Raw genomic sequence first — 72089 nt, 5'->3', positions numbered from 1 at the left:
TCGATAGAAATGAAATTTTGACAAAATTTTTACTGAAATAAAATTTTGACAAAATTTTCTATAGAAATAAAATTTTGACAAATTTTTTTTTAGAAATAAAATTTTGACAACATTTTTTATAGAAATAACATTTTGACAAAATTTTCTATGGAAATAAAATTTTGACAAAATTTTCTATAGGAATCAAAAATGTTCGCAACATTTTTTATAGAAATAAAATTTTGACAAAATTTTATATAGAAATAAAATGTTGACCAAATTGTTGATAGAAATGAAATTTTGACAAAATTTTCTATAGAAATAAAATTTTGATAAAATTTTCTATAGAAATAAAGTTTTGACAAAATTTTTTATAGAAATAAAATTTTAACAAAATTTTCTATAGAAATAAAATTTTGACAGAATTTTCTATAGAAATAAAATTTTGACCAAATTTTCTATAGAAATGAAATTTTACAAAATTTTTTATAGAAATAAAATTTTCACAAAATTTTTTATAGAAATGAAATTTTGAAAAAAATTTCTATGGGAATAAATTTTTGACAAAATTGTTTATAGAAAAAAAAATTTTTTATAGAAATAAAACTTTGGTCAAATTTTTTAGAAATGAAATTTTGACAAAATTTTCTATAGAAATCCAATTTTGACAAAATTTTCTGTAGGAATCAAAAATTTTCACAAAACTTTTTATAGAAATAAAAAAATTGTTGATGGAAATAAAATTTAGACAAAATTGTCGATAGAAATAAAATTTTGACAAAATTTTCTATAGAAATAAAATTTTGACAAAATGTTTTATAGAAATAAAATTTTGGCAAAATTTTTTATAGAAAAAAATTGGCAAAATTTTCTATAGAAATCCAATTTTGACAGAATTTTCTATAGAAATAAAATTTTGAAAACAATTTCTATATAAATAAAATTTTGACAACATTTTTTATAGAAATAAAATTTTGGCAAAATTTTTTATAAAAAAAAAATTGGCAAAATTTTCTATAGAAATCCAATTTTCTATAGAAATAAAATTTAAAAAAAAATTTCTATAGAAATAAAATTTCAACAAAATTTTCTATACAAATAAAATTTTGCAAAATAACATTTTTTGTTTGGTGGTTTTTTGGTAAAATTTTCTCCAAATTTGGTAGATTATTTTTGGCTCCGCAACCGCAGATAGGGGACGTTCCCATTTTAAAACAATAGACCAAAACCTTAAACATCTCCGATTACTTGAAATTTACAGTGGACAATCTTAAGATTTGACTTAATGAGAAATCATACAGTAAAGCGTTTCAGTTTCTTTAGTTCAATAAATAACTAGTCTTTCCTTAAATTGGAAAACTCTACCTATTTGCAGCGTTAATTTACAATGCCAATAAATGTGGAGAAGTCGAAAAAAAATCCTCAAAAACTTGTTTATCTTTCTAAGCAAATTGCTTAATCTACCTGTGGCATATTTCCTTTATCCATTTGTAAAGAAACTAATATTTGCATTTACATATTTTTAATTAAATCTATCCATGTAGAGATTTTCTTTTAGTTGGTCTAAGACAAAAAAAGATTTGACCAGCGATATGCCATGTATCGTCCTTTTGTTACGGTTTCCCGGCTTCAACAAAAAAACAAAGGAACGTTAAGGTCCCTCCAAACCGAAAACAAATCGCCATAATTTGCATTACAAAGTGAATTTATTTCAATTTTATTTGATATTAATTGCGTGGAACTATAGAACAAAACAGAAAAAACCTAACAAACGCACCAACAACGACAGATTGTCTTCCTTCTTAGATCATTGGTGTGGTTGGTTGCTTGGTGGGCAAAGACACAATTTCTTTTAAGCCAAGCAAGGGATTTTTATGTGGTCTCCTTTATTTTATCAACCAAGAACAAAAAAAAAACAAACAAACAAAAATAGGTTAACAGAAAAGATAAACCTGGTCAAAAAGCATCAAGCCAGGAACATGTAAGCTAGCAACATCAATGGATGATGATGTCGAGCAAGAGCAAGCTGTGTAACATATTGTAGGAGCTACTGAAGGAAACTGCAACTAAAGTAGGATTTAAGTTAACCAGCGAATAGTAGTGGTATGCAGCTGTTTGAAACTCTTGCCAGGTTTCAAAAGCTTATTTGCCTAGGACCGGCTGGCTTATTGGGGAGTAGGTATACTTAGTTCGATAGTTCATTTAACATCCATTCATTGTACTTAAATTTATTTTAATTTATTTGATTTGGTTTAGTTTAGTTTTATTTTAATTTAATTTAATTTTATTTTATTTTATTTTATTTTATTTTATTTTATTTTATTTTATTTTATTTTATTTTATTTTATTTTATTTTATTTTATTTTATTTTATTTTATTTTATTTTATTTTATTTTTATTTCATGTCATCAAATTTTCTTTCATTTTATATTATTTTACTTTTTTAATTTTATTTTATTTTTAAATGCATTGGGTAATTTAGTAATCTACCATTACTGATTTGTATATGGGCAGCGTTACCGTTGTGCCACTTTAGTGGCAAATTTGCCACTTTTCTTGGGCGGTGCCACTTTTGCGCCACTTTTTGTTTGTGCCACTAAATGTGATACTTTTTACGATTTTCTGCCACTTTTCCAATAATTTGTGCCACTTTTTCAAAAGTTTAAATATTATGGGTAGTTATCACCATAGATGTGTTATTAAGAAAATTTAATATTGTGCACCAACAGCCTTCGCTCATTAATTCTTATTACGTGAACAGTTACGATTCAACTTATTTGGTAAACCGTACTTTGAATATGCCAAATTTATTGTGGCATGAAATATCAGGATAAATATGAAAATGTTTAAGGTTTGTATTACGACCGCAGGAAATAATTGATGATGGATCCAATAAGGACCCAGTTAGAAAAAATTGCAATCGCCTTTGGACAGATTGTTCCAATTCTACTATATTCCTCAAAATGAATGCTGGAACAGTGGACAGTATTGAAGCATTACCTCATTAGAGAAAAATTGGAAGAAAAGTGTCCTAAGAAATTAGAGAAAGTATATGTTAAAGATCCAAAATGCACTTTCAAATACCAAAGATTTATCTTAAATTTTTAGTTTATATTATCAAAAGTATGAATACCGTTAACAAAACATTCCAAAGCGAATCCTCCTAAACGTGAGTACTATGTTCGGTTTTCGAGTTGAAAATCACTTTATTTTCGCGATTACTTTTCCTGAAATAATCAAAATTATAAATGATTGAGTTATTGAGTTAATTTATCTGCTTTATATTGAACTGTTTTAGTAAAGTAACCTCGAAAATTTCAACTCGAAAATCGAACATAGTGCTTAACTTAAATTGTTTATTAATTATATTTAACAAAAATATTATATTACAAATATACATAAAATTTGTAAGAAAATTTGTAAAAACGTGATTTAGCAGATATCGACTATAAAAATTCTTTGTATAATAAAAACATTAAAACAATATAGATAGGTCACAAAACGACATCACAATCCGAAAGTTGTGGACAAATTTTACCATGAATTGACATAAATGACAAAAAACTGTAGAAAAGGGGGTTCCGCATTACTTAAAAACCAATGATGATATAAATTATTTTGATATCGTAAATAAATTTAAAGATATAATTGAAAGGCCTGATTATTTTATAGACGCTTAAATAATAATTTTAAATAGGATTTGTTCACCAATTTGTATGAATTCGCAAAATATATTTTAACTTGACCTCATAGCAGTATTTATTTCTTAAGTTTTTTTGTATAAGTTAATAAAAAGAATGTGCCACATTTCAAAAATAATTGTGCCCCTTTTTTCGACGTTTGCCACTTTTTGTGCCACTTTTTGAAAATTCCCAACGGTAACGCTGTATATGGGTGTTATGGAAACTAACGGATTTTTTATTTTATTTTATCTCAAATATTTATTCATTTTATTTTTTTCCCACATACGAGTATTTTATTTTATTTATCTTTTTTATACCCTCCATCATAGGATGGGGGTATATTAACTTTGTCATTCCGTTTGTAACACATCGAAATATTGCTCTAAGACCCCATAAAGTATATATATTCTGGGTCGTGGTGAAATTCTGAGTCGATCTAAGCATGTCCGTCCGTCCGTCCGTCTGTTGAAATCACGCTAACTTCCGAACGAAACAACCTATCGACTTGAAACTTGGCACAAGTAGTTGCTATCGATGTAGGTCGGATGGTATTGAAAATGGGCCATATCGGTCCACTTTTACGTATAGCCCCCATATAATGGGACCCTCAGATTTGGCTTGTGGAGCCTCTAACAGAAGCATATTTTATCCGATCCGGCTGAAATTTGGTATATGATGTTGGTCTATGGTCTCCAACAACCATGCAAAAATTGGTCCATATCGGTCCATAATTATATATAGCCCCCATATAAACCGATCCCCAGATTTGGCTTGTGGAGCCTCTAAGAGAAGCATATTTCATCCGATCCGGCTGAAATTTGGTACATGGTGTTGGTATATGGTCTCTAACAATCATGCAAAAGTTGGTCCACATCGGTCCATAATTATATATAGCCCCCATACAAACCGATCCCCAGATTTGGCTTGCGGAGCCTCAAAGAGAAGCAAATTTCATCCGATCCGGCTGAAATTTGGTACATGACGTTGGTATATGGTCTCTAACAACCATGCAAAAATTGGTCCACATCGGTCCATAATTATATATAGCCCCAATATAAAACGTTCTCCAGATTTGACCTCCGGAGCCTCTTGGAGGAGCAAAATTCATCCGATCCGGTTCAAATTAGGAACGTGGTGTTAGTATATGGTCGCTAACAACCATACCAAAATTGGTCCAATCACACAAAAATTGGTCCATATCGGTTCATAATCATGGTTGCCACTAGAGCCAAAAATAATCTACCAAGATTTTATTTCTATAGAAAATTTTGTCAAAATTTTATTTCTAGAGAAAATTTTGTTAAAATTTTATTCGGTTCATAATAAAATTTTCATCATTGTCAAAATTTTATTTCTATATAAAATTTTGTCAAAATTTTATTTCTATAGAAAATTTTGTTCAAATTTTATTCGGTTCATAATCATGGTTGCCACTCGAGCCAAAAATAATCTACCAAGATTTTATTTCTATAGAAAATTTTGTCAAAAGTTTATTTCTATAGAAAATTTTGTTAAAATTTTATTTCTGTAGAAATTTTTGTCAAAATTTTCTTTCTATAGAAAATTGTGTCAAAATTTTTATTTCTATAGAAAATTTTGTGAAAATTTTATTTCTATAGAAAATTTTGTTAAAATTTTATTTCTGTAGAAAATTTTGTCAAAATTTTATGTCTACTTTGTCAAACTGAATTATATACGTATTGGATCGATCTTTTTTGATGTAATATATACCACGTATGGACTTGCATACAATTTAGAAGATGGTGTTAGGAGGTTTTAAGATACCTTGCCATCGGCAAGCGTTACCGCAACTTAAGTAATTCGATTCTGGATGGCAGTGTTTAGAAGAAGTTTCTACGCAATCCATGATGGAGGGTACATAAGCTTCGGCCTGGCCGAACTTACGGCCGTATATACTTGTTTTCTTTAATTTTATTTGACTTTTTTTGTGCATAATGTTAATAATGGTTTATTTATTAATCTATTAGTGTTATAAGTATTTTGTTTTGTTTTATATTATTTTATCTTATTCATTAAGTTTATTTTTTAAATGCATTTATCATCTATGCTGCGCATTCGAGACTGTTGGTATACGGAATACATTTGACGTTCCTACATATATTATTATTATTATTTTTTTATACCCTCCACCATAGGATGGGGGTATATTAACTTTGTCATTCCGTTTGTAACACATCGAAATATTGCTCTAAGACTCCATAAAGTATATATATTCTGGGTCGTGGTGAAATTCTGAGTCGACCTGAGCATGTCCGTCCGTCCGTCTGTTGAAATCACGCTAACTTCCGAACGAAACAAGCTATCGACTTGAAACTAGGCACAAGTAGTTGTTATTGATGTAGGTCGGATGGTATTGAAAATGGGCCATATCGGTCCACTTTTACGTATAGCCCCCATATAAACGGACCCCCAAATTTAGCTTGCGATTGCTCTAAGAGAAGCAAATTTCATCCGATCCGGCTGAAATTTGGTACATGGTGTTAGTATATGATCTCTAACAACCATGCAAAAATTGGTCCATATCGGTCCACTTTTACGTGTAGCCCCCATATAAATGGACCCCCAAATTTGGCTTGCGATTGCTCTAAGAGAAGCAAATTTCATCCGATCCGGCTGAAGTTTGGTACATGGTGTTAGTATATGGTCTCTAACAACCATGCAAAAATTTGTCCATATCGGTTTATAATTACTTATAGCCCCCTTATAAACCGATCCCCCGATTTGGCTTGCGGAGCCTCTAAGAGAACCAAATTTCCTCCGATCCGGCTAAAATTTGGTACATGGTCTTAGTATTTGGTCCCTAACAACCATGCACAAATAGGTCGAAACCGGTCCATAATTATATATAGCCCCCATATAAGCCGATCCGCAGATTTGACCTCCGGAGCCTCTTAGAGGAGCAAAAGTCATACCATCCGATTGAAATTTGGTCCGTGGGGTTAGTATATTGTCTCTAACAACCATGCAAAAATTGGTCCACATCGGTCCATAATTATATATATACCCCATATAAACCGATCCCCAGATTTGACCTCCGGAACCTCTTGAAGGAGCAAACCTCATACAATCCGGTTGAAAATTTGGCACGTGGATTTAGCATATAGTTTCTAACAACCATGCAAAAATTTGTCCATATCGGTCCATAATTATATATATACCCCATATAAACCGATCCCAAAATTTGACCTCCGGAACCTCTTGGAGGAGCAAATTTCATCCAATCCGGTTGAAAATTTGGTACGTGGTCTACGTATTTAGTCTTTAAAGACCATATAAAAATTCGTCCATATTGGCCCCTATATAAACCGATCCCCAGATTTGGTTTTGGTGCCTCTTGGAGGAACAAATTTCATCTGATTCAGTTGAAATTTGGTACATTGAGCTAGTATATGGCCGCTAACAGCCATACCTAACTAACATATATCGATCTATAGCCCTCAGATAAATCGATCCCCAATCACAAAAAAAATTGGTCCATATCATAATTGTAAAGGGTGGTTAAATTGTAAGGGCCGATGTTGAATGTGAACCACACCTAAACGCCAAGTTTTTTTTCCGAATATTATTTGACATTTCTCTATTTCAGACTTACTCAATTTGAACCATGGACGTCGTGAAGGGGCAGAATGGTTCCAAGAAATGGCAACAGTGGATGATCAATTTTCGAAGAAAATCATCTTCAGTGATGAGGCACGTTTTCACCTCAGTGCATTCGTCAAATAAACAGAATTGCCGCATTTGGGCGAATGAGAATCCAAGAATGATTGTCGAAAAATCAATGCACCCACAACGAGTGACTGTTTGGTGCGGTTTATGGGCTGGCGGCATCATCGGGCCGTATTTTTTCCAAAATGAGGCCGGTCAGGCAGTTACTGTGAATGGTGTTCGCCAGCGTGAGATGATAACGAACTTTTTATGGCCCGAATTGGAAGATATGGATGTGGACGATATGTGGTTTCAGCAGGACGGTGCCACTTGCCACACAGCTAACGAAACAATGGCTCTTTTGCGCAACAAATTCAATGGCCGTGTTATCTCACGTAAAGCCGATGTCAATTGGTCGCCAAGATCATGTGATTTGACAACGTTGGATTTTTTTCTTTAGGGTTATTTGAAAGAAAAGATGTACGTCGATAAGCCAGCAACAATTCAAGAGCTAAAGGATAAGATAATTCGGCACATTAACGGCATAGAACATCCATTATGCTTCAGCGTCATCGAAAATTGGGACCATCGGATGAAGGTGTGCCACCGAGATCGCGGCGCCCATTAGGCCGATATTTTGTTCCATACATAATTGAGTAATACCAGTAAATCATAATAAAATAAAATTACAATAATTTCCTAAATAGTTTGTGTTTTATTCAAAATCAACATCGGCCCTTGAAATTTTAACCACCCTTTATATAGCCCCCATATAAAGCGACCCCCATATTTCAATTCTGGCTCTCTAATTACCGCGCAAATGTTCATATCGGTTCGTAATTTTTTGTAGACTTACCAATATATACCTTTTTTGTCTAATATATACCACGTATGGACTAACTTACAATTTAGAAGACGATGTTAAGAAGTTTTAAGATACCTTGCCATCGGTAAGTATTACCACAATCCAAGTAATTCGATTGTGGATGACAGTCTTTCGTAGAAGTTTCTTCGCAATATTTACATGGTGTAGGGTACATAAGATTTTGCCTGGCCGAACTTACGGTCGTATGTTATATTGTTTTATTATATTTTATTTTATTGTATATTAATTTAATTTCATTTATTTCACTTTATTTAAGTTTTCATTTTTTTATTTATTTATTTTATTTTATATTTTTGTATTTTATTATATTTTCATTTTATTCTATTCGATTCCAGTTTATTTCATTTTTTTATTTTTTTTATCTTATCCACCTCGCTGTAGGGTATTTTGCTGGTCTATATAACATGCGCCATGGTCATAGAGCTATCCAACCACAGTTAGATCACCCAACTAACTGTGTTGTACTTGTGTAGCCTTAAGTCCATTGGGATCTGTTGGTGGTGATGGTGAAGTTGCCCATACGATGGGCTTTGTTCACCACAATGTTGATGGCGCCTTTCAGTGTCCATAGACACAATGGGATAACAAATGAAATGACGACTACACAGCCACGCATTCGAAACCTTTTGCGCCAAAATAAATAGACCCTCACTATTGCCAAAAGGCTGACATCGTGGCCGAATCCAACCATAGCAGAGTCAACATGTGTATATGGCACTAAATGTTGGCATTGTTGCTACTGTTGCTGTTACAAACAATAAAAACAATTACATGTGATATTACAATCAATTTGCAACAAATAAGGCACCGTTTGATTTTTGTGTGTAGTTTGTTTTGTTGTTAATGTTGTTGCTGTAGCTGTTGCTGTCGTCGTTGCTTTGGACATAAGACAATTGAAGGCAAATCTGGCAGCACTGTTTTGTCACATGGTGATCTGAATGCCCCTCGCTCTTGTCATGCTATTAGAAGGCCATAGAAGAAACAGTGGTTTCTAACAAACGAAAAGTCCTCATTTTGGGTAACTAAATTTCTATGCTAGCTTTACAGAGGTCACTCCACAAGGAGGAATTCTCCCACCGGAGATTCGCCATCATAACAGCCTTCTCACGCAGTAAACTTGCAGGTAGCCAGAGGCATACCAACAGATTCTATAGTTCCCCTGGAATATGTAGGGTAGTTCCTAGCTTTGCTAACTCATCCGCTTCGCAGTTCCCTGGTTGCTGTGGCCAGACACCCATATTAGTTGAATATTGTACTGCGCAGCTATCACGTCGAGAGATTTGGCGTTTTCTAGTTAAGGATTGCAGAGTCCAAGGATTTTATTGTAGGTTGACTGTCTGGATATACATTTATGCTAGAATTCGGTATTTTAAGTTCGGTTAAGTTCGTATACAGCCAGACACAATTGTCGTTTTTATTCCCCAATTGTTCCCACAATTTTAAGGAACAAGATTAGGTCTCTCAAAATCGGCTAAGTATTTAGGAGTTGTCCTAGACTCCATACTAAACTGGCGTGAAAATGCGGCTGTTAGATTAAAGGAGAGCTACGCGGCACTGTATGCGTGCCAAAAGCTCTCTCTCTCTCTCTTTCACTGGCTGTTTACAGCAGTTATAAGACCTGTGGGATAAGACCTATGGATATCACGTCTGGTGGACGATTGCGACCATCAGATATACAGAAGTTCAACAGAATAAACAGGACGGCCCTTATTGACATGGCTGGTGCAATGAGAACAACGGCTTCCGCAGCTCTAGAGGTACTGATGGGAGTCTGCCCACTTAATCAGGAAAACGGCGGAGGTGATACTCATGAAGCTGAAGAGCCTATACTCGCTCGAAAACGCGGAATGCAGACACACGGAACTCCTTGCTTCAGTTGGGCTAGATATTAGGACTGACTTTATGACGACTGAGCATGTATTTCATATACATGTCAGTTGAGATCGATTATACCAAGTAAAGAGGAGTGGAGATTTGGATTTTGGAGCCCTGAATATTTATACGGATGGTTCGAAACTGGAGGAGGGCACTGGCAGCGGTATTTACTGTGAAGAGTTGGGAATTCATATAAAATGGATGGTGGATGCAGCATCTTTCAGTCGGAGGTATTTGCTAAAGCTGCGGAACTACTGTTGATGAGGCCGATAATCTGGAGCGATATCAGCTTCTCCATCGACAGTCAGGCAGCAATTAAGGCCTTAGGAAATCCGAACAAAACGTCCAAGGTAGTCATCCGCTGTCGTAGAGAGCTTAGATCTCTCACTGAACAGCGTAATATCACTCTGTGCTGGGTACCTGGACATTATGGGATAATGGGTAATGAGGAAGGAAAACAACTATCACGACACACAATGGATCAACAGGGTCTAAGTGGGGACCAGCCTATTTTGCTAAGGGTTGGTTTCATCCTCTATAACCTAACTTACCTTCATCAGGGCTTCTGGTTGGTTGTTCTAAAATTCTTTTATGGAAGACGAACAAGTGGAAGTTCTGAGCAAGAAGCCGAGAAGATTATATCGATTATATCAATGGTCCTATAGTGGTCTAAGTGGGCATCGATTCAACACAAAAATTGATGTCATCCTCTACTACCTAACCTAAGGAGATGGGCTAAACCGAGAGAAGTTCCTATAACAGCCTCAGTGCGCTTTGATCAGCATTCAGTGTTGTCAATCAATTTAATGTCGAACTCGAATGGACTTTACTGAATGCTCTTTCGATGTCTGGAAAAGCCCGCGATAGGGAGCTTTCAAATGCCTTTCTAGTAGACATGTTGTCGTTTCGCGAGCAATCTTGAATCAATGCTAGTTTTAAGTTAAATGTCTATCAGCCTTTCCAGAGTCTTAAGAAGGAAAGAGGATAATCTGATGAGTCGGAAATCCTTCGCACTCCTGCTTTAGCTATTAGAAGGACTTTGGTCTTCCGCCATTTTACTGGAATATATGCAAAGTTGATACAGTCTTTATACATCGTCTGTTAGTCACTGTTTGTAACTACGCCTGAGTAATTCCATAAAGTCCTGGGGATTTGAAAGGTCCAATTTCGCCAATTTCGATACAATTTCCTCGTTCAGTCTCTACTACCAGAAGATGGTTCAGCCGTCTGATTTCCGAGAAAATATTTGTCCAATAGTACCTACAGCGTCTCCTCAATGGACGTAGTCCAATGTCCCTCCGATAGTTTAATGCAACCCGCAGCAGAGTTAGCGGATGCTAGTACCTTCCGTAGTGTGAAAGGCTCGGATGAATTTTCAATACTGCTACAGCAATCCTTCCCAGTCTTGTGTTAAGCCCTTCAAACAGCATAAATGGGTGCTAGAAAAAATCCACGACAATATACCACTGTGCATTGATCATTACTCCCAAAAGCATTTCCTATTTCCAAGCATTTATATTTTGTCGCTGCCCCTATGGTAGGTTGAAGAGCCAATGCTCTTGATATTTGGCCATATCCGACGAATGACTTTTGAGGTTGAAATTAGTTTAAAATGTTAACTCGCTCATACTTGCCAGGTTGTCTGTTTCAATTAAAAGTCCCGCCAAATCCAGCCAGCATGGTAAATAAATGGAAGAAGGAAATCCAAACAGCGACATACAACCAATTGGACAAAGATAGAGAGACAGACAGAAAAACTTCTTCCGAAGCGCATACTCACACACACACACACAGTAGACATTGCCATAATATTGGCCATAAGGAAAAATCGAAAAGAACGTGTCGTTTAAATCCATTTATGGTCAAAAATGCTGAACATTTCATTAAATGCTACTCAGTTTCTAAATAGCGGCGTTTACGACAACAAATCGAAATCATTACCAATTCTGTATGCGTCCCTAAACTCGCCAAAACACCCCCCTTAAGTCCACAAACTTAAGTTTGTTTTTGTTTTTTTTTTTTCTATGGCCCATATCTAAGGAGTTTTTGTCATGGCGTTGGCGCACTGACGATTGTTAAAATATTTCCAAAGCGTTTTACAACATTCTCAGGGTGACAATTAAGGATACGCTCCACCAGAATGTGTGGCATGTGAACTGCAAAGAGAACAAAGATTAACCTTAATTCTTCTATGTAAGTGATTTTTAAATTAAATACCGCAGATGGGAACTTTGTGGATGTGCGAAATTAAAATCGTTTTGTATACGTTTTGTCAAAGTGGACTCAAGTACTTGGAAATTGTAACAGGATCTGTCTTTGGATTCTCCAAATGTTTGAAGATCATTTGGTTCAAAGGTTACAGCGACAATGTTTGCTGTTAAATGGGAGCTGATGGACGGAACTGAATCTTTCCATTGGAAATACCGTTAATACACATGAAATTATGGAGTAACGAAATTGTTTTAGAGGCCTGAATAAAGTTCATGGTGACAAAATTTTCTATAGAAATAAAATTTTGACTAAATTTTCTATATAAATAAAATTTTGACAAAATTTTCTATATAAAAATAAAATTAAAAAAAAAATCTATAGAAATACAATTTCGACACCATTTTCTATAGATATCAATACTTCGACAAAAATTTTCTATAGAAATAAAATTTTGACAAATTTTTCTATAGAATAAAATTTTGAGAAAATGTTCTCTAGAAATAAAATCTTGAGAAAATTTTATATAGAAATAAAATTTTCAAAAATTTTGTCAAGATTTTCTATAGAAATAAAACTTTGACACAATTTTCTATAGATATAAAATTTTGAGAAAATGTTCTATAGAAATAAAATCTTGCGAAAATTTTATATAGAAATAAAATTTTTTATAGAAATCAAATTTTGAGAAAATGTTCTATAGAAATAACATTTTGACACAATTTTCTATAGAAATAAAATTTTGACAAAATTTTCTATAGAAATAAAATTTTGACAAAATTTTGTATAGAAATAAAATTTTGACAAAATTTTCTATAGAAATAAAATTTTGACAAAATTTATAGAAATAAAAATTTGACAAAAGTTTCTATAGAAATAAAAATTTTAACAAAATATTCAATAGAATTAAAATTTTGAGAAAATTTTGACAAAATTTTCTAAAGAAATAAAATTTTGACAAAATTTATAGAAATAAAAATTTGACAAAACTTTCTATAGAAATAAAAATTTTGACAAAATATTCAATAGAATTAAAATTTTGAGAAAATTTTGACAAAATTTTCTATAAAAATAAAATTTTGACAAAATTTTCTATAGAAATAAAATTTTGACAAAATTTTCTATAGAAATAAAATTTTGACAAAATTTATAGAAATAAAAATTTGACAAAACTTTCTATAGAAATAAAAATTTGACAAAACTTTTTATAGAAATAAAAATTTTGACAAAATATTCAATAGAATTAAAATTTTGACAAAATTTTGACAAAATTTTCTATAGAAATAAAATTTTGACAAATTTTTCTATAGAATACAATTTTGAGAAAATGTTCTCTAGAAATAAAATCTTGAGAAAATTTTATATAGAAATAAAATTTTCAAAAATTTTGTCAAGATTTTCTATAGAGATAAAACTTTGACACAATTTTCTATAGATATAAAATTTTGAGAAAATGTTCTATAGAAATAAAATCTTGAGAAAATTTTATATAGAAATAAAATTTTCTATAGAAATCAAATTTGAGAAAATGTTCTATAGAAATAAAATTTTGACAACATTTTCTATAGAAATAAAATTTTGACAAAATTTTCTATAGAAATAAAATCTTGAGAAAATTTTATATAGAAATAAAATTTTCTATAAAAATAAAATTTTGGGAAAATGTTCTATAGAAATAAAATCTTGAGAAAATTTCATATAGAAATAAAATTTTCAAAAATTTTGTCAAGATTTTCTATAGAGATAAAACTTTGACACAATTTTCTTTAGATATAAAATTTTGAGAAAATGTTCTATAGAAATAAAATCTTGAGAAAATTTTATATAGAAATAAAATTTTTTATAGAAATCAAATTTTGAGAAAATGTTCTATAGAAATAAAATTTTGAGAAAATTTTCTATAGAAATAAAATTTTGAGAAAATTTTCTATAGAAATAAAATTTTGACAAAATTTTCTATAGAAATAAAATTTTGACAAAATTTATAGAAATAAAAATTTGACAAAACTTTCTATAGAAATAAAATTTTTGACAAAATATTCAATAGAATTAAAATTTTGAGACAATTTTGACAAAATTTTCTATAGAAATAAAATTTTGACAAAATTTTCTATAGAAATAAAATTTGGCAAAATTTATAGAAATAAAAATTTGACAAAACTTTCTATAGAAATAAAAATTTTAACAAAATCTTCTTGTTGTTTTTGATTACAGGTTTAAACCATGCATTGACTAAACTACAAGTATAGCTTAACCTATAGACTGCAAGATGGTTGGATGGACGCACGTTTCGGAATTACCACATTCCTGATCAGCATCCTCTATTTGCAGCAAAACTATTAACCAGTTATCAGAATAAATTCAGGCAGTTCATTGAACCCAACAATGAACCACACTTGAACCTTTCGAAAAAAGGTTTTACATGATAGCCGGCTTATGCCGAAATAAATTCGTACAAACATATCTCTTTTCCTTTGCCACCATCAAATCATCGATTTGAGTGCAGTTGGCTGGGTTTATTTTGAGCGTGCTTCCTCTTTTTTCATTTTCTATAGAAATAAACTTTTGACAAAATTTATAGAAATAAAAATTTTGACAATTTTTTTTTAAATAAAATGTTGACAAAATTTTCTATAGAAATAAAATTTTCAAAAATTTTGTCAAGATTTTCTATAGAAATAATACTTTGACAAAATTTTCTATAGAAGTAAAATTTTGACAAAAACTTCTATATAAATAAAATTTTGATAAAATTTTCTATAGAAATAAAAATTTAACAAAACTTTCTAAAGAAACAAAAATTTTGACAAAATCTTCTTTAGAAATAAAATGTTGACAAAATTTTCTATAGAAATAAAATTTTGACAAAATCTTCTATAGAAATAAACTTTTGACAAAATTTATAGAAATAAAAATTTGAGAAATTTTTTTAAAAATTTTGTCAAGATTTTCTATAGAAATAATACTTTAACAAAATTTTCTATAGAAGTAAAATTTTGAGAAAATGTTCTGTAGAAGTAAAATTTTGAAAAAATGTTCTATAGAAGTAAAATTTTTACAAAATTTTCTATAGAAATAAAATTTTGACAAAATTTTGTATAGAAATAAAATTTTTACAAAGTTTTAAAAAAATTTAAAAAAAAATTAAATTTTGACACAACTTTCTACAGAAAAAAATTTACAACATTTTTTATCGAAATAAAATTTTGACAAAATTTTCTATAGAAATAACATTTTGACAAAATATTCTATAGAAATAAAATTTTGAGAAAATTTGAACAAAATTTTCTATAGAAATAAAATTTTGACAAAATTTTCTATAGAAATAAAATTTTGAAAAAATTTTCTATAGAAATAAAATTTCGACAAAATTTTCTATAGAAATAAAATTTTAACAAAATTTTCTATAGAAATAAAATTTTGACAAAATTTTCTATAGAAATAAAATTTTGAGAAATTTTTCTATAGAAATAAAATTTTTACAAAATTTTCTATGGAAATAAAATTTTTACAAAATTTTCTACAGAAATAAAATTTTGACCAAATTTCCTATATAAATAAAAATTTGACAAAATTTTCTATAGAAATAAAATTTTGATAAAATACGATTTCATTGTTTGGTGAAATGTTCTCCAAATTTTAGAGAACTGTGGCGTAACACAGTTCCTTCCGGTAGCGACTCTTAGCTATATATGCGTAGAAAGATGACAACATACACCTTTCAAAATCCCCCTTTCCTCTTCTGCAAAGATGGTTTGGTCATAATTGGCCTTTTTTTGTCTAGCGTATTAATCATCTCCCTCTAGCATAAAACTTGATTCGTCTATGATTAAACCCCTCTGCTTTACCATAGTCTATTACGTTTATTTTATTATCCTCGTGCTAAATGCTCACGTGCCCTTATAAAAACCACTACCACTCTTAAAAAAGAATACACGATAGCATAAAGTACTGGGCGCATGCGCTTTACTTATCACCATTAACACTAACACGAGGGGCTTGACTAGCGCTCACTACCACATACGCTTTTCTCTAGCATAGAGACAAGCGGATAGTGGCACGAGCCATTACTCTTCTCATTGGTTTCTATACTCAGTTTTGCTTGAATTCTTTCGTTGGAAAGTAAGAAGCCCGCCAAAATGTAATAAAAAAATATTTTTTCTTATCGCAATGCATTCTCATAGGCAAGCGACGATCTGGTTTTAAGCCGCTTTTTTCCTCTTCCTATGACATGGTGTGATAAAAAAAGTGTCCGTTAAAAAAAAAATTTTGATGTACACCACCATCATTTTTGTTTTCCAGGGGTTAATGTAAGGCTATATCGCCCGAGTAGAGTCGTCAACAAATTTCTCTCATCAGCATATTGCTGTGGAAGTGGTGTTCAGCAATAATGAGGGCTCCCTTTAAACAAAAAAATGGTAGGGAAGTTTCAAAGGGCTTAACAAGAAGAAGGAGAAGAATAAGGGCAGGTGTGTGCCTCCATTTTAGTTTTGTTTTTATTTTCATAGATTCCGGCACACCACAACCGTTGCATAGTTGATTTCCAAGAGCTATCCAGGCTGAAAAACTAATTCAATTTAATTTCAAAGAGCTCTTAGATGTTACACTTATGGGGAATTAGAATCAGTTATTATTTGTTAACATACTCTTAAAATACGTATGCGATTATTGCTTAGCGGAGAAGATGTATTTCTCTGTTATGAAGATTTTTTTCTAAATGACCACAATTCGAAAAGTTTTGTATTCAAGCCAAAAATAATCTACCCAATTAAAAACAAAGTACCCAAAACCTAACAAATTAAAAAAATATTAATATAAAAATACGTTTCTTCGACAAAAAAAAAGATTTATTATTTTGTTTTAGAAGTTTATTTACTATTTTATGATCACTCCTAATAGCTACAACTTATTTGAGTGTATGAATATTCCTTGAATTGCACATGTGTCGAAGTTTTAAATATTTTTGTCAAAATTTTATTTCTATAGAAAATTTTGTCAAAATTTTATTTCTGTAGAAAATTTTGTCAAAATTTTATTCCTAGAGAAAATTTTGTCAAAATTTTATTTTATAGAAAACTTTGTCAAAATTTTATTTCTATAGAAAATTTTGTCAAAATTTTATTTCTATAGAAAATTTAGCCAAAATTTTATTTCTATAGAAAATTTTGTCAACATTTTATTTCTATAGAAAATTTTGTCAAAATTTTATTTCTATAGAAAATTTTGTCAAAATTTTATTTCTATAGAAAATTTTGTCAAAATTTTATTTCTATAGAAAATTTTGTCAAAATTTTATTTCTATAGAAAATTTTGTCAAAATTTTATTTCTATAGAAAATTTTATCAAAATTTCATTTCTATAGAAAATTTTGTCAACATTTTATTTCTATAGAAAATTTTGTCAAAATTTTATTTCTGTAGAAAATTTTGTCAAAATTTTATTCCTAGAGAAAATTTTGTCAAAATTTTATTTCTATAGAAAACTTTGTCAAAATTTTATTTCTATAGAAAATTTTGTCAAAATTTTATTTCTATAGAAAATTTTGTCAAAATTTTATTTCTATAGAAAATTTTGTCAAAATTTTATTTCTATAGAAAATTTTGTCAAAATTTTATTTCTATAGAAAATTTTGTCAAAATTTTATTTCTATAGAAAATTTTGTCAAAATTTTATTTCTATAGAAAATTTTGTCAAAATTTTATTTCTATAGAAAATTTTGTCAAAATTTTATTTCTATAGAAAATTTTGTCAAAATTTTATTTCTATAGAAAATTTTGTCAAAATTTTATTTCTATAGAAAATTTTGTCAAAATTTTATTTCTATAGAAAATTTTGTCAAAATTTTATTTCTATAGAAAATTTTGTCAAAATTTCATTTCTATAGAAAAGTTTATATAAATTTTATTTCTATAGAAAATTTTGTCAAAATTTTATTTCTATAGAAAATTTTGTCAAAATTTTATTTCTGTAGAAAATTTTGTCAAAATTTTATTTCTATAGATAATTTTGTCAAAATTTTATTTCTATAGAAAATTTTGTCAAAATTTTATTCCTAAAGAAAATTTTGTCAAAATTTTATTTCCTTAGAAAATTTTGTCAAAATTGTATTTCTATAGAAAATTTTGTCAAAATTTTATTTCTATAGAAAATTTTGACAAAATTTTATTTCTATAGAAAATTTTGTCAAAATTTTATTTCTATAGATAATTTTGTCAAAATTTTATTTCTATAGAAAATTTTGTCAAAATTTTATTTCTATAGAAAATTTTGTCAAAATTTTATTTCTATAGAAAATTTTGTCAAAATTTTATTCCTAAAGAAAATTTTGTCAGAATTTTATTTCTATAGAAAATTTTGTCAAAATTTTATATCGTTAGAAAACTTTGTCAAAATTTTATTTCTGTAGAAAATTTTGTCAAAATTTTATTTCTATAGATAATTTTGTCAAAATTTTATTTCTATAGAAAATTTTGTCAAAATTTTATTTCTACAAAAAATTTTGTCACAATTTTATTTCTATATAAAATTTTGTCAAAATTTTATTCCTAAAAAAAATTTTGTCAGAATTTTATTTCTATAGAAAATTTTGTCAAAATTTGTCAAAATTTTATTTCTATAGAAAATTTTGTCAAAATTTTATATCGTTAGAAAACTTTGTCAAAATTTTATTTCTATAGAAAACTTTTTCAAAATTTTATTTCTATAGAAAACTTTTTCAAAATTTTATTTCTATAGCAAATTTTGTTAAAATTTTATTGCTATAGAAAATTTTGTCAAAATTTTATTTCCTTAGAAAATTTTGTCAAAATTTTATTTCTATAGAAAATTTTGTCAAAATTTTATTCCTAAAGAAAATTTTTTCAAAATTTTATTTCTGTAGAAAATTTTGTCAAAATTTTATTTCTATAGATAATTTTGTCAAAATTTTATTTCTATAGAAAAATTTTCAAAATTTTATTCCTAGAGAAAATTTTGTTAAAATTTTATTGCTATAGAAAATGTTGTCAAAATTTTATTCCTAGAGAAAATTTTGTCAAAATTTTATTTCTATAGATAATTTTATCAACATTTTACATTTATAGAAAATTTTATATCTATAGAAAATTTATTTCTATAGACAAATTTGTCACAATTTTATTTCTATAGAAAATTTTGTCAAAATGTTTTTTTCTAAAGAAGAATTTGTCAAAATTTTATATCCATGGAAAATGTTGTCACATTATTATTTCCATGGAAAATTTTGTCAAAATTTTATTTCCATGGAAAATGTTTTCAAAATTTTATACCTACAGAAAATTTTCTAAAAAAAAATTATTTCTATGGAATATTTTGTCAAAATTTTATTCCTAGAGAAAATTGTGTAAAAATTGTATTTCTATAGAAAATGTTGTCAAAATGTTATTTCTATAGAAAATTTTGTCAAAATTTTATTTCTATAGAAAATTTATTATAGAAATAAAATTTTGATAAAATTTTCTTTAGAAATAAAATTTTGATAAAATTTTCTATAGAAATAAAATGTTGACAAAATTTTCTATAGAAATAAAATTTTGACAAAATTTTCTATAGATATAAAATTTTGATAAAATTTTCTATAGAATTCTATTCAATAGATGTTTAGTTGATTTCTTTTCCTCCGTATCATAACAATTCATGCAGTAGTCATTGTACTTCACGGCAATAGCTTTTGGCAAACTCGCCTATCAGAGTTATAGCAGATATCAGGAGTGAAAACACTAGCGTATCTGGAGTGCGGTTTAAGTTCAGATGGGGCAATATTTAATTGGTATCGTTGCAATTCTGGCAGTCCTTCCATCGGACAGTCGCCATCATACCAGCTATTTCACGCAGTATGAGTTTCTATATAGGTATGTGGTTCTTTGCCTTGCCAACTCATCCGTTACCAGGGAATTAAAACCTGTAGCCATATTTGGTACTGCTCAGCCATCTCTCTTAGGGAGTTGCGGCACTCTACGATAGTCTATGAAGTTCAAAATCTTTCGATCCAAGCAATATTTTTCTTGGAGTACGCTGATTTGTTATCTCAAGTATATTGTTCTATTTCTATTGAATAAACTTATCCATCAATATCTTTGAATATCGAATACTATCAATATTTTTTGGCCTCATGAATCGTCTTTGTAGTGATCTTTTTTATTTTTAATTGCAATTTAATAACATCTGTTGTCACTTTTCTTATGTTTGGCAGGTCTTGTAAATTTTGTTCGGATTGCAATGTCCTTAACAATTGCAACAGCAACCATTGTTCATTTGTCAGGGGTGTATTCTAGTACGATCACATTGGTGGATTTACATTACATGCGGCTCATGACCAACATTTGGCTTGTGTCACTTTTGGCGTACTTTAGCAACAATGAATGTCCCTTCATTTATTTTTTTTCGATTTTTTTTTATCTAATGTCATGGTTGAGCTGCATTTCCCAGCAATGTTTTCGTTCGCGCTTCTTTTAAAAATATTTAGGGGTTAGGGGTTGTAAAAACAAAAACAATTCTTTGTGTATTTTAAATTTCTCCCTTACGCTGACACTTGCAGGACGATCACCAGGATAATTGTAACGGACTTGCCTTATGCCATACGCCAACATATGATGGCATGCTACATTTTACCCTCTCCCTTTTGCTACGTTGTAGAGTTAACAGGTATTGTTAAAAAAGCAAAAACACCAACGTACTAAAGTCCAATTGAGGCCACGATTATAACAATGAGCGATTTATTTACATTTAAAGTCAAATAAAACACACAGATGATACAGCAATAGCAATGTAATGGAATATGTCAAAACGTTTGAAAATTTACTTGGCACATAAAGGGTTAAAACCAAAATCGAAATAAATAAAATTTTGATAAAATGTTCTATAGGGATAAAATTTTGACAAGATTTTCTATAGACATAAAATGTTGACCAAATTTTCTTTGGTTATAAAACGTTGACAAAATGTTGCTAAAGAAATAAAATGTTGACCAAATTTTCTATAGAAGTAGAATTTTGACAACATTTTCTATAGAAATAAAATTTTGACAGAATTTTCTATAGAAATAAAATATTGACAAAATTTTCTATAGAAATAAAATTTTTACAAAATTTTCTATAGAAATAAAATTTTGACGAAATTTTCTATAGAAATAAAATTTTGACAAAATTTTCTATAGAAATAAAATTTTGACAAAATTTTCTATAGAAATAAAATTTTGACAAAATTTTCTATAGAAATGAAATTTTGACAAAATTTTCTATAGAAATAAAATTTTGACAGAATTTTCTATATAAATAAAACCAAAATCGAAATAAATAAAATTTTGATATAATGTTCTATAGGGATAAAATTTTGACAAGATTTTCTATTGACATAAAATGTTGACCAAATTTTCTTTGGTTATAAAACGTTGACAAAATGTTGCTAAAGAAATAAAATGTTGACAAAATTTTCCATAAAAATAAAATTTTGAAAAAATTTTCTATAGAAGTAGAATTTTGACAACATTTTCTATAGAAATAAAATTTTGGCAAAATTTTCTATAGAAATAAAATTTTGACAAAATTTTCTATAGAAATAAAATTTTGACAAAATATTCTATAGAAATAAAATTTTGACAAAATTTTCTATAGAAATAAAATTTTGACAAAATTTTCTATAGAAATAAAATTTTGACAAAATTTTCTATAGAAATAAAATTTTGACAAAATTTTCTATAGAAATGAAATTTTGACAAAATTTTCTATAGAAATAAAATTTTGACAAAATTTTCCATAGAAATAAAATTTTGACAAACTTTTCTATAGAAATAAAATTTTGACAAAATTTTCTATAGAAATAAAATTTTGACAAAATTTTCTATAGTAATAAAATTTCGACAAAATTGTCTTTAGAAATAAAATGTTGACAACATTTTCTATTGAAATGGTGACAAAATTTTCGTTAGAAATAAAATTTTAAATAAAATTTCTATAGAAATGAAATTTTTACAAAATTTCCTATAGAAATAAAATGTTGACAAAATTTTCTACAGAAATAAAATTTTAACAAATTTTTTATAGAAATAAAATGTTGACAAAATTTTCTACAGACATAAAATTTTAACAAATTTTTTATAGAAATAAAATTTTGACAAAATTTTCTATAGAAATAAAATTTTGACAAAATTGGGCTAAAGTTCTCCGATGTACTTGAAATTTTCCGGGAAGATGGAGATCCGCTACTTCATTTCTCGATATTTGTACGGGGAGGGATACCTACCCCTTGCCCGACTTTTTTCAAGTATAGTGAAGAAACAACATTTCTGCGATTTATTGCGGGCAGGTTATGAAATTAATATGAGGCACCTGATATTTTGATATTTGGATTTTTAAGAAATCGGGTTGCAATTGGTGGCAATAACGTAAACGAGTAACAAAACTAGTTTATGATCATTCGTTTACGTTATTGCAACCAATTCATGCAGTATAGATGCATGAAAGGTAGTGCTGTTTTCCTTCACGCCAACAATGCTATACTCAAGATTATATATCACTTCTGAGCAATATTTCTATTAAAATGAGAATGATATCAGCGCTATGTAGAAGCTGCTCTAAATCGGGACATCGCCCACAAAAATCAGCGCTGATTCGGTTGTTTTGTAAGCAGTTGGTACTGCCTCTCTCCCTTACAATCCTGCTGAAATAGTCCTCCATTTTTTGCTGGGTTGTCTTACTATTTTAAGAATAACAAAGAAATTAAACTTTTCCGATTTGCTTGAAATTTTCAGGAATGGTTCGGGTGCTTTCTAAACAAAGTGCCGGTACATCGTTTTTAGATATCTGGTATGGAAAGGGGACAAGGCAATCACGCACTGCAAAAAAGTGGCTTTTCGGTATTTTGGCCCGGTGACGCGTCGTCTTGAGATGATCAACACTATGGTATTTATTAGTGTCAACCTTACGGCCTAAAATGACCCAGGCGCAAAAGTCCAACGGATTGAGATCCGGAAATTTTGGTGGCCATTGCACGTAAGAAATGAAGGGAGGAGTGTCCTTTGTAAGCCATTCTTGATTGATGCATTTTGAGTGCAATGATACTGAGTCCAGATGGAATATCCATGATCTATGGCCGAAATATTTTGTCTGCCCAGGGATTTTATAGTGTTGTTAGGTCATTTCCCTCATAATCTTCGGTATTAATTTTGACCCCACGGTCGATGAATACACCGAAAGAATTTTCTTCGTAAAAAGAACGAAAAATTTCGTTAAAAGTACGAAATTTGCCATTGGTTTACAACAAAAGAAACTTTTCATTAAAAGTACGAAATAAATCGCACTTTTTACGAAGAAAAGTTCTTCCAAATTTTTCGTAGATTTTAAGAAAAAGAAATCGTATTTTTTATGAAGAATCTTCGCACTTTTTATGAAAAATCTTCGTACTTTTTATGAAACCATTTCGTACTTTTTATGAAAACCTTTCGTAGTTTTTATGAACATTTTTCGTACTTTTTATGAAACAATGTCGTTCCTTTTATGAAAATGTTTCGTACTTTTTATGAAAAGTACTTTCGTACTTACTTTTTCTGAAAAAAATTTTATAGTCGAAAGCGCATTTGGTTGTAGTAACAAGTGCGAAAAATGTCATCACTACTTTACATCTTAAGTTTTTGAATAATTTTTAGTTTTATTGCTTCACTATTCAGTAGCATAGACATGCATGAAAAAGGAATACACTCAAGCACATTATCAGAGGCAATTTTATGTCGCGAACGTAAATTTTACAACTTCAATGAAACTTCTTCGTTATTTTAAAGCAAATGTTTTATGAAGAAACTTTAACGCAGAATGTTTCGTAATATATTCATAGATTCGTAAAAACTTCTTCACAAAAATCATGAAATTTAAAGAAAGTTTCGTTAAAAGTACGAAACTTTTACGAAGAAAAATTAATGTAGAATATTTCGTAGACGTTTCGTATATTTGTTAAATGTTCTTTGTAAAATTTACGAAAATGAATGAAAATTTCGTTGTTTTAATGAAGAATTTACGAAGAATAGTTAATGAAGAATTTTCGTAAAATTAACGAAGAGAATTCTTTCGTTGTACGACCTGGGAGCGACCTACACCATTACCATTGGCGGCATTTGAGTTCTGGCACCCAATCGAATGTATAAAGCTTCACAAACTCCTCAATTCGACATGGCTTTTATTTTGACCTCACGGTAATGAATACGAGCCGGGAGGGACCACCGACCATTACGGCGCCTCATATCATTACCATGGGCGGCATTTGAGATCTGGCGCCCAATCGGAGGTGTACATTTTAAAGTATACTCGACATTGTGTTTGTTCACAAACTGATCAAGTTGGAATGTCTTCTAATTGGAGAAAACCAAATTCGGTATCTGCACCCTCAAAAAGAATCGCTTCTGTAACATATATCCCAAACACATTTTGCTTCAAGCATGAATATTTTCAGAATTGGTCCAAACAAAATATTGTTTTTATTGTTCAAACATATTATGTTTCACACTAGTAGAAAAAAAAATTTAATGAAATTTTCTTTGTATGGATATATTTTTAAGGCGCCAATTGGTTAATTCCATTATTTTACTTGCAGCATACTCTTTAGGTCTCTCTTTCTAAACACATATATGTTTATGTTTGCCTCTAAGCATATTATATTTACAAGCATAATATGTTCTAACATATTAACATATATGTCCCAAACATGCTAGTTTATGAACATTATATGCTTGCACTTAAAAATATTGTGTTAAAAAATTTGAGTTCCAAACATATAATTTTTATGAACGTCCGTGTGGCCACTTCCAGTCTAATTTTTTTTTTTGTGCATCGGTTAACTCTTGCACTTTTTGGAACTTCAATAGCTTGCATCCGTTCTCGCGATATGTTCTGCTCATGAGCAAGATTTCTACTACTACGGAGTGGATTGCGATCCTATCTGGCTTCACTTTTTGGATCATTTCTGGTGTTGTTATAGTTTTTCCTTTGAATTCCATCGTGAATTGCTTTATTTCAATAAAATGAACTCTCACTGGTATACATCTGTCAGTTATCAGGCCAACGGTTTAGAAATTATTGAGGTGTTCATATTCCTTCTGTGTGTGCACAAAAAGTTTCCTATTTCATCGGAAAACCCATTATAATAACATATTTCGTTTTATTTATGATTTAGACATAAGCGTAGGAAGGCCTCTGGGGAGGGGGCTTAGACCCCCCCCCCAGAAAAATTTTAGCCCCCCCCAGAATTTTAAAACCTATTTACGATTTTCCATTTTTATAAAAAATAAACAAGCCCAACCAAAAAAGCGTCGCCAAAAAAGTAATGAAAATGATCTGTTTGGATCCGGAAGTGGTGCAAAATTGGCGAAGAAGCGTTGAATTTAACATGGGCTTGTCATAGGACGGAAGTCCTCCATTTCAACAACCGTTGCACTGAATTTGCATCACTTCTTTAGGTGTAATCCGAATTCAATGTTTTGAATGTAAATTAAAAAATTCTGTTATATTTTGTCAAATAAATAATTTTTATAATTTTTAATGGATTCTAATGCTTGTCGGAAACGTTTGACCTCAAATATTTGCAAAAATTCACAAATTTTTCAGAATGGATTTAGAATTTTTTTCGACAAAATTTTAATTATTTGTACCATTTTAAGAATTCTTACTTCGTTTTTAAGTTATTTGAAACAAAAAAATTAAAATTTCCCATTAAGAGTATGAAAAAACCAAGTTAAAAAAATTGAATTTAAAGAACTTCCTGAGTAGTTAAAATAAAGAACATCATTGGGAGTACATCTTCTGGAAGTGCTTTTAAAGTTGTGTCTTTGGAAGAACTTCCAAATTTTTTATGAAATAAAACATTAATTGAAATATAAATAAATAAAATATAAATTTTTAGCTAGGGGGGCTATAGCCCCCCCCTAGGAAAATTGTCTAGCTACGCTAATGGATTTAGAATTCATTGACTCGATTTTAATGACACATTTAATTAATATTATAAATATTTTTCTACCAGTATATCTCACTAAATCCCTATTATCACCATGTAGATACATATTTGCAAAGATAATAAAAGAGGAAGATGAGAGATTGGCTTGCGTCATACCAAATGTTGCATTTACCAGATTAGTTTAATACATGTTTGTAATCTTTTAGTTGTTCTTCGTTTTTATTTTTTAAATGAAAAATTTAATTTTCTTAATGAAACAATGTTAAAGTTTAGGCAACAACAAAACAAAATGCATTTTCCCCTTTATGGAAATTTATTTCGTGCTCTTAATTTCGTTTTATTTGCATTTTAATGCTATGTCAATACTTGTCGTATACGCTTTTGGTTCGAGTATTAAACTAATGTGGTAAATGGTTGGAGCCAATCTCCCATCTTCCTCTTTTATTATCTTCGCATATTTGCATCTTATCTGCCAAATGATTTATTTACAATTTTTAAGCCATACATTCAAGAGGCAAATACTCACATAGTATCCCGCCAGTTTTTGCTGTTAGTATTTTGTCATATTTCTCCTCTCACTTTGGGGTTTGAGTATACTTAGTGGTGAGTTTCAATATTAAACCACATTATATCACACCACTCTATCAAATACCTTTACATTGCTTTGTTGTTTAGTACTCTCACTGGGGCCATAAGCAGTGTTGCCAACTCCCCAAGGCCAAAAAGCACCAAAAATATATTATAAATTCTAACATACCACCTTCCGCCACAAAATCGAAAATTAAATGCTCTACTAAAAAAACAAAAAAAAAAAAAAAAAAAAAACTTCCGAAGATGTATTATAGAACTTTTGTAAATTTAATTTTAAGAAGTTAAGGTGGGTATTAAGATCGAGTTTAGCAGCTAAAATAGTCATTTTTAACAATTACTTTTCTTTAATAATTAATTTTAAGGAATACAAACTTTGTGAAAATTTTCTTTTAACTATTCCCCATCAAGTTATAATAAAATTTGCAGCAAATATGCATAATTTTATGCCTTTTTTCCTGATATAGTTTTCACTTTAGCGGCAAAACTCGAACATTTTGATCAGTGATGTTTTTCAACTTTCAAAATATTAATATATGGAAGGAGTCTATTGCTTATTTCAGTTGTGCGTGCTTTTGTGAATTTAATACAAACGTTTTTAATGACATCTTTACCAAATTCACAAATTCGACACTCATCGCTCGACTTTCCTACAGAATACCCTAAGTAACAATATTAATTAAAAATAATCAATACCAACTTCATTACAATCAAATTCTATATTTGGCAATAAATTTGATTTTCTTCGGCTCTTGAAAGTCTAATCAGAATTTTTGTATCAATTAAACTTAATACTGTTCAAAATAAAAAAGCACCAAAAGCACTAAATGAAAATGCCAGAAAGCACCAAGTTGGTGCTTTTTTTGAAAAGGCACCAAAAAGGCAATTTGGTGCTTTTTAGAAATCAAAAAGCACTAAATTTGGTGCTAAAAGCACCAAATTGGCAACACTGGCCATAAGCAAGTGTGTGCCTGTATGTGTGTGTGCTTGGATTTGTGTTGTATTGCATTCGTATTCACGCTTATGCGCGTGTTGTGTTCTATTTAGCTTTGCGGTGATTGGCTGTTGCCATGATATACTGGGCGTTTACCTTGCCAAACCATATTTGAGTTTCGAACATATGTTCATCTGTTTGTTTGTTGGCATTTGATTGCATGTTCCGTTGTATAGATAGCAAGGGAGGTTATTATTGCATTTATTTTGGGCTTTGATTGCATGGATATTTAAGTAAAAGAATGGTAAATTCTTGATAGGATTTCATGAGTATATACTATTAATCCTAGGATTCGATTATTCGATTAATCGTTATTTGATATGGGAAAACTAAAAAGGATTTACTACAGTAGGTAACGGATGTATGCAGATCTCATATGAGAAAAAACGCATATAAAAAAGTTTAGCAAAAAAGACTAAGGGCGTTTTCGTTTCGCAAAAAATATGTTGCCTTGGTGTTGCACTACTTTTTCCATCATTATATTTTCGCCCAAATGATAGTACCAATCCAAAGTTATTGTTAATTCATAATATTGTGAGGGATAACGGATCCAAAATCGATGACAATGTCCTTCATATTTTGCAATCAATTTCGAGAATGTTGTACCTTTTTCCCCAATCGAAATCGCCATAAGCCTTTTTTTTTATACCTCCACCATAGGATGGGGGTATATTAACTAGAGGTCTGCACAATTTCATTTGTAAATTAAGAGTACACGTGTACTTGCTACATGAGTACATCTATTTGAGAGAGTCGCAAAACAATTGGTACACATTTTGATGAACACCAAAAGCCACGAGTAACTTCTTGTTGCTACTCTGATGTCTTCACTACCAACAAACATATATTCCTCTTTCTCTCTTATTGAAGTGTACTCAGAGTGATCACGTCGAGTATGTTGCGAGAACAAAACTTCATAGAGTACTCCATGTACCACGTGCAGTTGCAGAAATACAAAAAACAGTTACTCTCCATAATATATGTTTTCAGTTTGTTATAAAGAACGGCAAACGTTAAGGTAAGTGTGTGACATACATAAATATATGATATATGTGACATACATACATATCTATGATTAAGAACAATGGATAGTTTTGCTTCGTACATAACTGAGAAATACTTGTGGTACAACGTGAAGTGAAGAGAATCCATGTTGTACTTTTTCTCAAGTACTTGCATTTTTATTGTTCCTTTTTTTCGGAACACATATTGTTTCGGATAAGTACTTGGTGGTATTTGACAAGCAAGTGTTCTCTTCACTTCACTACTTGCGCTCTGAGAGAAAGACATTGTATGTACTATATTCGACAGCGAATTGCATACATGTAGTGAAAAGTTATTCGATGCAGACCTCTAATATTAACTTAGTCATTCCGTTTGTAACACATCGAAATATTGCTCTAAGACCCCATAAAGTATATATATATTCTGGGTCGTGGTGAAATTCTGAGTCGATCTGAGCATGTCCGTACGTCCGTCCGTCTGTTGAAATCACGCTAACTTCCGAACGTAACAAGCTATCGACTTGAAACTTGGCACAAGTAGTTGTTATTGATGTAGGTCGGATGGTATTGCAAATGGGCCATATCGGTCCACTTTTACGTATAGCCCCCATATAAACGGACTCTCAAATTTGGCTTGCCGATCCTCTAATAGAAGCAAATTTCATTCGATCCGGCTGAAATTTTGTACATGGTGTTAGTATATGGTCTCTAACAACCATGCAAAAATTGGTCCACATTGGTCCATAATTACATATAGCCCCCATATAAACCGATCCCCCGATTTGGCTTGCGCAGCCTCTAAGAGAAGCAAATTTCATCCGATCCGGCTGAAATTTGGTACATGGTGTTGGTATATGGTCTCTAATGACCATGCAAAAATTGGTCCACATCGGTCTATAATTATATATAGCCCCCATATAAACCGATCCCTAGATTTGACCTCCGGAGCCCTTGGGAAGAGCAAAATTCATCTGATTCAGTTGAAATGTTGAAATGTAAGTGGTGTTAATATATGGCCTCAAACTCCCATGCAAAAATTGGTCGAAATCGATTATATATAGGGCCCATATAAACCGATCCCGAGATTTGACCTCCGGAGCGCTTTGGAAGAGCAAAATTCATCCGATTCAGTTTAAATTTGGTACGTGATGTTAGTATATGGTGTCCAACAACCATGCAAGAATTGGTTCATATCAGTCCATAATTATATATAGCCCCCATATAAACCGATCTCCAGATTTGACCTCTGGTGCTTTTGGAGAAGCAAAATTCATCCGATCTGGTTGAAATTTGGTACGCGGTCGTAGTATATGATAATTAACAACCATGCCAAAAGTGGTTCATATCAGTTCATAATCATATATAGCCCCCATATAAACCTATACCGAGATTTGGTTTTGGAGCCTCTTGGAGGAGCAAATTTCATCCGAGTCAGTTGAAATTTGGTACATTGTGCTAGTATATGGCCGTTAACAACCATGCCTAATTAGGTGCATATCGGTCTATAGTTATATATAGCCCTCAGATAAATCGATCCCCAATCACACAAAAATTGGTCCATATCAAGTTCGTAATTCTATATAGCCCACATATAAGCGACCCCCATATTTCAATTCTGGCTCTTTACGTACCGTGCAAAAAGTCCATATCGATACCACAACCCAAGTAATTCGATTGTGGATGAAAGTCTTTCGTAGAAGTTTCTACGCAATCCATGGTGGAGGGTACATAAGATTCGGCCTGGCCGAATCTTATGTATGTACTTGTTTTTTTTTTTTTGTGGAAAACATATATTGTATAGGAAAAACGTTTAAAAGAAAAGCCGGATAAAAAAAACATTTAGACAATCACGCCAGACGGCAATTTACTATATTATCACATTAAAAGTAACCTCTCATAAGTGCAAACCTTGCAAATGTGATCAAAAATTAGGCGACCGTATGTGTCCACTTACTACATGTACTACAAACACTACTTTGAAAGTAAAACTTTCTTTCGGGGAAATTCGTTTGGAATTTACAACGGGTTTGTTAATTTCACCGAATATATTCTGAGGATTGCACGCAGAGAAGGAATATGATCACCCCAAACATGTTTCAAAATGTTCTTTTTAGACGGAGATCATGGAACATGTTTGTCCCTAATCACATCAAGAGATTAGATTCACCAAAAATATATATGGTTGCCGTAATCACATACATAACATGGTTGCGACAAACATGTTACATGTTCCCCGTCCAAAAAAAAAAAAAAAAAACATTTTGCTCTTTAAACATATTTGAGGTGATCATATTCCTTCTCTGGGTTGATACTTTCGTTGCAAGTAGTAGATACTGATGAGGAATTTGGAATTTCCGAAATTATCTTGCATTTAACCAAAATGCAGTTATTTTCCAGTTTCTTATAATTTCTAAACTAATCATGTGCCAGATGAGTGATTTATTCCAGTGACAGTTCATTTTATTGTATACAAGCTTACAAAAGCATTTTGATCTATTACAGTCAAATCTATATTTCTATATTTGTGATGCAATTCAAGTGCGATTGCTTTATATGTGACTGGAAAACTACAAGTGACTACTGTCAGAGCCGTCCATCAATTAAATGCAAATAAATCTTTTGTTTCTCGTACCATTGCTCCTAACCGTGTTACCGGCATAAACGATAACAACACCAAAAAGGATCCGAAACAGGAAGGTCATATTTCATCGGAATCCAAGCCGCAGGGATAGAAAACTTGCTCGCGAGCTGAACATATTTCAAGAACGGATAAAACTCATATTGAGTCATAGTATTTTGGACTAATACAACTGAAGTTCCAAAAAGTGCAAGATCCACAAAACAAGTTAGATTAGAATGTGGCCAGTTACCGAATTTGGTTTTCTCCTATGCGAAGCCTTTCCTAATGGCAAAATGATCGGATTTACTTGCCAGAAAGAGATGAGCTGAAATTTTTCTCCTTCGGTACCAGAACTCAAGCGCCGTCGATGGTTATGGTCTGGGCTGCTGTAATGGCCGTTGGTCGCGCACCGCATACAGAGAAGGAATATGATCACCTCAAACATGTTTCAAGAGCAAAATGTTATTTTTGGATGGTGACCATGTAAAATGTTTATCGCAAAAATGTTGTTTGCTCGCCAAACTTAAATTTTTTCCGAAAACAGATACATAATTTCCAAGAAAAAAATATGGTTGCGATAAAAATGTTACATGGTCACCATCCAAAAATAACATTTTGCTCTTGAAACATGTTTGAGGTGATCATATTCCTTCTTTGGGTGCGCTCGTATTCATCGTCTGTGGGTTCAAAATAAATAGCGAATATTATGGGGAAAATGCCCTAAAGTCATGCACTCAAAAAAAGTGAACCCTATATTTCACTAAGGCTATTTAACTCTTTTTTAGTTCATGGAATTATTACTTTTTAAGAAAGATTCCATGACTTTAATATTTTTTGCGTACATTGCTTAAATTAACTAAAATTATACACAAAGCATAAAGATTAACTAAATTGGTGTCTCCCACAAAATAGTTCAGAATTTTTCTTCCTGGTGAGTTCACTGTTTTTTCAGTGTGGACTTTCCAATAGGACTCGGCCCGATCGCAATTAGCACAAATCAACCAAGAATGTCTTAAAAAGACGAGTCCTCGCTTTATTTCTTCCACACAAAGACCACCAAAATCTCTGGATCTCAATCCGTTGGACTTTTGCGCCTGTATTTAGCATTTTGGAGCGTACATTAAAAAAAAAAACAATGAACCCTCTATGACACTAAAGCCAATTTAACTCTATTTTATTCATGGAATTATTATTTTTTATTATTATAATTGTTTACGTACGTTAGTTATGAACTAAAAAGAGAAAAAGTCTATATAAAATAAAGCAAAAAAATATACTAAATTCGTGTCTCTCACAAAATAGTTCAGAAATTCTTAAAATGTGAAAAATTTACCAATAACGAATCCATCATGACATTCTAAAGGTACTAAAGACATTTTTGCTATTTTGAACTCCAATTTTTTTCCTTCAAACGTCGAAAAATTTTTTAACAAGTGAAAAAAATAATTAGTTTAATTTTAGAAAACTTTAACTAAACTGTGTTACACACATCACTATCACACAAATAAGTAAATATTTTTCAACAAATTCAAGAAAATTTATTAGACATAATATTTTTTTTTACTTGTTAAAGAAAATTTCGTAGTTAAAAAAAAATATATATGGGTGTTAAAAATTGCAAAAATGTCTTTAGCGCCATACAAAGTTCAAAATGGGCACATTTGTAGGGAAAAGTTTAGATATTAAAAAAAAATCTGAACTACTTTGGGGGAAAATAGAAAGTAGTAAAGTGTTTTCCTCCTTTTTCATTTAACTAACGTACACAAAAATTTATTAAAGCAACGAAACATAAGTATACACTGAAAAAAAAAAATATTATCGTAAGGTCAAAGATTTCATGTCCTTAAAATACGAATGCGAATTTTGCTTAGCATGGAAGACACATTTCTCTGATATGAAGTCGTTTTGTCCTTATAGTTAGGGAATTCGACTTAAGACTGGGTATCTTTGCATGAAAGAAAATTTTGTTTGACTAAGGTCAACCTGGCTTTAACAATTCCAAAAAAATCTTCAAAATTAATAAAAACTAAAAAGCATTCAAAAATAGAATAAGTTTTCCAACAAATTATTTCAAGGACGGTTTTTACTAGAAACATAGCATAATTTCTACATGAAGTTGAGTCTGAAATTGGAAATTTAAGTTGTCGTTCAAACAGTTCTTAAGGACTTTGATAGAACATGACAAAAAAAGCTGAAAAACGAATAAAAACAAAAAGAAATTGTGTCTTAATGGTATCATTACTCCAATTCTCCGCTTCTTTGGGTCGGATTCAATACCAAATCTGTCAACATTTTATTTCTATAGACAATTTTCTCAAAATTTTATTCATATAGAAAAATGTTGTTAAAATTTTATTTCTAAGGAACATTTTGTTAAAATTTTATTTCTATTTTGTTAAAATTTTATTTTTAGTCAATTTTCTCAAAATTTTATTTATATAGAAAATTTTCACAAAATTTCGATTCTAAGGAAAATTTTGTTAAAATTTTATTTCTATAGAAAATTTTGTTAAAATTTTATTTTTAAAGAAAATTTTGTCAAAATGTTATTTCTAAGGAAAATTTTGTCAAAATGTCATTTCTAAGGAAAATTTTGTCAAAATTTTATTTGAAAGGAAGCTTTTGTTAAAATTTTATTTCTCTAGAAAATTTTGTTAAAATTTTATTTCTATAGAAAATTTTGTCAAAATTTTATTTTTATAAAAAATGTTGTCAAATTTTATTTTTTTAAAAATTTTTGTTAAAATTTTTTTTCTATAAAAGATTTTGTCAAAATTTTATTTCTATAGAAAATTTTGTCAAAATTTTATTTTTGTAAAAATGACAAAAAAACTGAAAACCGAATAATTTATAATTTGTTCCCCAGAATCAAGTACGCAAAAACAAAAAGAAATTGTGTCTTAATGGTATCATTACTCCAATTCTCCGCTTCTTTGGGTCGGATTCAATACCAACTCTATCAACATTTTATTTCTATAGACAATTTTCTCAAAATTTTATTCATATAGAAAATGTTGTTAAAATTTTATTTCTAAGGAAAATTTTGTGAAAATGTTATTTCTAAGGAAAATTTTGTCAAAATTTTATTTCTCTAGAAAATTTTGTTAAAATTTTATTTCTCTAGAAAATTTTGTTAAAATTTTATTTCTACAGAAAATTTTGTCAAAATTTTATTTTTATAAAAAATTTTGTCAAAATCTTATTTCTATAGAAGATTTTGTTAAAATTTTATTTTTATATAAAATTTTGATAAAATTTTATTTTTATATAAAATTTTGATAAAATTTTATTTCTGTAGAAAATTTTGTCAAAACTTTATTTCTATCGAAAATTTTGTCAACATTTTATTTCTATAGATTTTGTTAAAATTTTATTTCTATACAAAAATTTGTCAAAATTTTATTTCTATAGAAAATTTTGTCAAAATTTTATTTCTATATAAAATTTTGTTAAAATTTTATTTCTCTAGAAAATTTTGTTAAAATTTTATTTCTATAGAAAATATTTTTCAAAATTTTATTTTTATAAAAAATTTTGTCAACATTTTATTTCTCTAGAAAATTTTGTTAAAATTTTAATTCTATAGAAAATTTTGTCAAAATTTTATTTTTATAAAAAATTTTGTCAAAATTTTATAGAAAATTTTGTCAAAATTTTATTTATGTAAAAAATTATGTCAAAATTTTATTTATGTAAAAAATTTTGTCAAAATTTTATTTCTGGAAAAAATTTCTATAGAAAATTTTGTCAAAATTTGATTTCTATAGAAACTTTTGTCAACATTTTATTTCTATAGAAAATTTTGTCAAAATTTTATTTGTATAGAAAATTTTGTCAAAATTTTATTTCTAAGGAAACTTTTGTTAAAATTTTATTTCTCTAGAAAATTTTGTTAAAATTTTATTTCTATGGAATATTTTGTCAACATTTTATTTTTATAAACAATTTTGTCAAAATTTTATTTCTATAGAAAAATTTGTCAAAATTTTATTTCTATATAAAATGTTGTCAAAATTTTATTTCTATAAAAAATTTTGTTAAAGTTTTGTTTCTATAGACAATTTTGTTAAAATTCTATTTCTCTAGAAAATTTTGTTAAAATTTTATTTCTATAGAAAATTTTGTCAAAATTTTATTTCTAAGGAAAATTTTGTTAAAATTTTATTTCTCTAGAAAATTTTGTTAAAATTTGATTTCTATAGAAAATATTTTTCAAAATTTTATTTTTATAAAAAATTTTGTCAACATTTTATTTCTCTAGAAAATTTTGTTAAAATTTTAATTCTATAGAAAGTTTTGTCAAAATTTTATTTTTATAAAAAATGTTGTCAAAATTTTATAGAAAATGTTGTGAAAATTTTATTTCTGTAAAAAATTTTGTCAAAATTTTATTTCTATAGAAAATTTTGTCAAAATTTGATTTCTATAGAAAATTTTGTCAAAATTTTATTTCTCGAGAAAATTTTATTTTTATAGAAAATTTTGTCAAAATTTTATTTTTATAGAAAATTTTGTCAAAATTTTATTTTTATAGAAAATTTTGTCAGGAACTAAAAAAGATTTAAATTTGCTTTAGTGTCCCAGAGAGTTCCCTATTATTTGAGTGCACTTTCGTGCAGTATATGAAGGCTTTTCAAGGCCACAAAATTCTACACAAAAAAAATTTTATTTCTGGAAATTTTTGTCAAAATTTGATTTCTATAGAAAATTTTGTCAAAATTTTATTTCTCTAGAAAATTTTGTCAAAATTTTATTTTTATAGAAAATTTTGTCAAAATTTTATTTTTATAGAAAATTTTGTCAAAATTTTATTTTTATAGAAAATTTTGTCAGGAACTAAAATAGATTTAAATTTGCTTTAGTGTCCCAGAGAGTTCCCTATTATTTGAGTGCACTTTCGTGCAGTATATGATGGCTTTTCAAAGCCATAAAATTCTACACAGAAAAAAATTTCCGTAGTTAAACTAACGCTAAATTTAACTTATTTTTATTGGAAAAATTTATTTGCTTGTAGTTAAATTTTATTATTTTTATCGAAATTTTCCACAGCTTAATGAAATCGTACTTTTTTTAAGTATGTCTCAAAAATTTTATAAACTAAATGTGAGTATAAAGTTCAATGACCGTACACATAAGTTCAATATGAACTAAAGCAAAAGAAGATTTTCGTACGATTCCCAAAAATAGTAAGAATGAACTACTGTATGGTTAAAATGGTCATGATTTGGCGCCAATGATTTTTTTTAACTTATAGTTAATTTTTTCTTCTATGAGATGATGTAATTTCGTGAACTACAGTTAAAAAGTACAACTGGGCATTAAAATTTCCTGGTTTTGACGACGCTTTGTGGAAATCTCAAAATGTGGAATAAAATTTCGTTAAATTTTCGGGCGAGGTAGTTCATTCTTCCTATAAAACACTTCACTTTTTTTCGGTGTAAACTGATACTAAAATTTATATTTATTTCCGTCATTTTTGCTCAAAGTATATTGTTTTACTTTATTGTACTACATACCAGCCACTCTGTATATATATATCTCCCGATTCTTACAAAAATGGCGATAGTACCCTCATTTATTATTATATTTTGGTAAACATTTGTCCACTGTCAAGGCTTTTAACTATGCCAACATGGAAAAGGAGGCTTTGACTTGGAATCTGATATCATATAGACGGCTTTCTTTACATGTTTACTTCGGTTAAAGTGGCAGCCCGATTTATTTTCAGGCCCACTTAGACTATTCAGGCCATTGTGAATATTTACTTAACTGTATTAGTTTTTTTTTCTTTTGCAATGACTGTATTGTCAAACTTTTATTCTAATCAAATCTTCATAAAATTAAAATAAATAACGCTTTGTATACACTCAAAAAAAACGTGAACTCTCTATTTCACTAAAGCCAATTTAACTATATTTTAGTTTATGAAATTATTATATTTGGAGAAAGTGTTCTTTACTTTAATAATTTGTTGTGTACGTTAGATAAATTAACTAAAAAAACGGGGAAAAAATTCTACATAAATTAAGCATAAAGATTTACTAAATTCATATTTCTCACAACATAGTTCATTATTTCTTTAAATTTGTAAATTTTACTAGAAATTCTTGCAATTTTGAAATCCAATTTTTTCCTTCAAACTACAAAATTTTCTTTAACAACTGAAAAAAACTTAATTATTTCTAATAACTTTTGTTGCATTTGTCGAAAAATATTTACTTATTTTTGTGATATCGGCGTGATGCCAACGTTTGTAATACTGTTTAGTTTAAATTTTCGAAAAATATTAAAAATTTCTAAAATTAATCGAAAGTTTTCTTTGCTGGTGGGTTCGCTGTTTTTTTTTTCAGTGTATATGCTGCAACACTATTTTTAGATCTGATCATAGCTTAGAATCGGTTAATGCTGATATCTAAGGGATCCTGGAATAAAATATTCACTGTGAAATTATTAGAAAACAAGTATATACGGCCGTAAGTTCGGCCAGGCCGAATCTTATGTACCCTCCACCATGGATTGCGTAGAAACTTCTACGAAAGACTGTCATCCACAATCGAATTAATTGGGTTGTGGTATCTTAAAACTTCTTAACATCATTATGGATATGGACTTTTGTACGGTACGTAGAGAGCCAGAATTGAAATATGGGGGTCGCTTATATGGGGGCTATATACAATTATGAACTTGATATGGACCAATTTTTTGTGATTGGGAATCTATTTGTCTGAGGGCTATATATAACTATAGACCGATATGGTCCTAGTTAGGCATGGTTGTTAACGGCCATATACTAGCACAATGTACCAAATTTCAACTGACTCGGATGAAATTTGCTCCTCCAAGTGGCTTCAAATCTCGGGATCGGTTTATATGGGGGCTATATATGATTATGGACTGATATGGACCACTTTTGGCATGGTTGTTAATTATCATATACTAACATCACGTACCAAATTTCAACCGAATCAGATGAATTTTGCTCTTCCAAGGCGCCCCGGAGGTCAAATCTGGGGATCGGTTTATATGGGAGCTATATATAATTATGGACCGATTTGGACCAATTTTTGCATGGTTATTAGAGACCATATACTAACACCATGTACCAAATTTCAGCCGGATCGGATAACACTTTCTTCTCTTAGAGGCTTCGCAAGCCAAATCGGGGGATCGGTTTATATGGGGGCTATATATAATTATGGACCGATGTGGACCAATTTTCGCATGGTTGTTAGAGATCATATGCTGACACCATGTACCAAATTTCAGCCGGATCGGATGAAATTTGCTTATCTTAGAGGCTCGGCAAGCCAAATCGGTGGATCGGTTCATATGGGGGCTATATATAGTATATGGTCTCTAACAACCAATTTTTGCATGGTTGTTAGAGACCATATACTAACACCATGTACAAAATTTCAGCCGGATCGAATGAAATTTGCTTCTATTAGAGGATCGGCAAGCCAAATTTGGGGGTCCGTTTATATGGGGGGCTATACGTAAAAGTGGACCGATATGGCCCATTTGCAATACCATCCGACCTACATCAATAACAACTACTTGTGCCAAGTTTCAAGTCGATAGCTTGTTTCGTTCGGAAGTTAGCGTGATTTCAACAGACGGACTGACGGACATGCTCAGATCGACTCAGAATTTCACCACGACCCAGAATATATATACTTTATGGGGTCTTAGAGCAATATTTCGATGTGTTACAAACGCAATGACAAAGTTAATATACCCCCATCCTATGGTGGAGGGTATAAAAATATTTGGTCATACAACGGAAATAATCTCTCATTTCTTCATTTGTAAAACAAAGATTCTCACAGGAAGTCAATATGTCAGGTTGAAAAACAAAAACTCCACAGCAAAAACTGAGAGCTTGTTACCGCCAAAAACGATATAAAACAGGCATCCGTCTTTTCTACTTCTTCTTCGTCTTTCTAAAACACGAAGACCTAATACAACTGGATACAAAAGTGACAGTTGTGCAATAATCCTGATCAACTATAAACATGTGAGAGGATCCACCAGTACTACATAAATGTAAAACACACACTGTGAGTACAGGAGATTAAATACCTACATATGTATGTATGTAAGAGCGAAAAAGAGCATGGCTCAACGCCAAAAGCGATGAGCAGAGAACGCGTGCCACTACTAACATAACACCAACAACAATATTAACAAAAAGAAAACAGCAACTCTAACTGATCGTGTCAAGTCATCAAAAAGCCAGAAATATTTCCATGTCTTTTTCTTTTTAATGAAATTTATCAACTTCTTAGGATATTAGAGGTTGTTTGTTGTTCTATATATTTTAAGACAAACCAGAGGGTTTCTTTGGTTTCGAATCAAAATACGTTTTAGGGGTACATTACATTTTAGGGGTGTTGTTACTATATGTAGAGAAAAGTGGCATATGGAGTATAAAGCCAGGACAACAGCTTGTAATGCAATATCAACCAGAAACATACACACACACACATGAACACTTCAGTGCTGACAATAACAGTTAGTAGAGGTTTTTTAGTTACTATCATTTGGCCCGAGACACCGTTTTGATTCGTTTCACCTTCGTTTTTAGCCATCGAGTGCCACGAGTGGTGAAACATATAAAGGTGGTTGATTTTTTCTTTCGTCTGGATTTTCTTTAAACGACCCCTCTAGACATTGGTTCAAATATTCAGTTGTTGCTTTACATTTTAAGGGGATCCTATGCAGCATTGATATGCCAACAACAACACCACCACCACCATTACGACTATAATCAACAGTAAACAACAACAATATTAAAATATTGTGCCGCTACTACTATCTCACCACTCTTCAGTGAGCTACAACTACTGGCCAGGCTTGAACTGTTATTTGTTTACCCATTATAACTTTGGTTTAAAAGGCTCTCTCTGCAATGGCACTCACACTTACACTCTTGCATACTAGTAGTTTTGAACCTTTTTTGTATTCACTCACATACCTTACGATGTACATTGCAATACGGCCTTTTGAGAACCTAACATGCGTTTAAAGATTCAGTCAGGTGCCAAGCACCAAACCGTACGGACGTGTTTTCCCACTCAGTTGATGTTTTAAAACTCGGCTCAATTTAAGCCATATCAGATAAAAGTTGAACGAATTTCAAAACAAAAAGACGGGATTATTGGGACAAAATATGCTACACATCAAATAACGCAAATAATACATAAAACACCATGCAATTGGATTAAATTTTTGGAATCTTTATAGAAAAAAAATCCTAATAAAATATCTAAAGAAATGTTATAGAAAAAATATATATATACATATAATTTAAAAACAAGTGGATTTTAGTTTTTGTTTAATTAAAAATTTATTAAAAAAAAAAAATTGTGAAAATTTATCAAAAGTGCTAAGTTTTCGAGGAAAAACAAAACCAAAATATATACATATTTAAAATAGTTATCATCATGAATCATTTATCACCGCCACCATCACCTCAATCAAAGACAGGCCAATTTTCGGCTTCATCAGCGGCTGTCGACTCTAAAGCTTGGATACAAAGGGCTTCAGCCTTTAATACCGTTATGGCTACAGCAGCCGCTCAAAAACTTAATAATAGAGGTAAGATTTATACATAAACAAAAAAATAAATTAGCATACGTTTATGGCAAACAAATTAATCTTTTAGTTTATTTTTAAATATATTTGTTTTGATGAAATTTTCCATGGCCTAATGAAATTTTCTTTAGTCCAAGTATATCTTAAAAGCTTATGAACTACAGGTATACATTTTCGATTTTTTAAAAAAATTAATACAATTTAGTTCAATTTCGAATGAACTTTACGTAAACGCAAAATAATAATTCTTTCCTCCCAAACGAAATTTTAGACAAACAAAGTTCGTTTCTCATTTGCTTTTCGTTGAAAGGAAGTGTATTTGGAAGAAAAGTATATACTTTTTGTGATAAACGTTTATTTTTTTCTAGGATGTAAAAACAATTTCATAAAGACTAACTCAAAAAAATTGCTAATTGCATTTTCCCTCACGTCTTTCTCACTTCCACGAAGTTTTTTTAGTTCTTAGCTCCTTTTTCTGTAATACATACAATGTAGAAGAAATTATACGATATTATAAATTTTTAATTTTTTTTTACCTTGCGCCTGGACGAACCGCGGGCCATGCAATTTGTAAGCCAACACACTATCCACTGAGCTATGTAGCCGTTATTGTCATCAATAGGCAATTACCCATATAAGTTATATTTATATAGCATAGCTTGCGGCGCCCACGAGCCGATTAAACAAAGTTTAACAGAAAAATACATTTAGTTGGGTACCGTGGAGCAGTGGTTGCTACATCCGACTTGCATGCCAAGGGTCGTGGGTTCGATCCCTGCTTCGACCAATGTTTTTTTTTACATATATTCCAGGTATTGTCGGAAGATTCCGAAAAAATGTTCAATATTACATTCTACTATATGAAATTTTTCCTATGAACTATAAAATGTGTCTTATTAAAGACCTAAAGTCAGAAAAGAACAGTGTTTGATATAAACGAAATGGACTGTGTTGTTGGTTCAAAAATAACTTTTTTTATTGAAAAGATAAAAATTTTGTAACAAACGATTTTTTTTGGTGATAAAAGTGTATACTTTTCGAAGCAATTTAAAAAACTCTAACAAAAGAAAAACGTTTTCGGTACACGTTTTCCAAACGTTTTTTTTTTCTTTGCGTGTAGAACTTTCTTCCCCCTTTGATGGAAGAATCTTGGTAATATCACAATTTTATAATTATAATGATATTTTCCGTTATTCTTATGAATTTGCTGTTTAAAGGTGGGTATTAAGTTCGAGTTTAGCCGCTAAACTCGCGTTAAGTGAAAACTAAATCAGTAAAAAAAATGCATAAAATTATACATATTTGTTGCAAATTTTATTATAACTTGATGGGGAATAGCCCAAAGAAAATTTTCACAAAGTTTGTATTCCTTAAAGTGGATTATTTAAGAAAAGTAATCGTGAAAAATGGCGATTTTAGCGGCTAAACTCGAACTTAATACCCACCTTAATAATGAAATATTTTCATTATCTTAATGAAAAATTTTGCGTTATGTCAATGAAAAAACTCGTTGGCTCAATTTTAGTGAAATTGTTTATATACTTCGGGTAGTTCAGTAAAAATTTCATAAATAAAAAATTGTTCTCCGAAACGAAATCTCAGTAACTTCAATTTGAATTGTTTGGGACAAATACTTAGACTATTCAGTCCATTGTGGAACAAATAAAACTCATTGGTGATTTTTATGTCTTGTACCATTATACACAAAGAAATATTTTTTCGTTATCGTTTGGGACAAATAAAACTCGTTAACCATAAATGAGGCAAAGGTTGCACATAAATATTTCTTTTTTTTTTATTTTATTAATTTTTTTTTTATAATTAGAAATTATAATAAATGTATAAATCATTTATAAAGTTTAAAGCTAAGGCTGTATAGCTGCTGTGTCCAATAATACGGTTTTATATGTCCTCCAAGGAAACAAAGATCATTAACCATAAGTGCCTCCCAATGATGATGCAGGGGGTTGTGGGCCTATGTCCAAAATCTTCAAAACAGTTTCTTTTTTAATCTTCATTGAGCCCCTCGAAAAATAATTTCGGTTAACTTAAACAACAATTTTTGCAGTAGCGCTATGTTCGGCATACGAGTATCTGTAGGACCATATAAAATTTTCTAAGCTAACCTTGTCCCAATCGATCTTTATAAAAATGGGAGTTGTTTAATCAAATTCAATTATCCCATAAAATACATTATAGGTAAACTAAATTCTTAGTAACCCTTTTTTGTTTGTTTTGTCTTTTTTGTTGGTGCAAAATGAGATCATAGTCAATGGCAGAAAAATCTTCCTAATATTAAGTCAATTTTTTATTAACGAAACAATTTCATAAATACAATGAAATTTTTCATTATTGTTATGATGTTTGTATTAAATAACCAAACTTTTCATATTATTAATGAACAATTTCATAGTCATTAGGATAAATGTATATTACATTAATTTCTATTAAACAATGAAATTTAAAAACTTTCATTAATAATAAATTAATGAAAATTTTCATTGTATGAATGAACATGTTTTGTTATGTTAATTAAAAAAAATCATTGGCTCAATTTTAAGGAATTTTTCTTTATGTGTGGGCTTGTCATTGGACGGAATTCAAATTTTTAGGCATTAATTTCCCATTATTTCTTCTGATGTGATGCTATTTCTGTTGTTCGAATTTCATTTGAAAAAATTTGAGAGAAATTAAAAAATATAAAAATTCTCTTTAATTTTTCTATTTTGTGTCTTTGCACAGAAAGAAAATCTTATTAAAATTAAGCCAACTATTTTATTCATTAATATAAAGAAAAATTTTCATTGGTACAATTTCATTTCAATTTTCATTAATGGTAGAAAATGATTTATTTTTTTAATAGAAAAAACTTTCATTGTATTTATGAAAGTGTTTCAGTTACACAATTTTTATGACAAATTTCCTTAATATTACGAAGATTTTTGCGAACCATACTAGCACATAGATTAGGAATAATTCCATATCTGCCAAGAAGTGGATTGGAAACTTTTCAAATCTTTTTTTTGTTTTGGAAATTTCCATTATTTTATTGGTCCTTGTTGTGTTTTTATTTATTACAAGATTTACAATCATAATAAATTATGAAAATAAATATAAAAAAATTAGGTGCTAACAACAAAGGTTTTTGACCTAATTGCTGTGTTTTTAATACCCGGTGAAATTCTGAAAAATTTCATTTTTTGTGAAACAAGAGATTCTTACATATCACCTCAAAAGAACATTTTGGGAAGTGAAAATAAGTCCAAATCTAGGTCCAACATTTTTGGATGTTCACCATAGACATAGGAAGAACATTCAATTGTTTTTTGCTGGTAATCATAGAGCAAATTGTCAGACAAGATTTTTTCTGGTTTAAATATGAAAAAAAATCATATTAAAGCCGACAAAGATTCTGCTGTTAACTACCCAGCAAAAAAAAAATTAGAACTTCTTCCAAAGGCACAACTTTAAAAGAACTTCGGGAAGATGCACTTCCAATGATGTTCTGTATTGTAACTCCCCAGGAAGTTCTTTTAATGCAATTTTTTATAACTTGGTTCTTTTCTTACTTTTAATTGATAATTTTAACTTTTTTGTTTCAAATAGGTTAAAAACAGAGTAAGAATTCATAAAATGGTACAAATCATCTAAATTTTGTCGAAAAAATGCTAAATCCAATTTGAAAAAATTGTAATTTTTTGAAAATATTTGAGTTCAAACCTTTCCAACAAGCGTTAGAAGCCATTAAAAATTATAAAAAATTATAAAAATTATTTATTTGACAAAATATCACAGAATTTTTAAATTTACATCCAAAACATTGAATTCGGATAACACCTAAAGAAGTGATACAAATTCAGTGCAACGGCTGTTGAAATGGAGAACTTCCGTCCTATGACAAGCCCATGTTAAATTCATCGCTTCTGCGTCAATTTTTCACCACTTCCGGATCCAAAAAGAACATGTTCATTACTTTTTTGGCGATGCTTTTTTTGCTGGGTATAAACTTGCATAGCAGATCTCATGATCATTTTAGGTTAGGTTAGATGGCAGCCCGATGTATCAGGCTCACTTATACTATTCAGTCCATTGTGATACCACATTGGTGAACTTCTCTCTCATCACTGAGTGCTGCCCGATTCCATGTTAAGCTCAATGGCCAGGGACCGAACGGCGAGTCCGAACGGAGTTCCACATTGCAGTGAAAACACTTAGAGAAGTCAAATGTCACCAGCATTTCTGAGGTGGGATAATCCACCGCTAAAAACTTTTTTGGTTTCGGTCGAAGCAGGAATCGAACCCACGACCTTGTGTATGCAAGGCGGGCATGCTAACCATTGCACCACGGTGGCTCTTATGATCATTTTGGAGGCTTATCTTCTCTTTGAAGAAAAGTTGGAGTTGCCGGAATTTGAGGATATCAAATCGTCACTAATAAAAATAATTTCGTAGTATTCGTAACTTCGTAATAAAAACTTTGTCGTTAAAATTGAGACAACTACAGCATTATAAATACAATGAAATATTTCGTTACCGCTTTGACGATTTCTTTAAATATAACGGAAACTTTTCATAGTATTAATGAATACTTTCATTATCCAAATCATAATTTTTTCATTCAATGGCAATGAAAGAACAAAAAGAAAGAAAAATAATTACATTAACGAAAAGTTTCATTGTATTTATGAAATGATTTAGTATTTTTTCTTTCATATTACTAAACACTTTCTATCAGCAAAATATGATGTGGCATGCAAAGGTCCAACCTCGACTTGTCTGATATTTATCTGTGGCTCTCAAAGATCCGAAGTCGGAAATTTCTTTGTCTTTGTTGAATTTCGACCACACAGAAAGAAAATATAATTCAACTCATGGCAACGAAATTGTTTCATTGATATAACGATCATGTTTTATTAAGACAATGAAAATCTTCATTACTAAAATGCAATATTTCGTTATTAAATGGAAAACTGCATAATAATAACGAAAAATTTCATTGTAACTATTTTTTTTGGCTCAATTTTAAAGACAAATTTTGTTATTAAATGAAAAATTCATAAGAATAACGAAAAATTTCATTGTATCTATGAAACTATTTTGCTCAAATTTAAAGACAAATTTCGAAGATTTTTTTTGCATGCTATCCAGAATATTGATCTCCTTAATAAAATTCCTAATAAAATTTTCTCATATTTTATTTTTTTATTTTTCAGATATATCACCACTACTCTATAATCCCCTGTTATATTCCAGTGCCTTGCTGTGGCCTCAGTTTTTACTCTCCTCAGCCTCAGCTCTCCATACACCTCAAACACCCATTACACCCAAGTCTCCTTTCAATGCCAGTCTCAATAGTCGTGATTATGCTCTCACCCCAGAAAAGGAAGATCTCTCAGGATCTTCGCAAGAGGAAAATACCAGTCTGCATGACGATATGCCTTTGAATTTGTCCATAAAACGAGAGGCAAATGAAGAAAATTTAAGCTATAACAATTCCACACCACCACCGCTAAGAGCTGTTAATCTAAAATCCTCATGCTCCCCCCCAACAATGGAAGATGATTATGAAACCTCATTGAAAATACGATCACATGGCTCATCGATATGGTCACCGGCTAGTATGTGTGAAAAATCCCTTAGATTTTCCAAGGCTGTGAATAATAATATCAACACAACAACAAGCGCGAATCATTCCCTAGCCCAAGGACATGAAAGCGAAGGGATTCAGGATATGGATCCCATTGTTAGAAAATTCAAATATGAACGTCGTAATAGTTTTACCCGCCATACATTAGCCCAGGATAGTAATTTGTTGACACCACTCTCCTCCATGTCCGGTCCTGCAACATTTCCCCGCGCCTCATTCAATCCCAAAGCGAATGTGGAGTTGGACGCTGCCCAACAACAAATCAATGCCCATCGTAATGCCTTTATGGCCGGTCTTGCTGGCAACAATTTGGAATTGTTAACGCAACATTTAAAAGCTCAGACCCAGCGGGAATTGGAATTACTACGTCAGCAACGTGTTGATTTGTTTGTGCATCAACAACAGCAGCAGTCCAGTGATAATGATAGTATAAGCGAGGAATACAAGGAGCAGGAAAATAAATTATCATTGCTGCAACATCATCAATATATTGCAGCGGCAGCAGCCTCTGCAGCGGCGGCCCAGCAACAACAACAACAGCAGCAGCATCCTGATTCCACAGCCATTATTGGCAGCAGTGCAGCAGATGGTCTACATTCATCATCTTGTCATCCGGATAGTGATGGTGGTCATAGCGGTGGTCATAATTCCAATAATGGTGAAAAGAGAATAGCTCGGAATTTCCAGGTATGTAAAGACATCCGAAAATGGTATGGGGGGAACGATATGAATGGGCACGTAAAAGGGCGGGGTGTAAAGGCGCAGAGCATATTTTTAATTTAATTAAATTTTGATTTAAATTAATTTTAATTTGAAATAGAATAGTCAAAATAGCCTGGGAAAGGATATGAATATGCCCCTAAAATGGGAGAATGCGAAGAGCATTTTTTAATTTAATTTATTAGTAATTTTTTATTAATTTAATTCTAATATAATTTAATTGTATTTTAATTTTTATTTTAATTTTCAAAATCGTATGGGGAGGGATATGAATAGGTCCGTAAAAGGGGTAAAGGCCAGGTTCATTTTTTATTTAATTTAATTTAATTTAATTTTACTAATAAATTTAAATTTTAATTTTAATATTGATCTTAATTGTAATTTGATTTTAATTTTAATATTAATTTTAATTTTAATTTTAATATTAATATTAATTTTAAATTTAAATGTAACTTTAATTTTAATTTTAATTTAAATTTTAATTTTAATTTTAATTTTAATTTTAATTTTAATTTTAATTTTAATATTAATTTTAATTTTAATTTTAATTTTAATTTTAATTTTAATTTTAATTTTAATTTCAATTTTAATTTTAATTTAAATTTAAATTTTAATTTTAATATTAATTTTAATTTCAATTTCAATTTTAATTTTAATTTTATTTTATTTTGTTATCATATAACACTAATAATTTAACAACAGGGTTTATCCAAAATATTCGTTCCGTTGTCTAAATTAATGTTGTTCATAACGGTTCCATAACAGCAACATTCGTTTACTTAAAGATTTTCGTTTGTTCTTACTTATTTTCCTTTCGTTAGAGATCCTTTGACTGTTTACCAGATAACCTGTTTTAAAAGTCATTACCTTTTACCATATGGAGGGGAGAAAGCATTTGTTGAGGATTTTTTTTTTCTTTCTTAAAAACAAACAGTTTTCCCAAGGACCACCCATATAAAATCCTTTAAAAAGAAATCAAAAATAACAGATGCAACGATGAGAAGGAGGCTGCTTTTTTTGATTCCGATATATCTCTATATCAATTTTCTTTTATGATAGAAGAAAAAAATCTTTTAAAAAATACTCCTTGATAAGCATTTTAAGCCATCTGTTTTATTCCGTAGAAGTCACACGCACAGTGCGCCATACGTTTGGCAATGACGTTTTGATGTAGGCCCCGGTTTTTTGTTGTTGTTTTTGTCGCATCACTCTTACGCATGATCCTCAAGGAAACCTTTCGTGAAGCCTATCAAGTTGCATACCTCCATGTAGTAAGCATGACGCTTGGCCAGGCTAAATGCAATGCATATAACTGAGGCAGCATGCCCATTGACTTTTAGGCCATACTTAAAAAACTATTAACATGCCGTTGTCCAAACGAGACCATGTGCCATAATAAAATATTCCTCCCAAAAAAAAAAAGAGGGAAGAAAATAATAATAAAAAAGTCCCTATTTTTTATTTTAAAGAAACCAAAGATGTTAATGTATACAGAAAATTACAAAGAATTTTTTGGGAAAGAGAGACATTGTTAGGAATTATCAAAAAGAAGATTTTTTCTCGAAAATTTCAAAATTTTGGAAGTTTTAAGTTTTTTTGATTTAAAATTTTCTGAGAATATTAGCAATAATAATATTACTAAAAATATTAACAAAAAAACTACCTAACTACTAATATTAAAAAAAATGATTTAATATTTTTGCAGTTATTAAAAATAATAACAATTTTTTTTTTTTACTTTTTATTCTAAAGAAACCATCGAAATATATGTATAAAGAAATATTTAGGAAAGGAAGACATCATTAGGCGACTTTTTTCGAAATTAGAAAAAAACTTTGAAATTTTCAATTTTTAAACAATTTTAAATTTTTTTAAAAAGTTGATTTAAAAATTTTGTTATTATTAAATAGTGTACACATTCCCCTTTCATTAATATAAAATAGCCTGATACTCTATTACAAATCCCTAGAGACTAAAGCAATCAGCAAAAATGGTTAAGTATTTTTGATTTCAATGTTTTTGTATCAAGGGACCTCCACTCTCCAAAAGCTTAATTAAATAGTTGCGTGATTTCAGATTTCAATATACACCAAAACTTTTCCTAACCCTTAATTCGAATGAATTCAATTTATCCATATTTTGTTCTTCATTATTATTAATATGACATTTTTATCTATTACCATATATAAATAATAGAAATGAATTTTCATAGTCTTTCATAAGGGCGGATGGGGAGAAGTAGAAAATGCATAAAGACCCCACGCACAAAAAGTAAAGTTTCCCTCTAAAACGGAAAGGGGGAAAGCTTAGGACACTTAAATTATGTTATAAAATCGTAAATATCCTAAATACAAACGAACAATTAACACAAATTGTGGACGACAAAATACTGGCAAAAAGGGACCATCAATGTCTTTTCGTTGGCTTTTCTATTTTCATACACTACACTGATGCCAATGCACAGTGGGGCCAAATTTTCTATAAAAATAAAATTTTGACAAAATTTTGTATAGAAATAAAATTTAACAAAATTTTCTAAGAAATAAAATTTTGACAATATTTTCTATAAATAACATTTTGACCAAATGTTCTATAGCAATAAAATTTTTGACAAAATTTTCAATAGAAATAAAATTTTGACAAAAGCTTCCATAGAATAAAATTTTGACAAAATTTTCTATACAAATAAAATTTTGACAAAATTGTCTATAGTAATAAAAATTTTGACAAAATTTTCTATAGAAATAAAATTTTGACAAAATTTTCAATAGACATAAAATTTTGAAAAAATGTTCTATTGCAATAAACACTTGGACTAATATTTCTATAGAAATATTATTTTTACAAAATTTTCTATAAGAATAAATTTTTGACAAAATTGTCTATAGAAATAAAATTTTGACAAAATTTTCTATAGCAATAAATTTTTTGACAAAATTTTCTATAGAAATAAAATTTTGACAAAAGCTTCCATAGAAAGAAAATTTTGACATATTTTTCTATAGCACTAAAATTGTTGACAAAATTTTCACTAGAAATAAAATTTTGACAAAAATTTCTATAAGAATAAATTTTTGACAGCAGTTTCAATAGAAATAAAATTTTGGCAAAATTTTCTATAGCACTAAAATTTTTGACAAAATTTTCAATAGAAATAAAATTTTGACAAAAGTATCCATAGAAATAAAATTTTGACAAAATTTTCTATAGAAATAAAATTTTGACAAAATTTTCTAGAGAAATAATATTTTTACAAAATTTTCTATAAGAATACATTTTTGACAAAATTGTCTATAGAAATAACATTTTGACAAAATTTTCTATAGCACTAAAATTTTTGACAAAATTTTTCAATAGAAATAAAATTTTGACAACATTTTCTAAGAAATACAATTTTGACAAAATTTTCAATAGAAATAAAATTTTGACAAAAATTTCCATAGAAATAAAATTTTGACAAAAGTTTCCATAGAAATAAAATTTTGATAAAATTTTCTATAGAAATAACATTTTGACAAAATTTTCTATAGAAAAAAAATTTTGACAGAATTTTCTATAGAAAAAAAAAATTTTGACAGCAGTTTCAATAGAAATAAAATTTTGACAAAATTTTCTATAGCACTAAAATTTTTACAAAATTTTCTATAGCACTAAAATTTTGACAAAATTTTCTATAGCACTAAAATTTTTGACAAAATTTTCAATAGAAATAAAATTTTCACAAAAGTTTCTATAGAAATAAAATTTTGACAAAATTTTTTATAGAAATAAAATTTTGACAAAATTTTCAATAAACATAAAATTTTGACAAAATTTTCTATATGTTAGAATTAATATTTTTACAAAATTTTCTATATGTTAGAATTAATATTTTTACAAAGTTTTATATAAGAACAAATTTTTGACAAAATTTTCTATAGAAATAAAAATTTTGGCAAAATTTTCTATGGAAATAAAATTTTTACAAACTTTTCTATAAGAATAAATTTTTACAAAATTTTCTATAAGAATAAATTTTTGACAAAATTGTCTATAGAAATAAAATTTTGACACAATTTTCTATAGCACTAAAATTTTTGACAAAATTTTCAATAGAAATAAAATTTTGACAAAAGTTTCCATAGAAATAAAATTTTGACAAAATTTTCTATAGCACTAACATTTTTGACAAAATTTTCAATAGAAATAAAATTTTGACAAAAGTTTCAATAGAAATAAAATTTTGACCAAAGTTTCCATAGAAATAAAATTTTGACAAAATTTTCTATAGAAATAAAATTTTGACAAAATTTTCTACAGAAATAAAATTTTGACAAAATTTTCTATGGAAAGAAAATTTTGACAGAATTTTCTATAGAAATAAAATTTTTACAAAATGTTCTATAAGAATAAATTTTTGACAAATTGTCTATAGAAATAAAATTTTGACACAATTTTCTATAGCACCAAAATTTTTGACAAAATTTTCAATAGAAATAAAATTTTGACAAAAGTTTCCATAGAAATAAAATTTTGACAAAATTTTCAATAGAAATAAAATGTTGACAAAATTTTCTATAGAAATAAAATTTTGACAACATTTTCAATAGAAATAAAATTTTGACAAAAGTTTCCATAGAAATAAAATTTTGACAAAATTTTCTATAGAAATAAAATTTTGACAAAATTTTCTATAGAAATAAAATTTTGACAAAATTTTCTATATAAATAAAATTTTGACAACATTTTCAATAGAAATAAAATTTTGACAAAAGTTTCCATAGAAATAAAATTTTGACAAAATTTTCTATAGCACTAAAATTTTTGACAACATTTTCAATAGTAATAACATTTTGATAAAAGTTTCCATAGAAATAACATTTTAACAAAATTTTCTCTAGAAATAAAATTTTGACAAAATTTTCTCTAGAAATAAAATTTTGACAAAATTTTCTATAGAAATAAAATTTTGACAAAATTTCTATAGCAATAAAAATTTTGACAAAATTTTCAATAGAAATAAAATTTTTACAAAATTTTCTATAGAAATAAAATTTTGACAAAATTTTCAATAGAAATAAAATTTTTACAAAATTTTATATAGAAATAAAATTTTCTATAGAAAATAAAATAAATAAAAATGTTGACAAAGTTATCTATACAAATAAATTTTGACAATAGATTCAATAGAAATAAAATTTTGACAAAAATTTTCTATAGAAATAAAATTTTGACAAAATAATTTGGTAGTTTTTTTTTTGGTAAACTTTTCTCCAAATTTTGGTAGATTATTTTTGGATCAAGAGGCAACAAGAAATAATACAAAATCGGAGCGTAAATGAAAAATATCAAGATATAATTGAAATAAGAAAATCTATATTGCTCTTAACGTCCCATAGTACATTGACCGGTTTGATTGTTCCATGTTTTCCAAACAGTTTACCTTTGCTTTTCACACTACTCATTCTTTATCAGACTTGACTACCATTTACCAATTAATTGAATTGAAGCTCTTCAATAATATAAAAATGTCCACTCTGTCCCCCTTTGCCGCTCGCTTCTTCATTCCAACAAAGAAGGGCATTAGCATTTATGAGCCCTAATGTTTTGGTGTGATGCAAACACGATATTAAGCAATTAAAATCTATAATGAAAATTAAAGGATTTCAATCAAAAATATATTTACTTAGTGTACTACAAACTAATCGCTTACACAATAGCCAAGGACGAACGACATCAACGAATCCAATAGAGAGGGTTGAAAAATATCATATTTGATTTAATTACTTTGGCCCTAGAAAACAGAAAAATCTAAAGCAAATAGTTTTTGTTTTATGGAAATAAAACCGGCAAAAAACGATAACAATTAATAACACAAATGGTGGTGGTCATTATTTTTTATTGACAACTATAATTTGAAATGAGCTAAGAAATAATTAAATGTAAAAGCTATTGTAGAAGATTTTTCATGGGAAAATCTAATTGGGTTGAAATTATTTGTATAGATAATTTTAACCTCAATTTTATTGTTTTCTTAACTTTTAATTAATTTTAATTTTAATATTACTTTAATTTTCATTTTATTTTAAATTTTAATTTTATTTTCTATTTTAATTTTAATTTAATTTTGATTTTATTTAAAATTCAATTTCAATTTTATTTTAATTTTCAATTTTAATTTTAGTTTTAGTTTTAGTTTTAGTTTGTAATTGTAATTTTATTTTTAATTTTACATTCAATTTTAATTGTAATTTTATTTTTAATTTTAATTTTAAATCCAATTTTAATTTTAATTGTAATTGTAATTTTATTTTTAATTTTAAATTTAATTTTAAATTAAATATTAATCTTATTTTAACATTAATTTTAAATTTAATATTAATTTTAAATTTAATTTTAGTTTTAATTTTAAATTTAATATTAATTTTAATATTAATTTTAATATTAGTTTTAATTTTAGTTTTAATTTTAATTTTAATTTTAATTTAAATTTAATTTTAAGTTTAATTTCAATTTTAGTTTTAGTTTTAGTTTTAATTTCAATTTTAATTTTAATTTTAATTTTAATTTTAATTTTAATTTTAATTTTTATTTTAATTTTAATTTTAATTTTAATTTTAATTTCAATTTCAATTTCAATTTCAATTTAAATTTAAATTTAAATTTAAATTTAAATTTATATTTAAATTTAAATTTAAATTTAAATTAAATTAAAATTAAAGTTAAATTAAATTAAAATTAAAATTAAAATTAAAATTAAAATTAAAATTAAAATTAAAATTAAAATTAAAATTAAAATTAAAATTAAAATTAAAATTAAAATTAAAATTAAAACTAAAATTAAAATTAAAATTAAAATTAAAATTAAAATTAAAATTAAAATTAAAATTAAAATTAAAATTAAAATTAAAATTAAAATTAAAATTAAAATTAAAATTAAAATTAAAATTAAAATTAAAATTAAAACTAAAATTAAAATTGAAATTCAAATTAAAATTAAAATTAAAATTAAAATTAAAATTAAAATTAAAATTAAAACTAAATTTAAAATTAGTATTAACTTTAAAATTAATTTAAATTTAATTGTAATTTTAATTTAAATTCAATTTAATTTTTTTTTTAATTTTAAATAATTTAATTTAAGTCAATTTAATTGGTGTTCATATAATTTAGTAATAACTTTTGCAAATTCATATCACTTTAAATTCTGATTCATAACCAAATATAAAAATTCCCAAATTAATATTTAGACAAATGTTTTCAAAAAGTTTAGAATCTACTAAAACACCCCCGTTGCCAGAATCAAAGTTAATCAAAGTGGTGTTTTCCTTTTTTATTTGAAAACAAACTGTTTGAAGACCTACCTGATTATTAGAATGGATGATTTGTTTTTTAAATACTCTGTTTAAAAGGAAAAAATATATAGAGAGAATTGTGTTTCATTAAAAAGTAAATAATAAAATATATCTGTAAGATATATTCCAAACATATTTGTATAATTTATCTGGGGTATATATCTTTGTTTAGGGCCTTATAATAAGGTCAACAAATCTAAAGAATCGATGGAAAAAACACAAATATTAAAACGAAGATGTCCCCTCAAAAGCAAATATAAATTTCAATAAAAACAGATACATTTCAATATGAATTATTTGAGGTTTTCTTGGTTTTTTTCTTTATACAATATGAGTGGCTAACATTTGAAAAATATTTATGAAGAAAATGCTTTACAAATACAGCTGTATTAAGTGAATTGTTTTATTTTATTTTTTTTTTTAAGAAAAAAAATATAATAAACCTCTTCTCTAGAGAAATCTTACTGAAGTGAATTAATTCTCTTACGTTAAATGTCACATCAATATTTACACAGTTTGCTATGCCGGGGAGAAAAATGTAACAGAATCATTTATTATCGACTGGATGATGATGATGATGATTTGTTGGCCAGCTATTGACAAACTGGTGTTCATCTTCTATTTACCTACAAAGTAGCTACGTGTTATCCATAAATAATGATGGTATTGCCGTTGTTGGGGGGTGGTGGGATTTTTTCTTTTAATAATTGTAGTATCTATTCTACTGTGATGACACAAGTGTTTTTAAATGATTTTAGTTTTTAATTCCATAAATGCACTTTTCTGGGGAATAATACAATTTCTTCTTATTTACATATAATTTTTCAAAGTGTCTAAGGCCTAGTCAGATATATTTCATATGCTTCTTCGGTAAACATGATTTTTTAATTACTTACTATTGTTGTACTTGTAGTGCTTTCATTTTTTTCAAACAATAATTTTAGGTTAATAAATGAAAACCGGAAGTTAGTTAGTGATTTCATACGAGAGTATTGACAAATTACTTAAGAGTTGACAAAAAAGCGGATATTTTATTAGCCCTCTAAGCTATTACAAAATTTTGCTACACCCAAAGAAAAAATACTTTCTTGCGAAACGAAATTTAAGACAAATGGGACACTGCTTTCTTATAAAGCATTGTGCAATGAAACCTGAATTTATGACGACGATTGTGTCTAAAATTCTGTATTTGTTCTTAAAAACAAAAATTATTTTGCTTATCGAAAATGTCATTGCTCAGAAAATAAAACTGTGTTTTCAGTGTATACAGTATTCACTAGGACAAACACATATATATATCCTAACAAAAATAATTAAATTTCTCCTTTTGTTTTATTTTCTTTTCAGTGTAAACAATGTGGCAAAGCTTTCAAACGTTCCTCCACACTCTCAACCCATTTACTGATACACAGCGATACAAGGCCATATCCTTGCCAATATTGTGGCAAACGTTTCCATCAAAAATCGGATATGAAAAAACACACATATATACATACGGGTAAGCAAATTTTTTATTTAATTTAATTTTATTTATTTTCCTCATATTTTTTTGGTGTTTAATATATTTCGAAAATAAAATAAAATAAAATAAAATAAAATAAAATAAAAAATAAAATAAAATAAAACAAAATAAAACAAAATACAATAAAATAAAATAAAATAAAATAAAATAAAATAAAATAAAACAAAATAAAACAAAATAAAATAAAATAAAATAAAATAAAATAAAATAAAATAAAACAAAATAAAATAAAACAAAATAAAATAAAATAAAATAAAATAAAATAAAATAAAATAAAATAAAATAAAATAAAATAAAACAAAACAAAACAAAACATAACAAAACAAAACAAAATAAAATAAAATAAAATAAAATAAAATAAAATAAAACAAAACAAAACATAACAAAACAAAACAAAATAAAATAAAACAAAACAAAGTAAAGTGAAGTAAAGTAAAATAACATAAAATAAAATAATACAAAACAAAATAAGATAACATAAAATAAAACAAAATAAAATAAAACAAAATAAAAGAAAATAAAATGAAATAAAATAAAATAAAATAAAATAAAATAAAATAAAATAATATAAAATAAAATAACATAAAATAAAAGAAAATAAAATAAAACAAAATAAAACAAAATAAAATAAAATAAAACAAAACAAAATAAAATAAAATAAAATAAAATAAAATAAAACAAAACAAAATAAAACAAAATAAAATAAAATAAAATATATACGGAAGTAAGTTCGTCCAGGCCGAATCTTATGTACCCTCCACCATAGATTGCGTAGAAACTTCTACGAAAGACTGTCATCCACAAATTTCAACTCACATCGTTGTTAAATATCACGTACCAAATAATCACACGTACCAAATTTCAACCAGATCGAATGAATTTTGCTTCTCGAAAAGGCACCGGAGGTCAAATCTGGGGATCGGTTTATATGGGAGCTATATATAATTATGGACTGATAGGAATCAATTACTGCATGGTTGTTGGATACCCTATACTAACATCACGTACCAAATTTCAAGCGAATGTGAAGAATTTTGCCCTTCCAAGGTGCTCCGGAGGTCAAATCTGGGGATCGGTTTATATGGGAGCTATATATAATTATGGACTAATAGGAATCATTTCCTGCATGGTTGTTGGATACCCTATACTAACATCACGTACCAAATTTCAAGCGAATGTGAAGAATTTTGCTTTTCCAAGGTGCTCCGGAGGTCAAATCTGGGGATCGGTTTATATGGGGGCTATATATAATTATGGACCGATATCGACCAATTTTTGGGTGTTTGAGGCTATATATTTACATCACGTACCAACTTTCAATTGAATCAGATGAATTTTGGTCTTCCAAGAGGCTCCGGAGGTCAAATCTGGTGATCGGTTTATATGAGGGCTATATATAATTATGGACCGATGTGAACCAATTTTTGCATCGTTGTTAGAGACCATATACTAACACCATGTACCAAATTTCAGCCGGATCGAATGAAATTTGCTTCTCTTAGAGGCCTCGCAAGCCAAATTTGGGGGTCCATTTATATGGGGGCTATATATAATTATGGACCGATATCGACCAATTTTTGGGTGTTTGAGGCTATATATTTACATCACGTACCAAATTTCAATTGAATCAGATGAATTTTGGTCTTCCAAGAGGCTCCGAAGGTCAAATCTGGTGATCGGTTTATATGAGGGTTATATATAATTATGGACCGATGTGGACCAATTTTTGCATGGTCATTAGAGACCATATACCAACACCATGTACCAAATTTCAGCCGAATCCGATGAAAATTGTTTCTCTTAGAGGCTCTTCAAGTCAAATCTGGTGATCGGTTTATATGAGGGCTATATATAATTATGGACCGATGTGGACCAATTTTTGCATGGTTGTTAGAGACCATATACTAACACCATGTACCAAATTTCAGCCGGATCGTATGAAATTTGCTTCTCTTAGAGGCTCCGCAAGCCAAATCGGGGGATCGGTTTATATGGGGGCTATATATAATTATGGACCGATGTGTTTTTGCATGGTTATTAAAGACCATATACTAAGACCATGTACCAAATTTCAGCCGGATCGAATGAAATTTGCTTCTCTTAGAGGCCTCGCAAGCCAAATTTGGGGGTCCATTTATATGGGGCCTGTACGTAAAAGTGGACCGATATGGCCCATTTGCAATACCATCCGACCTACATCAATAACAACTACTTGTGGCAAGTTTCAAGTCGATAGCTTGTTTCGTTCGGAAGTTAGCGTGATTTCAACAGACGGACGGACGGACATGCTCAGATCGACTCAGAATTTCATCACGACCCCGAATATATATACTTTATGGAATCTTAGAGCAATATTTCGATGTGTTACAAACGGAATGACAAAGTTAATATACCCCCCATCCTATGGTGGAGGGTATAAAAATATATAATAAAACAAAAAAAATAAATTAAAAATAAAAACATTACATTCAATTAACTGAAATTAAACTGGTCACTCTAAAATTTCTATAGGCATTTTAAAAATTGCTATCCTTCACCCTAAAATATTTCAAAAAAAAAAAAAAACTATTCCCCCTAATCAATTTGTAAAGGGCACTTATGTCTACACTTCACTGCTTCAATGTGTCACGTGACTATAACACATTGTTACTTTTATGATGTTATTAACTTGAAATCAACAATTGAGGGGAGGAATTTTCCTACCATAGATTGGGCTTACAAAAAGTTTACTTCAAAAAAGGATTTTGTTTTTTTGCAATATATGGTTAGGAAAACACACCACTTGAATAATTTATCATACTGTCAATTTTATCTGATTTAATTTAACTAATAGAGTGATTTTTGCATAAAAAATTTAAAAGACTAAATTAAGTAGCAAACGAATCAAAACAAATAAAAGTGGGGTGGTACTTAAAAGTAGATAATATCTTTTAATTTAGTTTATTACAATACTTTACTTTGAATAATATTAAACCAAATTAAAATAAAATAAATTAATTAGCTCCAATATAAATTCAATTCAATTAAATTTAACCAATCATAAAAAATTATGAATTCAAAATTAAATTAAATTTTAATGAATTAAATTAAGTCAAATAAACTAATGAATTCAAAACTAATTAATTTTCTTTATAAATTAAATTATGTAAATAGAAACTACCAAAAAATAAGTCAATTAATTTAATTTTAAAGTCAATTTTATTAAATTAAATTTAATTAACTTAAATCGAATAATTTAAATTTAATTAAAGTTAAAGTTTCTAATTAAATTATATCAAAACAATTAAGGAAAGTCTAAAGTCGGGCGAGGCCGACTATATTATACCCTGCACCACTTTGTAGATCTAAATTTTAGATAGCATATCACATCCGTCAAATGTGTTGGGGGCTATATATAAATGTTTGTGCCAAATACATACATTTAAATATCACTCGATCTGGACAGAATTTGATAGACATCTACAAAATCTATAGACTCAAAATTTAAGTCGGCTAATGCACTAGGGTGGAACACAATGTTAGTAAAAAAAATATGGGAAACATTTAAATCTGAAGCAATTTTAAGGAATCTTCGCAAAAGTTTATTTATGATTTATCTCTCGATATATATGTATTAGAAGTTTAGGAAAATTAGAGTCATTTTTAAAACTTTTCCACTAAGCAGTGGCGATTTTACAAGGAAAATGTTGGAATTTTGACCATTTTTATCGAAATCAGAAAAACATATATATGGGAGCTATATCTAAATCTGAACCGATTTCAACCAAATTTGGGATGCATAGCTACAATGCTAATTCTACTCCCTGTGCAAAATTTCAACTAAATCGGAGTTCAAAATTGGCCTCTGTGGTCATATGAGTGTAAATCGGGCGAAAGCTATATATGGGAGATATATCTAAATCTGAACCGATTTCAACCAAATTTCGCACGCATAGCTACAATGCTAATTCTACTCCCTGTGCAAAATTTCAACTAAATCGGAGCAAAAAATTAGCCTCTGTGGTCATATGAGTGTAAATCGGGCGAAAGCTATATATGGGAGCTATATCTAAATCTAAACCGATTTCAAACAAATTTGGTACGCATAGCAACAATGCTAATTCTACTCCCTGTGCAAAATTTCAACAAAATTGGGGTAAAACTCTGGCTTCTGGGACTGTATTAGTTCATATCGGGCGAAAGATATATATGGGAGCTATATCTAAATCTGAACCGCTTTCAATAAAATTTGGCACATTTGACTATAGTACTAATTGTTCTTCTTGTGCAAAATTTTAAGTAAATTAGGGTAAAACTCTGGCTTCTGGGGCCATATAAGTCCATATCGGGCGAAATATATATATGCACACAAAAAAATTTTTTTCTGATTCAATCACGAAATTAATTGATCCAATTAATTTTTAATTGAAATGTCTTCATCCACGGAAACGATAGTATCAATTAAAAAATTAATTGAAGGTCAATTAAAAAGTTAATTGATCCAATTAAAAAATTAATTGATACTATTATTTTTGTGATTGATTTTTGTTTCAATTAAAAAAATAGTTGAATAAATTAAATTTTTAATTGAATATTTTTTTAAACTTAATTAAAATTTTAATTGGAAAAATTTTCGTGAAATTTTTTTATGTGTGGGAGCTATATCTAAATCTGAACCGATTTCTTCCAAAATCAATAGGGTTCTATTTTGAGCCAAAACACATACTTGTGCCAAATTTCAAGTCGATTGGACTAAAACTGCGACCTAGACTTTGATTACAAAAATGTGTTCACGGACAGACGGACAGGGCTATATCGACTCAGGAGCCCACCCTGAGCATTTTTGCCAAAGACACCATGTGTCTATCTCGTCTCCTTCTGGGTGTTGCAAACATATACACTAACTTATAATACCCTGTTCCACAGTGTGGCGCAGGGTATAATAAAATAAAATAAATTTATAACATCAAAATAAAATTAAATTGTATTGGTTTAAATTTAAATTAAAATAATACCAAATTATATTTACCATTTGTTCTCTATAAACTAAATTAAGATAAACATAATTAAAATAAAACAAATGAAAAATAAATACAATTAATTAATGAATTCAAAATTGTATTAAAAGAATATTTTTTTTTTTAATCCAAAATTAAATTAAATTGAATTAAGTTAAGATATGACTTTACTTCATTATAAACTAAATACTTCACACTTCAATCATATTTTAAAAATCAAGTTTAACTTTTTTCTATTGCAACTATTTATTATTATGTTTACATTCAATCTAAAAATTAAAAAAAAAAACTGTTCACAAATTATTTAATTTAATTTTTAATGTAATTTAAATGTAATTATATAATATTTTATTACTAACCTAGTACTGTAATTTATAAGATTAAGCATCTTGTTGTGCTTAAATAAATAAATAAATAAAATAAAATAAACAAATAAAAATAAATTAGATTAATTAATGTACTGTAATTAATTAAGATAAACTAGACTAAATTAAAATAAAATAAATTTAGGATTTCAAAATCCAATCTATATTATATTAATTTAAGCAACTATTTTATCTTTATAAATTAAATTACATTAAATTAAATTAACATTAATCAATTAATTAATAAACATTAGGTAATTAAAATGAAGCCAATTAAATTAAATTTTGTTAGATTAAATTTAACCGATCTAAATTAAATTAAGCTACTAACCTATGTAAATTAAATTAAGCTAAATTTAACCGATCTAAATTAATTTAAGCTAACTTTTCTTTAGAAATTTAATTACATTAAGTTTGTCTAAATTAAAATAAAATAAAACAAATAAATTCAAAATTAAACTATATCAACATTAACCAATTAAATAATCAACATTAATTAATTACATTGAAGCCAATTTAATTAAACTATATTGTATTGAAAATTATGAATGAAAATTAAATTATAAATTAACATAAATCTATTAGTTCTATTCTTAATTATTTTTTATTATGAAAATTAAATTATAAATTAACATAAATCTATTAGTTCTATTCTTAATTGTTTATATTAATTTAAAATATAATGCTATAAATTAATTAATTCGAAATTAAAATAAACTAAATTGAAATAAATTAAATCGAAAATAAATTAAATTATACTTAATTAAAATAAAATAAATTATTTAATCAAAATTAATATAAATTAAACTAAAGAAAACTAAAATAAATATATTCATTTAAAATTAATTTCAATTATTTAATAATTTAATTTATTACTAAATTAGGCCAACTCAAAATTAAATTAAATCACGGTAAACAATATTAAATTTAAAGAAATAAATTATTTCAATTAAATTAATTAATATAAATTAAACTAAGGTAAACTAAAATAAAATTTTTAATTCTAAATTAAATTGAAATTGTATTAAACTAAATTAGTCCAGAGTAGTTTAACTAATTGTTATTTTTTTTATACAAATTCAATTCAGATAGACTAAATTAAAATAAACCAAATTAATTAATTCACAATTAAGTTATAGTACATAAATTTGTTATTAATTAAATTAAATTGAAATAAATTAGTTTAATGTAAACTAATTCAATATTACATTTAATTAAATTCCTTTTTTTTATCTTCATAATTTTTGTTACAATTTCTCACTATTTTTTATTATTTTCTTCTCATTACAGGTGAAAAGCCCCATAAATGCACTGTATGCCTTAAAGCTTTTAGCCAAAGCTCAAATTTAATAACCCATATGCGTAAACACACCGGCTACAAACCTTTCGGATGTGGTCTATGTGATCAGGCTTTCCAACGTAAAGTTGACTTGAGACGTCACAGGGAAAGTCGTCATGAGGATCATTCCATGACACCGGCAAGTAGTCAACCTCCCACAATGGTTAAAATGGAAGTAAGCAGTAGTTGTTGAGAACTAAAAGAAAATTATAAGTATGCTAAAAAACAATTAAAAAAAACACAGAAGCTATATAAAAACAAAACTGATGTATATATTTAAAAAAAAACTATAGAATTAAAAAAAAACTGCAGTTAAGTTTCATTAAAGAAAAAAGAACCAAAGTTTAGACCAGGCTGCATTAAAATGGTAACGACTGCAACAACAACAACAAAAACTAAACTTAATAAAACTAGTAATCCAAAACAAACAAACCAACAAATCGTACATAAAAGTCAATTTATTTATATATACATTATAGAAAATATAATAATTACCTTTAAAGAATTTAGTAATAAAAACAAATAAGCCTATTTTAAGATTAAGAGCAAAACAAACAAACCAACTCCTATGTTAACGAATAAATTTATTATCATTAAGGCTGTAAAGAATTTGTATTTTATAGGTAAAAAAAAACAAACAAAACAAACAAATTGGAAGACTTTTGATTTAAGTTTTTTTATATATATCTTATCTTATTTTAGAAAAAATTTTTAGTTTTTGTTAACCCAAAAAAAAATTAAAATAAAAAAGCAAACAAAATTGTACAAAAATATCCAAATTTTAATTTCATATTACAACTATCAAATTTGAATGGTTTTATTAAAAAAAAAAGAAGAAAAAATCGAAAATATCTACCAAGACACTCACACAGCTAAACATACCAAAGAATATTTATTTAAAATCTTTCCATATACTTTCAGTCTCTTTAATGCTCGCATGGCCTAAATGGCCAGAGGATACAATTTTCTTTTTCCTTATTTCCGTTTCTGTTTTTTTTCATAAATATGATATATTTTCTTATACAAACAAAATTAGGAAAATATTTTCATTGAATATTAATAAAATATTCGATCATGAATTTGTGTAAATTTAATAAAAAAAAATATATTCTATTAAAAATTATTTAAATCTTTTACACATTTTAATTTAATTTAAAAAATTAATTGCAAAATTAAAGACATAATTCAAAATAAATTAATTAAATAATAAATATTTCTTTACATCAAATCACATTAAATTGCTTCATCAGTGGTTATTAATGAACATCATCTACACACACACACATTTATAATCGGATTTCTCATCTTTTGTACTCTCACCAAATGAAGAGTAATAATTTGAAAATTGCTCTCCTAATAACAATGTGTGCGTATATGTGTGTTGTTATAGTTATTGATTCCTAAATAAATGATTCCTGATGAAGCAATTGAATTATTTTCTTTTATAATTTAAAATGAAAAAATATTTTTTCCTGTAAATTCGTGCTTGAAATATTTTCATAAAAATGTAATTGGATGAATTATTTTCGTGATTGAAGTCTAAGGCTATGGTCACACTAGGCAAATATTTGACCAAAAGGAGTGTCAAACATTTTTCCAGAACCATTTTCCAAATATCTGGATACGGTGTTTGGAAACTAATCGTACCGTGATGTTATATATCCCATATGAGCTAAATATGTTTTCTGGTTTGGCTGTGGCGACGGATTCATTTTTGATTTCTGTCAAATATTTGCCCAGTGTGACCATAGCATAAGAAATAGATGTCATTTTTGTCTTTAATTCATCTCTCTCTCCCCCTATTTTTCTCTCTCTCTCTCTCTCATTCCCTCTTTCACAAAACTTCCTTTGGTATATTTTCCCTTGAAATTAAAAGGAAACATGTTTTCTTTTAGTTTTTTTTTTTTAAATTAATTATTTCGATTAGTTTCGAGTGCTAGTATTGTATAAGCCATTTTTTATTTTAATAATTCTTATTATTTACAGTGGCGTAATTTAAGTATTTATATTGTATAGATAGTTTTCTTTTAATAATTTTATTATTTGTCATGTCACCTTTTCTTTTGAATTTATTTATGGTTTAAGTTATCAGAATGTTGAAATGAATTTTTGAAAGAAACCGTAGTAAAAATAAAGTTGTTCAAAAAAGTAGAGGTTTGTGTTTTATTTGTCATACACATAGGACTTGAGATATTTTTAACCGGAAGCGATAGCAAACATATCTTTATGGACTCAAGATAAAATAGGATTTTAAATTTCAATGATATCACATAAAGTCTGGATCGAAACATGGATCGATACAAACAATATTCGACACAACTTTTTGAGGACCCTCAGTACTTCTACATTTAAGAAGCAGTGACTGACATACTTATACCGTGGTTGTCCGCTATACATAAAAGCTTTATCAACTTAGGATATATTCCAGGAAAGTGGAGGCAAGCAAATATTGTTTTCATTCCCAAAGCGGGAAAAGCATTTCACTCGAGTGAGAAGAATTTTCGAGTAATCAGCTTATCCTTCTTAAGACTCTGGAGAGACTGATAGATTTTTGTCTTAGAACTAGCATCGATTTAAGATTGTTCTCGATACGATACATACTTACCCGAAGGGCAGGTCCAGTGCTTTAATGAAAGCTCACCATCTCTCAATGAATCCACAATTGTGGCTTTTCTAGACATCGAAGGGGTTTCCAATAACGTCCATCCGATGGATCGATATTAAATGGATTGACAACTCTGAATGTTGATCAAGGGATACGGTGGCTATTAGACGAACTTCTAACGAAGAGACGTATTTCAGCCATACAAGGGCGCCAAGGAGGAGTTCTATCACCTCTTCGTTGCAATGTTGCTATAAACATCCTTCTGGATTCCCTAAAAAAAGAAAGTGGTGGCAACATAGTCAGGGAAAAATGTCCATCCACAATTAGAGATGTTATATATATAGAGAGAGAGAAAGAGAAAGAGAAAGAGAAAAAGAAAAAGAAAGAGAAAGAGAAAGAGAAAGAGAAAGAGAAAGAGAAAGAGAAAGAGAAAGAGAAAGAGAAAGAGAAAGAGAAAGAGAAAGAGAAAGAGAAAGAGAAAGAGAAAGAGAAAGAGAAAGAGAAAGAGAAAGAGAAAGAGAAAGAGAAAGAGAAAGAGAAAGAGAAAGAGAAAGAGAAAGAGAAAGAGAAAGAGAAAGAGAAAGAGAAAGAGAAAGAGAAATAGAAAGAGAAAGAAATGGTATAGGGCGAAAAAAGCCACGGTAGAATTGGGAGCGGAAATTAAGGACTAAAACTGTTCATACGGCGGTCGTTAGACATATACTCGTACTGCTATATAGGGTTGCTGTCACGGTTGCCATAGAATTCTACCAAAAATTTCACTATTGGTGCATTGATAGATTTTTGAAGATTTCGTAAATTTTGCAAACTATATAAAATTTTTGAAAAAAAATTTTATAGAAATAAAATTTCTAGAAAATGTTCTATGGAAATAAAATTTAAAAAAAAATTTCCATAGAAATAAAATTTTGAACAAATTGCATATAAAAATAAAATTTTATATAGAAGTAAAATTTTGAGAAAATTTTCTATAGAAGTGAAATAGATAGAAATAAAATTTGGAGAAAATTTTCCGTAAAACTAAAATTTGTAGAAAATTTTCTATAGAAATAAAATTTTGACAAAATTTTATATAAAAGTAAAGTTTTAACAAAGTTTTCTACAGAAGTAAAATTTTGAGAAAATATTCTTTAGAAATAACATTTTGATAAAATTTTGTATAGAAATAAAATTTGGAGAAAATTTTCCGTAGAAATAAAATTTGGAGAAAATTTTCTATAGAAATAAAATTTTGACAAAATTTTATATAGAAATAAAATTTTGACAAAATTTTCTATAGAAATAAAATTTGGAGAAAATTTTCCGTAAAAATAAAATTTGTAGAAATTTTTCTATAGAAATAAAATTTTGATAAAATTTTATATAAAAGTAAAGTTTTAACAAAGTTTTCTACAGAAGTAAAATTTTGAGAAAATATTCTTTAGAAATAACATTTTGACAAAATTTTGTATAGAAATAAAATTTGGAGAAAATTTTCCGTAGAAATAAAATTTGGAGAAAATTTTCCGTAGAAATAAAATTTGGAGAAAATTTTCTATAGAAATAAAATTTTGACAAAATTTTAACATAATTTTCTACAGAAGTAAAATTTTGAGAAAATATTCTTTAGAAATAAAATTTTGACAAAATTTTGTATAGAAATAAAATTTGGAGAAAATTTTCCATAGAAATAAAATTTGGACAAAATTTTCTATAGAAAAAAAAAAATTTGACAAAATTTCATATAGAAGTAACATTTTAACATAATTTTCTACAGAAGTAAATTTTTGAGAAAATATTCTATAGAAATAAATATTTTTGAAAATTTCATTTTTCTTTTCGAAAAAACTTTTACAACATTTCTTAACAAAGTAAAAATGTTGACAAAATTTTTTATAGAAGTAAAAATTTTGCCAAAATTTTCTATAGAAGTAAAATTTGGACAAAATTTTCTACAGAAGTAAAGATTTTTGACAAAAGTTTTTATAGAAATAAAATGTTGACAAAATAATACAAAAAATAGAAATACAAGAAAGAAAATTTTCTATAGAAATAAAATTTTGTGAAAATTTGCAAAAGATATAAAATTTTGTTAAAATTTTTAATAGAAATAAAATTTGAACAAAATTTTATAAAGAATAAAAATGTTGACAAAATTTTGTAAAGAAATAAAATATGGAGAACATTTTCTATAGATATAAAATTTTGAGAAAATTTTCTATAGCAATAAAAAATTGACACAATTTTATTTAGAATTAAAATTTTGACAAAATTTTGTATGGAAATAAAATTTTGAGAAAATTTTCTATAGTATTAAAATTTTGAGAAAATTTTCTATAGTAATAAAATTTTGAGAAAATTTTCTATAGTAATAAAATTTTAACAAAATTTTATATTGAAGTAAAATTTTTAGAAAATTCTCTAAAGAAATACAAAAATTTAGAGAAAATTTTGTATAGAAATAAAATTTTCAGAATAAATTTCTATAGAAATAAAATTTTGGGAAAATTTTCTATAGAAATAAAATTTGGACAAAATCTTATATAGAAGTAAAATTTTAATAAAATTTTCAATAGAAGTAAAATTTTGACAAACTATTATATAGAAGTAAAAATTATGACAAGAATTTCTACAGAAGTAAAAATTTTGACAAAATTTTCTATAGAAATAAAATTTGGCGAAAATTTCCTATAGAAATAAAATTTTTAGAAAATTTTCTTTTCGATAAAATTTTTTAACAAAGTAAATAGGTTGACAAAATTTTTTTGTAGAAGTAATATTTGACAAAATTTTATATAGAAATAAAATTTGAACAAAATTTTATATAGAAGTAAAATTTTGACAAAATTTTCTATAGAAATAAAATTTGGCGAAAATTTCCTATAGAAATAAAATTTTTAGAAAATTTTCTGTTTCTTTTCGTCAAAATTTTTTAACAAAGTAAATATGTTGACAAAATTTTTTTTTATAGAAGTAATATTTGACAAAATTTTATATAGAAATAAAATTTTAACAAAATTTTATATAGAAATAAATTGTGGACAAAATATTCTATAGAAGTAAAAATATTGACACAAATTTCTACAGAAGTAATGATTTTGATAAAATTTTTTTGTAAAAGTAAAATTTTGAAAATATTTTCTATAGAAATAAAATTTTGAGAAAATTCTCTATAGAAATACAAATATTTAATTGTATATAAAATTTTGTTAAAATTTTATTTCTATAGAAATTTTGACATAATTTTATATCTCCAGCAAATTTTAACAAAATTTTATATAGAATTAAAATTTTGACAAAATTTTGTACAGAAATAAAATTTTGAGAAAATTCTCTATAGAAATAAAAATAGTTTGAGAAACTTTTATATAGAAATAAAATTTGCAGAATAAATTTCTATAGAAATAAAATTTTGGGAAAATTTTCTATAGAAATAAAATTTTGACAAAATCTTATATAGAATAAAATTTTCAGAAAAAATTTCTATAGAAATAAAATTTTGGGAAAATTTTCTATAGAAATAAAATTTTGACAAAATCTTATTCTATATAAGAAGATATCCATTCTACCTTCATAAATCCTTAACCACCAGTTGTAACTAGGCCATTGGAAATAACTAAATTTTCTCTCCGTGTATTAATTTTCAAGATTAAAAAACCAAATGAGTTATATACTTTAATCTTTGGAAATGAAAAAACAAAATCGAGAAATAAATTCTATCACGTGCTCTTTGAATAATTTCGATACGCTAATAAACGCTTACCGACTCCTTTTGTCGGTAAGATTAAAAACAAACTACCGACGATACCAGTGCGAGGACAATTCCCAAAAACAAAAAAAAAACAAACCAAATTGTCTATAAACATTTCCCAAAAGTAAACCAAAAAACAAACACCCCAAATAACAAGAAAATCGAATAAAAAGTCCTTGAATTACATGTGAAAATGTCGATCAGGTTGATCAAGTGCAAGTCAACGTTTGTTTTTTTTTTTTCATTCTTTCTATAGCTACACTATGGAACACAAAATACGAGTATTTTATTTTTATATTTATTGTTTCAAATGATTCGCGGAAAACTAAGAATATTAGAGTATAAATAAAAAAAAATGAGTAAAGTAGAAAGTGCGACGGGGCCGATAATATCGTATAAACATAAGCCATTAAAATGATTTTCGGTTAACAAATAAGGGTATTGTGGCCAAATTTTGGAAAATCGGGTAGAACATATACATAGTGGTTGATGTGTAATGAAACAAAGTAAACCGCTATATTCGTTTTAATTTTTTTGTTCAAAAGCAAAATATAAATTACAAATTCTTGGAATCAGTACACGCTGCAATCAAGTGGAACTGCGGTATTTTGACCCATTCCCGACGAAACGCAGTCTTGAGTTACTTTGATATTTTTTACACTGAAGACGAAAGCTATAGAATGTGGTTATGACATGAATATACTTTCAATATATCCCAATCTACGCAATCTGTTCTCAATTTCGTACTTCTAATTTGCGCATCCAATACAATATTCTGCACAGAAAAATTCTCTTCATTTTTTTTCTGTTCGTATATCCTCATTAAATTTCTTCAAAAGTACAAACGCTTTCTAAAACCAAACTAAGTTCGTTCTTTTTACAAAGTGAATTGTTTCGGTGTGGACATGGGAAAAATCAACGCATTTGTTGCTTAGTGTATTCAATCGATGGCCTACAATTCAATTGCACGCATTTGAAGATACAAAAATAACGATGAGATTGAAAATGATCAAGGGCTACAATAATATATTTTACATTGTTTTCTGATCAATTTGTTAAATACTTGGCGTATTTAAACGTACTACAAATGAAACTGCCACATTCGCACTTACAATGCCTTAATGGGCCACAAACAAACGGACGGACAGACAGACATGCTCTCTTATTGAATTTCAACAGACTGTGGTAGAATTTTTTGAAGAAATTACAATTGAGCTGCTTTTGTTGTGGTCATCCACACACACACACATAACATACACACTCTCGCCTATTGATCGATGATCAATGGGAAAGAATTGGAATCTCGTGATTTGGTCAACCTGTTCGGTTTACTCAGAGTTTTTCTCAGAGGACAATGAAATTCAAGTGCGAGAGATTTATTTACGAACCTCCCTTGTGATTTTTTTTTGCTTTGAAAGCTGCAGCTGTAATTTTGGGTAATTGTCGCCAGGTTTTTTTATAGACTTTTTCGCCTCCTGATTAATTTTCATTGAGTATTTGCGGTCACTAAAATTGTAAGGAGTGTGGGTTGGGGGTTATAATGAAGCCTTTGTATCTTTGGTTTTGTAAGAGAGTAAGTATTGATTATTTTAAAACAATGATTAGTTGAACTCTTTAAAATTGAATACTTGGTCAGATGTTTGGAGTAGCAAAGAAAATAAAATGAATGGTGTAAACAAGCGGCATTTTACAAAAAGCCTAATTATTGGCATATTTTCAAAAAGGACAAATTTTTAAGGATCAAACAAATATTACCGATTTACCGAAAAGTCTCATTTTACTTAATAAGACCCCCCCCTTTACAATTCATCGCCCATTCATAATCACTCTTCTCTATACCACTCACATTAATGCTTCTTCATACGAAAAATTATTCCTATACCCTCATTGAAGAAAGAGAGAGGGAGAGAGCATAGTTGCACATTTTGCAACTCTGTGCAAAAGCTACTGTGACAGTGTAAAAACCATCCAAATAAAGCTCCTCTATTCAATCTTAGGCTAATACATATACATCTTGAAATTGACCAAAGAGTTTGATTTCCCCCCTCCACAAAAATCATCGCTCATTGATAAACAACTTTCCCTATACTAGTCATCATAGGTCGATCCCAAAATTTGGTTTGAAAAAATTTTATTCGTTCCCTATGAAATTCGATTGTGGATGACAGTCTTTAGTAGAAATTGTTACGCAATCCATGGTTAAGGATACATAAGCCTCGGCCTGGCCGAGCTTACGGTCGTATATACTTGTTTGTTGTTTTTTTTTTTTATACCCTCCACCATAGGGGGAATTCAACGGAATTGATATCACGGTCGCCACAATTGGTAGAATTCTACCAAAAATGGTAAATTTTTTATTATTTGGTAAATTAGTTTTGGTACATTTTGCGAAATATTCTTCTTCAACTAAGAGGTACTTCATATATTACAATTTTAACAAAAACAAGTATATACGGCCGCAAGTTCGGCCAGGCCGAATCTTATGTACCCAACACCATGGATTGCGTAGAAACTTCTACGAAAGACTGTCATCCACAATCGAATTACTTGGGATGTGGTATCTTAAAACTTCTTATTCCTGCATGGTTGTTGGATACCATATACAAACATCACGTACCAAATTTCAACCGAATGGGAAGAATTTTGCTCTTCCAAGGGGCTCTGGAGGTCAAATCTGGGGATCGGTTTATATGGGGCCTATATATAATTATGGACCGATATCGACAAATTTTTGCATGGGAGTTTGAGGCCATATATTAACACCACGTACCAAATTT

At 28.3% G+C, this 72089-nt stretch overlaps 1 protein-coding gene across 1 annotated transcript; it reads left to right on the top strand.

Moving 5' to 3' along the window:
- The first annotated feature begins 40484 nt into the window (after positions 1-40484).
- Positions 40485-65026, top strand: sens (senseless). Its single transcript, XM_075307337.1, has 4 exons — positions 40485-41056; positions 46267-47387; positions 56102-56252; positions 62929-65026. Exons 1-4 carry the CDS (start codon positions 40903-40905, stop codon positions 63168-63170), a joined length of 1668 nt encoding a protein of 555 aa, XP_075163452.1. The 5' UTR covers positions 40485-40902; the 3' UTR covers positions 63171-65026.
- The last annotated feature ends 7063 nt before the right edge of the window (positions 65027-72089 follow it).

The sequence above is a fragment of the Haematobia irritans genome, chromosome 4 (genome assembly GCF_050003625.1).
Source record: "Haematobia irritans isolate KBUSLIRL chromosome 4, ASM5000362v1, whole genome shotgun sequence".
Classification (NCBI taxonomy): Eukaryota; Metazoa; Arthropoda; class Insecta; order Diptera; family Muscidae; genus Haematobia; species Haematobia irritans.
Note: the sequence above shows the minus strand (reverse complement) of the source record. Positions and strands in the feature narration are given on the sequence as shown.

Excerpts from the sequence above, each read along its gene's own strand:
- sens (XM_075307337.1), top strand. The coding sequence starts at position 40,903 with ATGAATCATTTATCACCGCCACCATCACCTCAATCAAAGACAGGCCAA. Across the intron at positions 47,388-56,101 it reads GAATAGCTCGGAATTTCCAG|TGTAAACAATGTGGCAAAGC; the intron begins GTATGTAAAGAC and ends TTTTCTTTTCAG. Across the intron at positions 56,253-62,928 it reads ACACACATATATACATACGG|GTGAAAAGCCCCATAAATGC; the intron begins GTAAGCAAATTT and ends TTCTCATTACAG.